Source organism: Sipha flava, unplaced genomic scaffold, assembly GCF_003268045.1.
Source record: "Sipha flava isolate LNK unplaced genomic scaffold, YSA_version1 246_pilon_pilon, whole genome shotgun sequence".
NCBI lineage: Eukaryota > Metazoa > Arthropoda > Insecta > Hemiptera > Aphididae > Sipha > Sipha flava.
Window position 1 is genome coordinate 11844 of NW_020272894.1, and position 72089 is coordinate 83932.

General features: G+C 27.7%; 5 protein-coding genes across 9 annotated transcripts in view; 2 read left to right on the forward strand and 3 right to left on the reverse strand.

The window, feature by feature from the left end:
• Positions 1-22006: 22006 nt before the first annotated feature.
• Positions 22007-29459, reverse strand: LOC112684221. The gene is made up of 6 exons (XM_025555604.1): positions 29023-29459; positions 25838-25970; positions 23766-23989; positions 22953-23688; positions 22556-22889; positions 22007-22199 (listed from the first exon to the last, which is right to left on the reverse strand). The coding sequence occupies exons 4-6, from the start codon at positions 23671-23673 to the stop codon at positions 22124-22126; spliced, it is 1131 nt and encodes a 376-aa protein (XP_025411389.1). The 5' UTR covers positions 23674-23688; positions 23766-23989; positions 25838-25970; positions 29023-29459; the 3' UTR covers positions 22007-22123.
• Positions 29460-53747: 24288 nt separating this feature from the next.
• On the reverse strand, positions 53748-56886 carry LOC112684219. Its single transcript, XM_025555602.1, has 2 exons — positions 56726-56886; positions 53748-54896 (listed from the first exon to the last, which is right to left on the reverse strand). Exon 2 carries the CDS (start codon positions 54867-54869, stop codon positions 54180-54182), a length of 690 nt encoding a protein of 229 aa, XP_025411387.1. The 5' UTR covers positions 54870-54896; positions 56726-56886; the 3' UTR covers positions 53748-54179.
• Positions 56887-57939: 1053 nt separating this feature from the next.
• On the reverse strand, positions 57940-59529 carry LOC112684220 (nischarin). Its single transcript, XM_025555603.1, has one exon. It carries the CDS (start codon positions 59352-59354, stop codon positions 57993-57995), a length of 1362 nt encoding a protein of 453 aa, XP_025411388.1. The 5' UTR covers positions 59355-59529; the 3' UTR covers positions 57940-57992.
• Positions 59530-59626: 97 nt separating this feature from the next.
• Positions 59627-64476, forward strand: LOC112684232 (acetyl-coenzyme A transporter 1). 3 transcript variants are annotated; one of them, XM_025555632.1, is made up of 10 exons: positions 59627-59880; positions 59955-60226; positions 60285-60411; positions 61028-61187; positions 61247-61401; positions 61576-61766; positions 63282-63466; positions 63564-63684; positions 63763-63978; positions 64247-64476. In XM_025555632.1, exons 2-10 carry the CDS (start codon positions 59993-59995, stop codon positions 64424-64426), a joined length of 1569 nt encoding a protein of 522 aa, XP_025411417.1. In that variant the 5' UTR covers positions 59627-59880; positions 59955-59992; the 3' UTR covers positions 64427-64476. The 3 variants fall into 3 exon arrangements, with proteins under 3 accessions (XP_025411417.1, XP_025411416.1, XP_025411415.1); XM_025555631.1 differs by having other exon boundaries at positions 59627-59819; XM_025555630.1 differs by having other exon boundaries at positions 59627-59815.
• A 4456-nt stretch (positions 64477-68932) lies between these two features.
• The window catches only part of LOC112684231 (acetyl-coenzyme A transporter 1-like), a 14215-nt gene continuing 11058 nt past the window's right edge, over positions 68933-72089 (forward strand). The window contains exon 1 of one of the 3 annotated variants that reach the window (XM_025555627.1): positions 68933-69067. The gene's annotated coding sequence lies outside the window, so the exon portion shown is untranslated. Of the gene's footprint in view, positions 69068-70607; positions 70781-72089 lie in introns of those variants that run through there. The other 2 variants (XM_025555624.1, XM_025555626.1) reach the window with 2 other exon arrangements.

The following is a 72089-nucleotide window of genomic DNA, read 5'->3' on the forward strand; positions in this document are numbered from 1 at the left end:
CATTACGATAGCACACGGGTCAAAAACAATCGACGAAAATGCTCGTTCACTGAATACGTATATGCTGATACTGAATCATGTTTCGTAAACAAAACCGCAAGATAGATCTGATGCGCGCGACTTGTTAGAACGATGGATATTATTTTGGTCGTGTCTCAGTCTAAATAAGTTTTACAGTTTGGGGTGTCACGGCTGACGAAACCTGCAGTCGCAATTGCTGACGCATTACAACCGTTTTACACAATTTTTCGGAGGGAAGGGGACGGGGAAACGTTAAGGTTCGATGCGAACAAACGGCTCCTCGAATCTAGAGGGGAGAACGCAACCACGTGTGGAAATCACTACCCATGTGTGTGCGTATAGTAAAATTCGTCGACCATAAAGACCTTGAAAGACTCCAACAATACGTCATGTGCTCATGTGTGTACTGCAAAGATAGATCTTTTGAAGATTTTAAATGAGTATGGCACCTGTTTGTGTCCATCATGAGATATTTCTCGCAGAAGTAAGAAATGTTTGTGTGTACTAATCTATGGTTTGAACACGAAAAAAAAAGCGTACAGGTTTCTTATAATCGATCCAGTGGTTACGAACTATTGCGCTGTACGACAAAGGTTTGTCCCGAAAGACAGTTTAAAAGGACATAATTAGACTGATCACGTCTGCAAACGAAGAAAACAAAATGTGCAATCCCGAACGGGGAACGTTTAATTGTAATGAGAATAGGTAAAAATCTCTAAGTTAAATTTTCTGTGGAAAAAATGTCCGACCATAGATATTCATATACAAAAGTGTTCAAATATAAAAATATCCCAACACGAAAATGTCTAAGTACAAAAATCAATTTTCATAACGAAGTAAAAAAATATAGAGCTGATTAAGAGACACAATTCCTAATATTATTAGATCAAGATTAACAATACAAATTACTATAATTACATATAAAAACAATCAATAATAAAAAAAATGTAATCAATAATTCATTTTACTAAAAAATGATTGTTTGAGCATTAGTTTTTAATCCATCTTCTTTCATTTTCCTGTACATTAAATTTTTATTTTATTTCGCAAATCTATAAAATATTTTCTTTTTTTTTTTTAAGGGAAGGATTAGAATAGGTTAACGTAACGCGTGTAATGTTAACACTATGAAATCCAAATAAATATTAAATGATAAATGATCTATAATTATTATTGTAATCGATGAATTTAATTAAACTTATTTTTACTGTTGCGTTGTAAATACAATGTATTGGTAAATATTTATATTTTCTTCTGGCCATTTTTGTACTTGGACAATTTTGCGCAAGGGAAATTGTTATACATTTTCTCTATGGAGATTTCTACTGACACCATTGTACAACATAACGTGAATACGCGCAATGAGTGCTATAGCTAATCGGCACGGCCTACCAAACGTTTTCGTCGTAAACAAATGCTGTCAAAATCTGTCGGTACGCAAACGTGCATACGTGATGATCTGCACAACTACACTTGAGGAACCACGTCACGTGAAAGCACAATAACGGACATCACGGGCTCCGTTATTGTTATCTGTGCATTTAACTCGGTGTTGTTATCACGGTGAAAAATGTTCGTGTCGAGTATCTTATATTATATTATAACGTGGAAGATACGTCAAACGAGTTTTTGCCATTGCAACAACTACAATACGGCTGTAGGACCCGTCAAAGAGACTGTGCGCAAGCGACCGTGTCGGTGTGTTTGATAGGGTCGTGGAATAATTAAAAACGCGCGGGCGAGTCACGACACTGGTGGGCTGCGCAATGTTCTCGGGGAAATACAGATAGGTACCCACAGAAAAAAAAAATGTAATCAATGAAACGGCGGCGGTGGCGTTCTACGTATTAAAAATAATATTCATTTCATTATTGTTGATATTGAAAACGTAATACAAACCGATCATTTCGCAAAACGTTTCGTTAAACGTTCAAACTATACCAAACTAATATTTTAAACGTACTATTAAAATCGTTTAAGCGTAAGAATGTGTATATTGGCTTAAAATATCTTATATAACACCTTGTATTCAATGCCTATACAGGACATCAACATTTAGCTCTGAAAATAAAAACTTCATTAAAAATTGGTACATAAATTTGATCATGACACTTCCCATATGAAAATTCCGTTAAATTTTATGCGCGTAAATATTGCTATGGACGTAACTCGCAAGTAGTATGAAATTAGCCTGAAGAACTTAAATACTTTAATGGTTTCAAATATTAGACAGATTTCAAAAAAAAAAAAAAAAAACAATAAATTCTAATTTAATACTTTGTATGACTTTCAACCCCGTAAGCGATTTCTAAAGAAATCCGTTGTTTACATTATTATAATTTTAGCTTTGTCACTGATTAAAGAACAATGTGGTTATAATATTAAGTAAAACACAAAAAAACATAATACATATGAGAAACAATAAGCTAGGTATTGGAACAGTGAAAATGTATATGTACTTTAAATCATCCAATATGTTCTTATTTTATACTTAGCCGATTATCCTAAGAGTAGATTAATAAAATGTATCATACTATCGGTGCGTATAATGCGGAACAATACACAATTCGCATGTATCAACAAATAATAGTGAGATTGAAGTATAAATTCATAATTTACATAACATCGTTACAAAAAACCGAAATGAATGAATAGATCTATATGACTATAAAAAAATATATATGAAATAAATCATGGTTCGGCGGCATATTATGTGTAGTACATTGTGTACACAATATGCCATTTAGATTAATACGTAGAAAACGCGCATATATAAAGAAAACACATTATATCCTATATTATACAATTGTATACATTTGTCAATCGTCAAAAAGATAATAACACGAATATTTTTTTAAACCAACTTGCGGGTAGGCACGCCGAATCATAGGAATAACAGCAAATGTTGTATGTGATAAACGTCCTACGATGACTAAAAGATTTAAGACACATTATACTATAAACAGTCATCCGCGATTTACATAAACAAACACTAGACAAGATAATGTATAGATGCGTGTATAGTATATTTTTGTACATAAATGCATAATAATTAAGTTAATTAATATAATAATTTCTATCGTAATTCCATACAGGGTTATCGATATTCAGATATAATGTATAACAATTGATTTTCTCAATAAGTATAAAAAAAAAAAAATAGCGACAAAAACAGTTTTCAGCAGCCGAAATTGATCTGTACCTGCTCCGTACGAAACAACGATATTCCGAACACAATACGAACGAGTAACTTTGCAGCACACTGCGCGGTAAACGCACGTAGCCTTCACTAAATATTATTATAATAGGGGGAGAAATGTACTGCACTCCGTACACTGCGACCGAGTGTAAACGCGACGTAACGGTAAAAAAAAACCCTTTGCAGGAAACGCGCTCACATATTTTTATCTCGCGCGCTCGCACCGCCGTCGCACTGCGTATACACGTAATAATTCACCTCGTGCACCGCGTATCGTATGTGACACTGCGAGGATACGATACAAACGGTACGTACATAGGATATGTGTATAATATAATATATATATATACAGTATGTATATACATGCGATAACGGTGGCCTCGAAAGGTCAAGTCTTATATGTATGCGTATATGTGAGTGTGTGTGTGTGTGTGTGTGTGTGTGTGTGTGTGTGTGTGTGTGTGTGTGTGTGTGTGTGTGTGTGTGTGTGTGTGTGTGTGTGTATGTGAGTGTGTGTGTGTGTGTGTGAATTTTCTACTGGAGGTCCTACTGGTATACCGTATGTATGTATATTTTTATGTTGCCGTTTTATGTATTGTACACATACACATTAATGTGTCCGCCGGACTTCCAAAACGGGAGGACCGGTGACTCGTTCGCAAACCAGTATTTTCAGCAGCCAAATGTCATTTCTCCGGGACAGCACAATTCTCTTCTTTTCATCTCTCCATTATGTTAATGCTGCCGGCAAAACCGGTCACCCAAAAGTACAAGTATGACCCGATACGCGCGTGCTTTCCCCCACTCGATGGCTGATTATCGGGGGGGAGGATATATTTTATAAATATGTACGCAAGTGAGCAAACAAATTTTATAATAATAAAATCATGTCCTATAGAATTTCCAGACACGTCCTTATCCAGGTAGCTAACAACCCTATCAGCAGTGGATTCTTCGAGTAGATTTATACAGGTACTCGTGTTTTTTTTCCTTAAATACAATAAGATATTGAATCCCGTTAAATATATGCTGTTTAGCATCAAATATTCCTAATAATAACAATAATAATAATAATAATAACAATAATAAATTCTACGGACATGCTGCGATGATGGTACACCAAACGGTTATTTAACACGTTAGGATGAATAAGTGTTTACATATATCACGCACCATATCATATCGTATTTCTGAATGGGATGAATTAGACTTGACCGCGCAATTAACCACAATCGACCACAAGGGTTAATAGTCTTAAATTTCGAAACGAGTTATTCAAATCAATAGCAATGACACACGATACATTATTTTTACATAAATGGAAATAGAAGATATATAATATATAGATATAATAAATAGAATTGTTTACCACAGCCGCAACAGATATAAGTTTCCAATTTTGTAAAGTAGGTTCCAAAAACTCGAGGGGTCATAATTTTAATAATGTTGAAGTTACCAAAGCAGATGAAAAAAAATAATACATAATTTAAAAAACATACATCCCTATAATTTATACGATGTGATTCGTTTAATGCGAGACACTTATAATGTATTAACATGGGCGAGTCTTTCCTCTCCGCCATTCTGAACCCTAATTCTGAACAAGTTATAAACTATGTTTTTTCGTTTATCTAGGAAGTTGGCTTTGTCATTTAATCTGAAGTTGTACATAAATTTTAAATATATATTGTACATTTTTAATCTTAGAGCATAATAGTTAATCTAAAACATAATATTTAAAAAAATGAGAATAAATAAAAACATAAAATATATGAAATATTTTATACGGTTATCTAATTCGTACGAATAAAATATAACAATTTAAAACAAATTAAAATAATTACAAATATTAATATTAATTGATACAAAAATTGAATTTCTTTACAAATATTTTATCGATTTTAAAAATAGATTTTTTAGTAGTGCAACTACTAAAATTTTAGACAACGACAGAATATATTGCATTTCTGTCACTTTAATATTTTCTTGAATTATTTTAACTATATTGAAACTCTAATAGTCCTTAAGATAAAACCTTTCGTTAGCAAATACATTTTTCAAACCAAATATTTCTCTATTTTCTTTTTAATATAACTACTAAAATAATTTAATTTATGGATCAGTTTATCACTTTTATCACTTTATTTTACCGTATCACTTTTCAGGTCAATAGAAAATATTAGTCTTACTGTAAAACTACAAATTATTTAAAGATTTGTAAAATGTATCTAAAAGTCAATTATCATAACATATGACTAAATGAACACCAATAAAAGGTTTTCTACGGAATATTAATTACATATAAAGGTACATATATAAAAACTTGGGTTAAAAGTTTAATTTTGAAAACAAAGAAGATACATGATGCGTGAACATATAGCGAAGAATCAGAGATGGAAAATTTTATTAAATGTAACAAATTTGATTAAAAATAATAATGAAAATATAATATAATGTCGTTATCAATTTTATCAAAATCAGAAATATTTAAATTATAACCCAAGGACATTTCCGGGTGTATGACCGATTGAACAAGTAATTAGGTGTCGCAGTTATTATTATTATAAGTACGTAATAAAACAGTATTTATAGGCCCAAGATGTGAAACTGTTTTTTATTTGATGCATGTGTTTATATTATTTCCATTGCCATCGGAGAAAATGTTAATTGCACATAAATCCAGGATCGCGGTCTTGGCATGTTTACAATCGTTTACCCGTATCTCACAGGTGCCCCCCCCCCCATTCATGACGGTTTTCCACAACAACACCGCTTAATTTCCTTGCGCGACTAAAAAATAAAACCCGCTTGTACCGTACGCGTGCCAGTCGTCCACAGTGGGTCTCGCTACACTCGATATTTAATATTAAATTTTATATTGAAATAATGCTTTAATATTATAATATTAAATAATTTAATTATTTTTTTATTTATCATTCATACATTGGTACCATTTACCAAAACGTGTTTGAATACATATATTTATTTATATTACAAGGAGTTAAAGTTACGCACTGTAGTGAAATTTTTACGACTCAACGTTCCAAGACGTCCAAGGGGAGGAAATGAAACTCTAAACGGATATACAAACACGGAACGGGTACATTTCGAAAGCGTGCAGAGGTTTGCTGTTAAAAGGTTCGATTATCCCAGAGCTATGATGTTACATGAATACGTGAATGGTAGTCTGGCGATAGGGTTTCTAATGTCATGATCGAAATTCGATAAAATAGATATCTTTTGGTTACTGCATCATTAATCGTTATAAAAATAGTAAAACGAAATATTTTCGGAATCGCGAAACATGCAAAATGTAAGCGAAACCATAAGCCACGAAACGTTTCGCAGCGCGGTGGTGGTGTTGGTGGTGGACATATTTGTGTGAAGCGCGGGGTACGTACCGAAAAAACGGTATCATCACCGTTGGCAAACGTTGACGGATATTCCGCGGTTTGATCGTCCGTCGAACTTGTGCGCGGGCGATCGTAGACGCGGTGGGTGAAGGAGGGAACTACAATTGTAACGCCCAAATGATTATTATCGTCGACGGAGTGGTTGTACTTACGGGCATAAATATGGAAGAACCGTATCCGGACCACAAGCGGAGAGACGCGTTGTTGCGGACGACGATCGGTTTTTTCGGGCGTGCGCGAACTTCGGAGCAGCGGTGAACAACGGACGGACGGACGACGAACGCGAACTGACGACGGGAACGGTACGCGCACGCGATATGCGTACACGGTCGCGAGAGTGACGGTGCGGACAGTGGTGGGCGTGAACGGCTTGATGCACCGATGGAGCGTCGCTAACGGTGGTCGACCGTCGACTGGCCACACGGTACCGGAGCATCGGGGAGTACCGTGCGCGATCGTGTGCCGTTTGCGCGCGGACGACCGGTTCGGCTGTGGCGCGCGCGGTCGAACTTCGTGACCAACATTACCGTTTTCCCCGTACGGGTCACCGCTGCAAGGGCGCTCTCGCAAACCCTGTCGGAAACAAAACATCTCGTGCAACAACAACGTGCACTTGCAACAACAAGCACTGCAGTGACGCGATCTGACGAGGAGTGATATGCGCCACAGCTCCCTCTTGAGCTCCCCTAAGCTTTCTTTATTTTTTTCCGCACTTTTCAATAGTAATATAGCTTACGTCGTTCACACCATGGGCGGGTTTTATCAATCACCAAGGGAGGGGCTAATAGAGGTTCAAGAATTTAGTTAGTTGTTTTTTCAATCTATATACAATTTTAAATTACAGAATATATTTTTGAGTCCCTCATGATTAAGTAATTTTTTTCATAATAGTGACAAATTTAAATTATTGTTATCAATTATGTTGTATTATCACCTAACACCTAATTTAATTTAATAATTATTATAAGTATAAAATTAATATATTGTCAGCAAACGCATACATACACATACGCATACACACACCACCTTCACGAAATGCTGACCAGATAGATTGCAGTAGAACAAAACGTCCCCCGCAAGACGTTATGTCGTTCGTTCTACTGCCATCGATGTGGAGGACGGAACACTGCCCGTTTTACGAGTGAAGTAATCAGTCATTCTTTTGTTTTTTTATATTAATAAATATTTTTCATTGTCTTAAATTAAAAGGTTTTAAATATAATTATAAAAGGTGTTCGTATTTAATAATTTTTCTACTTTACGTACTTGTGCGAGTATATAAGAAAGTTGGTACATTTAAAAAAAAGGTATTAAAACTATATTATATTTCAAACCTCAATCCAGTACTAGATCTTATTCTTTGTCAGTTGTTTCGTGTGTAAAATAACTTTAGAACTACTAAAGGTTAGGTTATTTTAACGCGTTAGGTTAACCTAACCTAACCTAACCTAGGTAAGCCTAACCTAACGCGTTATTTTAACGCGAATCCATCGTAAATACACGTAGCTAGACTCAAATGGGTACGACAACAACAATCCAATCACCAACCGAACAACTGCTGTATGCTTATAAATTGTAATGACTGTTGTAATACATATGCATGTACATTATATTTCAGTACACAAGCTCAATGATAATTTACAACGCGACAGTAATATTGTTATACCGGCAATCGAATACACCTAATTACAAATTTACTAAAACCGAAACCGTCTACTTAAGATGTTGTGTTATGCGTATTTCTCTGGTGTGACACACGTTGGTCGTAACTCGTATTGTACACGGCAGCCGATCAGTGAAATATAATAATATTATGTATTTATATATACGGTAAAACGGAAATTGTATTAGTATCGTAGGAGAAAAAAAAATTACAATAACAATAAACATTAAACATGCGCCCGTTTCTATGTCCACATATAAAACGTTTTTCGGCGCACTAACGTTAATCGTAAGTAGACACCGAATGCAATAAAAAAAAAAAAAAAACAGCAATAATAAAAAAAGGATAAGTACACTCTTTTGTTCTGTCTGAAACATTTATACGAGTCCACGCAGTGGTTCATATTTCGACGGATGACTTCAGACACTGAAGAAGGCGATAGACGTGTTATAGTTAATATTTTCGTTGTATTTTTGGTACGCTCGACGGATAACAGCGGTCAATGGGCTGTAAGTACATCACGTACAATTTATATAAATTACGTCTATTCGTTACATCGATGTAGTCCGGAGAAAGTTCCGTTCGATTGCGAATCAATAACGATTACAAAATTAAAAAATTCCATTTCCTGTACGTACGCTTGTTATTAATTTGTCCTTTTCTGCCTCTGCGCCTGACCGATTCGTTCTATGGATGATTTGTATCACTCTTTAAGTCGTAAACTAACCACAATTGTTTCACGGAACATAAATCAAGAAAACGTATATCCATTAAAAATTGTATACAACTTCGTTACACTGCTAACGTCATCATACGATTACTCATTCGGTCATTTAGGATAACAATATCGTTACGTTCCAGCGCGTAGGTTTTATCGTTGCAATAAAAATATAAAACGAGTAGTACATTTCATTTGAATTTTGTACGTATTTTTTCTTTCAGCGTAAAAGAGTACTTTCAATTCGCGAGACGAGAGCATGGACGTTCACACGGGGGGGGGGGTTAGGGGGGATGGATCCCCCCCATGACCTTTTTTTTTAGGTGAAATGGATTTTCACGATTAACTGATAAGAAAATTAAATAAATGAATAATATGCAATTATTAGTATACAGATAACAGATAACAGATTACAGACCACGGTTATAGTAATCTAATATTATATTGTGATTATATTGATATTTGATGTAAACACCTTTGAATAAATATTCATATCCCCCCCCCCCAATAAAAATTCCTGAGAACGCCTCTGGACGAGAGAATAATACATTTTGCTCAAATAACCGAAATACTGTCACGCCCGTCCACTAAATAAAAGCGACTGAGTGCAAGTTATGTATTCAGGATATATTATGCGTCTTTGGATCTAATCATTTATACCATGTTAACCCATAAAAAAAATCATACAACACAAATGTACTTGTTGTATCTTAAGCAATGTAAATGCTTCTTGGATAAAAGCAAACATTCTTTCCAAGTTTTTTCAGTGTTTACCCCACATTGGAACATTAAAATTAGAATTTTTATAGTACTTACTCAATAAAAAATGTCTATTCCAATGAGATTTACTGTACAGAGTAACCTGAAGGCAAAAAAAGCTCTGATTACATAGGAAAACTGAAAAACGAAAAATAGAAAAAACAAAGTTAAAAAACATATTTTTTAAATTAGTTGTTATGTTTTTCCCTTCACTTATAAGTAGGGAACGGATTTATATGTAAATACATACTTTTAATAAAACGAGATATTTAAAACTTGATAAGAAATGTTCATGATCTAAATCATTCCCATTAATATGATGCTACTTTAATTTTACATATTTTTACATATTTTGGTATAATTACATATTTTTACATATTTCACTAATTTGTAAATATTTTTAAACATATTTTATTATTTCATCATTCATACGTCTTCTTCGTACAAATATACAAGAAATTATTTCAAATTTAGATCCAGAACTTCTATCGCTATTAGAAAAGCTCAAAATATTATGCAAAATGAAACATTGAAAACTAATTTAATTTTCATCTCAGTGAATTTTAGTTTTATTGCACATACATTTACAAAATTAGAAACAAAAATATGTCCTTGAATGAAAGTATGCAAATTGTCGAATCAACGATTGCAAAATGAAAACTCGTAAACGGACCAATAGGCGAAGTTATAAAAAAGAAAATGCATGTTGTCACAGAAAAAAATTTCAGGCCATATTGATTTTAAATCAATCAATGACATAGAATGGCAGACACCATTCTAAAAATTTGGAATTATCGCCTTCTAATATTATACCCTTCAAATATGATTAAATCAACCGATGTAGGTTGATGTGGAACGATCATTTAACCGTTTTAAAAATATTTTCAGATCTAATAGACGATATTTAATATTTAATAATTTAAAATATATTGTAATAATTCAATGCAACAAATCATTTTGATAATTTAATAATTATAATTTTTTTTTTTTTAATTAAATTTTTTTCCTACATATTTGGATGATTTTAGCACATATTTTATAAATTATACTTACATACATATGTACATTTTTATTACATATAAATCCGTTTCCTACTTATAAGTCATAACTAGGACCCGGATTTATATGCTCTAAAAACCTCAGAAATATTCACTATAAAATATGCATTTATGCTCTTATTTTATAGGAATATACCCTTTAAAATAAAAAATATACAAAAAAAAAAATTGTATTTTTATTATTTTTTATGTTTACATAAAATTGTATTATATTTACATTTTAAACAAAACAAAACTTAGCCATCTGTAGAAAAAATACCATTATATTCGAAAACAAATTTGTTCAGTCCACTAGACGTACTTGCACTGATTTTTGACATTTTAAATATAAATAAATTCAATCGAATGAAAATTACAAACATTCGGATCATGACAAACACAAAGAAACAAACACGACTAATGTATGATTCGTGAATACCTACCCAATAACAAATTACTATTTGTTCCGTTAGGTCTCAGATATAATAAGAAACGATTTTATCAAATTACAGGGCTGTAAATATAACTATGAATATGTTATTTTAATTAGTATAAGCAAAATATTACATATTATGCATTAAAAAGCGTTTATGTACAATAGAAAAATCGTAAAATACGGAAATATGCAGTACATGTCAAAAAATGGCAAAATATGCAAAATAAAAATTAGTAGGTACCTCGGATCTAAAAACTATAATTCAAACTTCTATCATACCTAGGTTAGCTATTTTTTGGACTGTTTAGAAAAAATATGCAAATGCATATAAATTCGGGCCCTAGTCATAACATTATATTTTCGAATTTGTTAGATGTAACACCAGTGGTTGAATTGGAAAAAAAAATAAAGGTGGACTCTAAATGTAGCTGAACAATTAGCGTTCCAAAGCAAATTAATCTAAAAAAAACCGTGGGGGACTTTGTCCCTCCCACCACCTAAATGCATCTACAATATAAATAATTAAATATATCTAATGATTAACACAGATATCTATAACAAATAATAAACAATACTAATAGGTATTTATTTGTATTAATTCTATCAATACAGCAACACGTCTAGCAAATTTAAAATCTAAAATGTAAATATATAGCCACATGATAAAATTAATTAATCAATTAACTTTCAATTTAAAATAATTCATGTATTTTACTGTTGCCTACAAAAAGTAAATATTAAATTTATAGATTATAAATATTACTCTTTAATTAGTATATTAATTTTTTTTTGTCAATATTAATTTTAATATTTGAAGTTTAATATTAGTCAAATAATTTATTTCATCCCGTCACATTATTTTTAGGACTAAGATTTGCTGAGAGTTAAATAATAATTATTTTTATCATAGTTATGTATATGTATTGCTTTAAAATGTATGACCAAAAAAATTTAAGGAACTTTTAACTGTATTTATTAACTTTTTTTTTAGGTAGGTACTAGGTACTTACGTAAAAAGGGCTAATAACTTTTTTTGGAAAATCAAGTTTTTTTTATAAATTTTATCAAATTACAAAAAAATAAAAATTGCCGGGACTGACGTTCATTGATAATCAGATTGTACATCAGTTTTTCTAATAAATTTTATTTCTAATTTTTTTTTTTTTTTAAGGCGGGATTTATGAGGGTGGATTATCAAAAAAAAATAAAAGTACACCGGTAACAGGAATCTGCGCACGTCTATGATTTATTATTAAATTAAAGTGTTTTAATTACCTTGGTTATTGTTTTTTTTTTTTTTATTGAAAAAGTCCGATATGGACAATTTTTGACGTTTATTCATGTTTATTTGTTTATTGCTGACGTGACATGTAGGACTGTAGGAGTGCGGTTGAGGTGTTTACTATTTTCAACAAAATTACAATTTATAAATTACATACGAGAGTACGCGACAAGCTAACATAATACTGATTACTCATTCGTGGCGCACCTCGTTTCCAAATAAAATATAAATAATATTTAATTTTCCTTGAAAACGATCACCATTTGTTAATCGTCGATAACTAAAACAACGGACGGATTCTCAAAATACGGAGTCAATATATTATTATTGTCAATGGTTTACTAAAGATCGTTATATCGGTACACCCAGGGAAGTTTTCGTAATAATTATATTTTTAGCAATTTAGCAGCTTATACCACGAATTAATACGCAGTGGAAACACTTGAAACGTGTTACATAAATTATATAACATTATTATTTATTTTATTATTGCGTTCCTAATATACATATGTGCTAATAATAATGAACAGATTACGAACTAATACCAAAAATTAAATAAAATATTAATCGTTTCCAATTTTTTTTTCATATTTATTTAATTTTTCTTAGAAACAAATTCATATTCATATAATTGTTGAAGGACGCTGCGTCCCCTGCGTTCCTTGATGAATTAAATTAAGGGGTACGCTATAATATGAAGAAAAATGAAGAGTAGCTCAGACCCTCTGCGTCCCCCCCCAATTCAACCACTGTGTAACACTACTACATGGTCAATGAGTACGTCAATGAATTTTCAGTTTTATTTTTCAGCTTAACTTTAGTCAAAAAATTGTAATGAATATTTCAATTTTGGAAATGTTTCATCGTGTAATATGCTGATTTTATACTATGTGATTATTCAATATTAAGTAGTTCCATTATGAAATAAAATATAAAAATCATCAATCATTGAATTCTCTGTTCTTTTAATATATACCACCCAGGGATATCTCAATAATCTTTCTCGACTCCATAGAGATAATGATCATTATACTTTGATAAATTTGATGAACATTGATTACTAGTTAGTAACGTCATTAAAAACATTTTTTTTAACTGTAATTTAATATCAGATCTTCTCTAATTACATAAATCAAGTCGACATTTCCATCATAAAATTTACTTAGGATCGTATGTATCAATATATAATGCGAATATGATGTCGGTATGACAATTAATCTGTAGTGGCTCATTTTATTTAACCGCCATTTGATAAATGTCAATATGGGTGTATTATAATACATTTATATATATAGGTACGTAATCAAAACATATTGACCTTCAAATGGCTTTCGGATATTTTATTTGTTATCATTATGGATCATATTATAATTTACAATAAATATCACTTTATTGTTTAATGCTGCGGGAGAAAAACAATCATTTGATAAGAAAACGGTAATGTTTGTGCCAATTCACATTAGATTTGTCCGAAAACATAAAACGAGAGTACGGAACGAATGGTCCAATGAACCGGTATGCGCATAAAATGGTGAAATTATAATCAGCCCATGATTAATGTGCTAAAAAAATTTTTTAAAATTAATATTGTGTATCTACACGTGCATATATGTTTTGTTGATACTACTCGTATTGTGCGCGTATATTTATTTCCCATTAGTGCACAGTAAATCATTTTAATTAAAGGTTAGAAGCTTCTAAATTATTGATTATAGGGTGAATAATACTTGGCCGGAGAAAAATTGTGATGAGTAAATGTGTCAGAAAATGTTATTATTTTTCAATAGGGGAAAGTTCGCTCTGCCACTGCCGTTCTGTCCGTTTAAGTAATTAACATTAACAGTCTGTGCTCGGATATATACATATTTTTTTTTTTTATTTAGATCAACGACCCAAGTATTTCACGTCAAATCAATTAGGAAACCCGGACAAGCTAAGAACATTAGAGATCTATTGTTGTATCAAAATAATAATAAGGTAATTTTATTGCATCCGGTGTACCTGTACAGAGATAATAACAAGAGTAACATCAACACTGGAATCGAAAAAAATAAACAGGATATGTGTGTTATTATTTTATTTTTTCATTGATTTATACTTAATAAAATACGTTATAAGACTCACGTTTTGTGTGCACGACGTAGGTATGGCTAAGGATTGATAGAACAAGAGATCACGACACATAGACGTGAGACTAATGATAATATATGACAGTTTAATATTTAAGACTGGATCAGAAAAAAAACACATAATAAGACATGGGCATATTTTAGGGTGGCGAAGGGGCGATCGCCCCCCCCCCCCTTGAATCCGTATTTAAGAAATTGATTTTATGTGAGATACACATTTCTAATTTTTTTTAATGTGGATAATTTTATAACGAAATCAAATTACGCGTGGCTGTGAGTACTGAATTGGGTTTTTTTTCGGGTCCACAATTAGTGAAAAATCAAATAAAATACAAGCGTAACTTTCAAAACACAGACAGGTGTTAAAAAAGAACTACACAAAATCGATTCTAAATGAATCCAACATTAGATTAAAAAAAAAAACCACAAATATTAAGGATTCACCCGATTTAAATATTACCAAACATTTTACTTGTACATTTTAAGCCTGAATTAAAGAAAAAAATTGATTCCCCTCCCCCTAGAAGTAAGTCTAAATACGCGCCTGTTATAAGATTATTATTAGTTTAGTCTGTAATAAATAAATAATATAATACGCAAATAACATTAAGTATAGCTAATGTTTTTAAAGTAACTATCAATGATGTTACGGGACTAAGGAGGTGGCTAGTGACTACGGTGGATATGATCTATTAATGTCTATATTTTTCATATTTATTTTATAGGTAATTTGCTTTTAAATTGAAAAATGAAATAAATAATTAGTATTGATATCCGACCAGAAATCCAGGTAGAATTTCTTAGGTAAGACGCGTGGAAATAGGCTGAGGCGTTATCAGTATTTTTTATTGGGGGGGATATGAAAATGTATTAAAAGATGAACCGTGGGGGCCAAAGCCCCACACCCTCTTTTTTATATAAAAACATATAACAATTTACATTAGGCTGCTCAGACCAGTGGCGCAACTAGGGGTGGGGTTTAGAAAGGGTTGCCAGATTTCAAAATTCAAAATAGAGGACAAAAAAGAATAATGTTTGTTCCCCCCTCCTAAAAAAAAAATGATTTATCTTAAAGACGCGAAATAGCTGATTGATATAAAATATGAATATTATTCGTATTATAATTGATAACAATAATAAAATTACAATATGGAACGATTTGTAACGTAAGGTTCGTCTTTAACATCTTAAAACATCAATAACCTTGCTACTACGATTCCTCAATAGTCGATTGTATAATACTTTTTTTTGTGGTATCACAATATGAAATAGAAGTTTAATAAACAGTTTCATTTGTAATTTAAATATTTTACTCATAAACCTAACTTAATCTTACCACCTTATCCCTACCAAAAAACTGTAGAAAATGCTTTTTTTTCCAAATTCACAACCCATTTAACTAACTAATTATTAAAAATAAAACATTTATATATATCATATATTATAAATGTATTTTTTTAAATTAATGTTTATTCAATTTTTTCTATCAGCTTTGTTATCAAATTTATCCTTAAGTAATAACCACGGCATGTGTAGCACGTTTTGTTCAAACAAAAGCGTGCCCCATTATTATGATAAATATTGTACTTTTTACTAATATCAAGTCAATCCATATTAATATACCATATTGTAAGAATTATAATGTTTAATTTTGGAATTTAAGTGTACTCAATAGCGTAGCCAGGATTTTTAAATGGGAGGGACTAATCACTTCTTTGGATAGGTAGGTAAGGGAGGATGAGAATTCACCCTTAACCCCCCCACCATCATCTACCACCAAGTTTTTAAATGTAATTAAAGCATTTTAGTATAGTTTTAAAAATATTTATTAATATATAATTTATAATAATAATAATAATAATTTTAGTTCAGTCACTTGCTCCACTCTGGCAGCTGCATCCTCTTAGGCGAATTTTCAGTAAATTCAGTTATTATTTCACTTCCATTGAATTGCTTTTTTTTATTTATATTAGCCATAGCTAACCCATTCAGTCTGTTTTCCGACATGGTGCTTCTTAAATAATTTTTTAAGCGATTAAATGCAGAAAACGTTCTTTCCGGAGCGGAAAAGGTAACTGGTAACGTGGCGAATAATTATAAAAGTATTTTAATGTTAGGTTGAAGATTGGTGCAATGAGAGAGTGAATCAACAGCAAAATTCGGTTTTGGAATAGTATTTTGACTCAATTGTTACCTCCTTACGAACAGCTCAGCTCTGATTGTAGATGAGGTATCATCATGGAGATTTTGGGCATATATTTTAGCAGCTTTAATAATATTTTCATCGTCATACATATTTAAATTGGCCGGAATAAGTCCTTCAAGTGGCATAACATCAATAAGCCTTTGATTAAAACGAGCATCCATTGATTCTATTAAAGTCAAGAAAAGAAATAAAAGTAGAACATTTAAAATATATTTCTGGATTTTCATTGCCTTTTACATCACTCGTGGCATTTTTATTTCAATATGAACACTTTTTCCCATGTTGACAAAGTCATTAAATATTTGATAGTGATTCGCCACAATCTTGCATGATAACCATCAAAAAGATAGTGATAATCATGGTAGAAACTAGAAATATTAGTAAGCTGTAATATTTACGGCAGACAAACACCTGTTATTCGTTAATCATCAAAATTTAGTTAATACTAAAGGTTTAAAATACTTAAATAAAAATAGTAGTATACTAGTTTAATACATATATACACTATACATATAAACACGGCCCATGGGGGGGGCTATAGCCCACTTAGCCCCCCCCTTTGCTACGCCACCGAGTGTACTCTTTTACTATCTTTAATTTTTTTCCCCTGAATAGTAATGAAATAGTATAAATTGGTTGTTATAATAATTATTGTTTGTGAGCAGAGCTCGTGACTTTTAGCATTTGCTTATATGGTTTGACATAAAATATAGCAGTGTTAAGGAAGTTTGCAATGTTATAACACGTTCAATTTTGAAATTTACGTGCTTTTTTTAACAATAAAAAAAAAACTTATTTTATGTTTTTTTGATTATTTTTACTTTTTTGCATATATTTATTTAATAATAAACAATAACGTACGCCACTGACTTAACCCAGATTTTTTTCAACTAAGTACAAATATCGTTTACATTGTATTTATTAGAAAATCCATAAAAAAAGGCAAAATGTCAAAGTCAAAGTTAGACTTTTTTTTCATAATATATATTTATAAATATAATTTTTTTTTTTTTTTTTGGATTTGCAAGTTACAACATTTTAATATTTAATTTACACGAAAAAGTTACTAAAGAGATAAAATAAACAAGAATGGAAAGATCATTATTTTTAATTTATGATACCCATTGATAGTCACAATAAGAATATTATTTTAATCAGTATAAAATATTTTATAATGGCCTCTCATTGAGAATGACTGCTTTACAAATATTTAATAGAATATGTTTGTTTATATTTGAATACCATCAAACTCTTTTCGATTATAACCATTATGTTCCAGGTACGTTCATCCACAACTGAAATTTCCTTAGTCAGTTTGACTATTTCTTTAAATTGTAGAAATATCAGTAATTAATTGAATCTAAGTACTAAGAGTCTACAAATAAAATATTAACATACACAATTATGTTCTGTTTATTATTATTTTTTTTTTTATTCAACACAGACTATACTTTTACCACATCAGATATTAACACTTTAGTCTATATTCATTGTCGACAAAAAAATATTATAAAAAGTATACTAAGTTTTATATAATATAATAATATTAGTAACATTTACTTTGACAATTTAAAAATTAATATTTGAATTTGAGGGTAAAGTTAAAATTTCTTGATTATATTATCAAAAACAGAATATAAATTAATGTGATCAAAACTAAATTGTATAAAATGATAATTAAAAAAATTGGTAATTTTTGTTCTATCATTAATTTAAGAAACAACAAAAACTGCTTTGGATACTAATGACTTAATTAATTTAATAAAATAAACTAACTTAAGTCACTGTAAACAAGTTCTATAGAATAATATTGATTTTTTACTTTAAGTTTCACAATAAAAAGAATACATTAAAAAAAAAAACCCTAAATAACAAATGGGAATAAGTCACATAAAAAATAACTCGTATGGATAATTTATATAAAACCAAGTGCATATGATGAATACTTAGTAAACAACATAAATATTTACTTTCCAAAATGTATGTCATTAAATAAAGAAAATTCAATTGACTAAAATTAAAACTAAATTAATGAATTTTAAATTTAAATCTGTTTGAAATATGTTTACATTTCAGAATAATAAATAAAGTTATGGAGTTAATATTAATGTCTACTTTTCTTAAAATATAATAACATTTCTTTAAACCAAATAATTTAAATGTATATTAGACTAGATACTTTATATTTATGTCAAAAAGATTATTTATATTATATTTTACTTTTATTATGATATAATAAATATAATTTTCTCCTCCCTGTAGAATTTTTTTCATTAATAAAAAAATCAAATGTTTGTTCTAGTAAATAATTACTATAAAAATGTATATAAATTATTTTAACTGAAAGAAGAAACAAAAATAATAAAGTATTTGAAGGTTAATTGTATTGTTAACATGTATTAAACATTTTCTATAAAAATCATAATTTTTGTTTGATAATAGTAAAACTTATGTGATATTCTTTATTTCACAGTATTTTTAAATAGATAATTATTCTAAAATACAATAACTTGTATTACCCAATAACATCTAATAATAAAAACAAATTGCTTAACAAAATAAATTAATAACTTTATCCTAGATATTTTAATAATATAAGTATACCTTTAATTTTACTGAGTAAAATGATCTAAAAAATTTTAATGAACTGTGAAAACTAATGAAAATAGAAAGAAAATTATTTTTAAATATTTTAAGTTATTTAAAAAAAAAAAAAAAATTCAAACTTAAAAATGTAATTTTGGTGAACGGTTTAAACTCAATAATTATTTTAATTAAAACAAATTTATCATATTTTAATAAATTTTTATAAGAATTTGTATAACAATGGATTTAAAAAAAATTGAATTACATAATTCTATCATAACTATAAATTTTTTAAAATAGAAGTATTTTTCAGAAATCTTAATTTAATGAAAAATATGTACGGAATGGAGTCAAAACAAATTATTTGTAAATTCCATAAGAATTATGTTCCTTATGAAATATGAGAAAAAGATCAGTCATGTATGAAAAATGTTTAACATTATAAAAATGGTATAGAAGTTCATAGAAAAAGTTGATAATTGTTGTTTATTGAGGTGATTAAAATAAAACGTACCATATTTAATTGGGTATTTTCACAGTACTTAGTGCAATCTTTTAACTACCTAAAGAATATATAATCAACTATGGTGAGTGTTAAGACATTTTCATTATTTGCTTAATAATAATGATAAAAAAATGTGTCAATGATACAGTTTAATAACAAAATAATATACAATCATGAAACTCCCAAACTTATAACATAATTGAGTACCATATTTATTTACTTGCAATTTACAAGTTTAAATCAAAACATGCATACAAAATAATATGAAAAAACAATTACATTATTTTATTCCCTTTATAATGTGATTATATTTTATTCTTAATTTTTATGTTGGTCTAATACAATGTTACTTAATTCTTTAAGAGTATAAAACTCTTAAAAAATTCATATACTAAATTACGAACCTATATTTGGATAGATATATATGGAAATATATATGTAATTACCTAAAAAGATCTGATGATCTGCCATATACTTTTTAAACTATAAAGATTCCTTCAAACATGATTAACATAATATTTGTTATAAACTGTCAAGACAAATCAAGATAGAATACAAAACAACACAAAGCAAATATTTTTCTCAAAATCTTGTGCTTCTATTATTCTTTGCAAAATAGTTTAAAATAAACAACAACTTCAACAAAACGCATAAAAACATTATAACCTAGGCCTTGTGAAGAAGAAAAAATTCATATATTGTTCCAAAATATATAAATCATTAAAAATATACAAATACAATTTGTATAGATACCTCATTTTATGCAATGTGTGTTAAAATATAACAATTATGTAATTAAATAGGGGTGCGCATCTTTTGATAAAAAATTTTATAGTGTATTTATCGGTTTTTACCAGGAACTGTTCTAATAACCGATAAACAAAAGAGCGATACATTCAGTCATTCAACCCCTACTACACATGGAAAAAATTCAAGATTTCAAACATGTTTCTAAAAGGCACTTTAAATAAATTAACGGTGTGCAATAAATAAAAATAATAATAATAAAAAAAAAATATGGTTAATTATAACATAAAACTCTAGGCGCTTTTTTATTAAAAATCAGGGCCGAAAACGGTTTTCGGACTGTTTTATTAGAAAAAATAAATTTCATTTTAACTAAAAAAAATGTTATATATTATATATTAATATATATTATTGTCAAATAAATTTCGGGCGCCATATTTAAAAAAAATCGGGACCCATATTTTGATATCTTTTAACTGAACCAGACAAACTTATGACTAGGATTTACAGAATGATGTAATTGGACAATTTATTTTTAATTATCGGTGATTAGTTACGGATTCCAATAATAAACTAAATTTTTCTATAAACATTAAGATCCATAATTATTATAAACATCATAACACATTTTATGTTTTAGATTAAATTAGACCTAAAACTTGTAGGTCAAATAAAACTTTTTAAATTTATTTCACCGAATACTTATTAACATAAAACAGAAATCCCGAAAAATTTGTCTCATTCCACACTTTATGATAGAGTACTAAACTCTTAGACACCGTACTATTACATCATGATTCTAATCTCGAAAGAATCAACATTCGGGTAGTCGACAGTTTTAATATTTTATTTTTCTTAAAAAAAAAAAAAAATTAAAATTAAAATTGAGTTATAAAATATTAAATTCCCATGAGCTATCATAAGCTATTAATCTGATAAATTCTTAATATGTCTTGACAGTTTTTAACACAAAAAAATTCATTATTAACCAAAGCATATAATAAGAGTGGGATTATTTTTTTATACAACCTAAAAAAAACCCATACGGTATTTTTTATAGCCTTAGGTCTATCCATAAGATATAAATATTTATTAACATATATTATGTTTTTTTTAAATATATATATTTTTAATTTTTTTTAATTTTTTTTTTTTTTTTTTTTTGAGGGGTTTTTGACCTTTTTGTTCTTTTTTTTTATTTTACTTTTAAATACAGTTTTAAACCAATAACTTATCGACCGTAACTATATGTTAAAGGTCATTAAATGTAAATTATTATATTTTTTGTCCCAAAGAAAAAGTATGTTTAACTTAACCTACGAGTCTAATATGTCTTGACAACAAACAAAACGGTGCACGAGCAGAACATTATATTATAGTGTTGTTTTTTATACTGCAAATTTTCAATCAACGATGCTTCTTTTATGTACGTGAATTTCGGAACAGTTTACTACGATCTATATCGTCTGAACTTTCCGAGCCACTATCTGACTGCAATCTGAAAGTTTAAAATAATATCAATCCAATTTAAGACAGTTTTAAAAGAGAAAAAGACTTTAACTTTAAAAAGTATAGAAAAATGGTATCAAGTGATTATTCGCCTTTAAATACCACGCAGTTTTATTAAATAAATACTAAAATTGTAAGAGAAATTATTCTAATTGAATCTATTTAACATCCAAAATATTTAATCAAGAAAAATAATTTTAATATATTCAATATAATATACAATATATCTATGTGTATCACATATTATATTAATATTTATATTTAAGAATGTACCCTAAAATAGGAATTAAATATCATCAATTTACAAAGTATTAACCAATTCATAAAAGAATATTTTAAACTTACATTGAGTAGGTAGCAGTCAATCCATTGCATGATGTTGGTATGTATGTGTTTTGTTCTTGAAAAGCATTAATATCATTACACATAGTTGGCTTATCCCATAAATGTTGCATACCCACAAACGAACAAAGCATGTCTACCATCTGATTTCTTTCATCTAAACTATCTCTGACCTCACGTGAACGTTGTGGATTAAAAAAGTCACTTAATAAATCTTGGTTATCGCCAGTCTGAGAAGTGTGCCAATTCTGGAATATTGGAAAATGATAGTGTCGTCTAGCTGTACGTGTTACTAAAACACTGTCATCATCATCATCCCAATCATCTGTTTGAGTGCCTAAATTATATTTTTTTTTTTTTTATTAAATACATAATTATTAAATATAAAACAAGTGTTTACCTTTATCTTGATTACAGACTTTATACAACAATCCATCATCCGTACGTCGAAACTCATCTTTGCCGATATACAATTTTCCTTCTATTTCAATAGCATTAAATGCTTCATATGATAAATCTATTTCAAATTGTGAACCATCAGGAAAAATTGCTGCGCCAGCATCAACCAATTGGTTAATAGGCTTAAATTTATCTTCTTTGGCTGGACGCTGAATTACTGCCCATGACATTGGTTCTTTTCTTATTTCAGTGTTTAATATATTCCAAGAATTTTCATCCTTAATATCCAATGGCAAGAATGCATCAGGCCAACTATCATTACCAGAATCTTGAGCCCAAATACTATTATCCAAATATGAACAATTATTTTTTGAAAAATATGAAAAAGATTTTGGAGAATCTTCTATACTGGAACCACGTCCTTCATCAGTAAATAACGGATTAATTGGTGGTCCACCAAACAATTTATAGGTTTCACATTCTTGTTTAAGATATTTCTCAAATAAATTTTCCTCATTTGTATCAATTAATAAATGCTGGTAAGACTCTTTGGGATGATAATCACTTTTGGGAACATTTCGAGCAGTTGGCAAAAAAGAATAAGCCGGGGATGAAGTTTCAGGTTTTTCTGTATATGATGAATCCATTGTCCACTGAAGTTCTGACAACTTTTTACAAATACTCGGAAAGTTTTCTTTGGTTAAGTAATGGCTGTGTGACATACTTTTGATTGGTGACTATGAAAAATATAAAAATACAAAATTATCAAATGAATGTTTAATATAAATTAATAAATTAATTTCAACTAATATACCTTATTATATCCAAATTAAGTTGATTGGAATTTAAAATATTTTGACAGTATGCATAAAATGTAAAATACGCATAAAAAAATGAAATATTAAATTTAAATGAATAAAAAAAAAGTACAAAACAGCCAAAATGGTGATTTATTGAGCTGATGAGTTTGTAAATAAATATCCCATCTTCATGAAGAAGGGATGATTGCTTAGTACAGCATTTTTTGGTTTTCTTTGGCTGAAAAAAATTAACAAAATACAAGTCATTGAGATTGAATTTTTGATTTCAAATGGTTAGATTAACTAAAAATCATAATTACATATTATAGAAACATGAGAGAAAACCATTGTTTCATCAAATCAAAAATGATACCTAACATTGATATCTTTTTTATTTCTTCTCCTTCACCTTTCTCCCCGCTATTATGGGTCACCCTTGTCCTTAACCTCCACTCAATTTTAACATACCCTACCCACACAACAATGGCCCTCATATCATTCTCAATCGTACCTAACTATCTTTTTTTTTGTCTTTCTCTTCTTCTATTCTATTCAATATTCATTTTCATAACTCTTGTTTGAATTTTCATGTCTCATCATCACATGCCCAAACCATCTCAGTCTATTTTCTCTCATCTTTTTCACTATAGAAACTACACCAATACTACCTCATATATTCATTCCTTATTCTATCTTCTCTTTCCACTTATCCATCTAAGCATTCTCATTTCCGTAACAATCGTACTCTGTTCTATTCTCCTGTCAGCCGCTGAACCCCTCTGAACCTAGAGCATACTTGGTCTCACTCCTGTAAATGTACCTTTCACTTTTCAACTTCATTGGAATTCCCTTATTTTAATATTCATTATTATAATATTGATATCTTTAAATTATAAAATAAAATATAAATATGTAATAATTTAGTTTATATACTATTGGGAGTCTAATAAATTATTTGAAAACTTAATCTTATTACTGTAGTACTATTGTGCCTTAAATACTATTTTAACAATAACAAACATAACTACGGAAAATATTGAAAGTAAAAATAATATGACAAAATTATTTATGTCAAATAAAAATATAAAGTCACAATTTTAACAATTATTCTATATTTTATAAAAAATGCATCAAATTATTAGGTACCTGCATTTATTCTGAAATAATTTACACCAATATTTATAATACTTACTAATAATTACTAAACCATAATTATTTTAAAAATGTAACATGTTTTAATTATTTAACAATTATATGAAATTGTAATAATAAAAAAAGGCAGTTTACAATTTATTCAAATGGCGTCAAAAAAAAAAAAAAAAAAAAAAAAAAAACCCCCCCCCCCCCCAATGTAGTGTGAATTATATATTATTATGTTGGTGGATTTTAATAAAAGAAAAAAGCTTAAAACAAAATTTATTGTTATTACATTTAATGTAATAATGAAACAATAAAGTTGGGTACATTGAACTATATAACTTTTGTTTAAAAACATAGTCTTAGTAAAAATAATGTTGAAGTAGATTACACAAATATAGCAGTTTAGTAAAGAAATTATTATCAAATTTAATGCCAGTTAATGCACAACACTTGAGTTATGCCAGAACCCAAAAATATATTTACACATGTGTTTTTTTTTTTTTTTTAGAAATGAATGAAGCTGGCAGCAAATTATAATTGTTGAGCAATAAATACAACAGAATTATTTTTGAAAAAATAAACCAGATTAATCAAATTTCTAAATTAAAATGACAATCTTCGTTATTATCTCTAACTCTAATTTAACAGTAACCATTATAAATAGGTACATATATAAATCTAAAAATGTTTAACTGAATAAAACAACGAAATATTATTGAAGTATAAATAGAAAATTATATTATTTAATTTAATCTCATATGTTTCAAATTATTATGAAAAAATCTACCGTAAAATCAGCATAAACTTAAATATTAAAATTTAAGTTTATTTAACAATAGTTAAAGTTGTTGTTATTATTGACATTCAACTACATTAAAATACTTAAATTCCTTATTTCATAATAAGATAATAGACTAGTCAATTAAAAAAATGTAGAGGTACTCACGTTTTACAATTATGTTGTTGTCGCTTCACGCGGCAAACAGCGTTTATAAGTAAGCTATATCAAAATTCATTTTTCTTAATTATTTTTTTTCGTTGTTCTAGTAATGAATACTGAGAAGGTTCAAGTTATATTACTGAAAAAATATAAAATTAAAACAATTAATTTGTGTACAAATTAACATAGATAAGATGTGTTATAACAAAAACTGAAATATATGAACCATTACAAGGAACTATTGATTATACAGGACTATTAGGATATGGGGGTAATAACTATCTACAAAATAACATTAACTTTTTTATTAGAAATATTATAGTATTAATATATACTAAAATAAATGGGAACTATTTAACATTAAATTTTTCAATAAACGACCATCTACGATAATGTGATGGACCAAATGTACGATCAAAATTTGGTAGGTCTTGTATATATTGTAAAATTATAGACTAATCACTCCTTTTAAAAGGAAACAAAATTATAATCATGATAGCATACAAATAGTAATTACGGCCTACAACCAGATGAAGATAATTAAGATATTTCAAATAATGAAAATTAAACCATGATAAAATTATGATGTAATCATAGAAATATAATATAAAGTCTAAGGATATTTGGTTTTTCTTGTAATCAAGAACCTATAGTATTATTGGAAGCCTAAAAATATATTAACCAATAACTTAAATATTATAATTTTGATATATTTTAGGATTATAAGAATGATATTTACTTGATTATAAACATAATTATTATAACTATAACTTAATCATAGAATGAACGTAATGCTACAATTTTATACAAATTTAAAAAAAAAATAGGAAAATGAAAATGAAAATGTAAAATATACATAAATAAAATATCCAGATTTTATTAAAAGATAAAAATATTTTAATTTTACTTTTATATAATATTCAGAAGAAATTAAATATATTATTTATGGAATATAAAAAGTTGTAAATTTGTTTTATATTAGTATACCTATTAAACAAGTACAGACCATATGATTTAAATATATTATAAACAAATTTTTTAATTAAAACAACAATTATCAATTAACATTTATACATTAAATTAATTTAATTATGTATTATTATACATAAAATAAATGAGTAATAGCAAATAGTAATATCTTATTGACATAATGATAATTTAATAGATGCAGTTAGCAGTATCGAATTAGGAAAAGATGGGGTGGGATCAAATCTTTTCTCATGACCTATATAGACTTAATAGATATATGTTGATATGCACACAAAAAACTTTAACAAATTTAAATTAGTTGATCTTCTTAAAAAAATATTTAAATGAATAACTATTCAATAGAAGCTAAATAGGTAGTACATCAGTAATGAATAAATATAAATTATTCAAATTACCTACTCACAAAGCATAAATGTGTTGCATAAATGTTGATAAATATTGAGAAGTATGAAAGAAAAACAATTCTACCAATTTGAACATGAGTATTTAAATATAAATATACAGTTATGAAATAGTTTTATGAAATAGCTTGTATTAATGATAGAACTTGAGATCTTTTTGATACTGGTGTCAATAAGTGTAAGAGAACAGGAAATAGGCATCCAGTACCAGCATCACCAGTTAATATAATAAATGTAATAAGTTATGTATTCAATTTTAAGTATTTAAATACATAAAATTTATAGATTACCTAGATCAATTTACAATATAACTTTATAAGTAATAGTTTTTAGACAATTATAAATGTTATGGAAAACCGATTTGAAAAAATAATGTAATAGTTAAAAACAGATCATTTAGGTACACTACAATGACAAAAATATATAGATAATATAACTATTTAAAACATTAGAAATAAAAAAATAACAATGACAAAGCTCATCTAGAATAAATTAACTACTACAATTTATTTATTTTATTTAATAAAATATTAATCAGTAATATAAAAAAAAATTACTTAATTGAAATTTACTTAATTGAATAAATGTTTTTATTCAATTAAGTAAATGGATATATTAAATTAATAGATTAGTAAAAACACATTTTTATATTATCCATTACTTTTGATTTACTGATAATTTATAGAAATAAACACTAATACAAAGTATCCTAAAATTTGAATAAAACAAAGAGAACAAATTATTTTTACTTTTTAAGTCTTAAATATGGAGTAATGATACTTAACTATATTATGACTATAGTCATATACTCATAATAAATCTTTGAACTCAAAATCAACACAATTTGAATGACATTAATCAGTCATAGAAAATTAAAAGTACTAAACAATACAAACACTTTTAAATTGTAAATAAATAGGTATTCTAATTTCATGACAATGTTAGTATTTATTGCAATAAAAATAAATTATTAGTAATGGTTGTGTTTTTTTGTTAGGGTAAAATAACATAATAGATAGGTATGTTCAAATCAAATTAAAAATATACCATACATATACAAATAAAATTATAGGTAATAAATATATGTGCAATGTAATAAACATACTAAAAAATTGTAATTGCATTATCTCAAGCATTGACTAAATTTTCTAAAGAGGAAAAATTCCATTGAACTATAGGTAATATAAATGTAATTTGTCTTGACAATTGAATCAAGGTACTTAAAACCATTTGTGTTGAAATAACCATAAGTAGAAACACAGAATGCTAAAACTAAAATTGACACCAAGTACCCACCACAGCCATAAGAGACGATCTGCAGATGGATATACATTACAGGTTAGTAATGGTCAAAACGTCTATGTTGGTTCAAACAGATGGCCAAATGGAATAAAAAGTAATGATATTATTTATAAGATGTTATGTTCTTAATGCCATCAATCGACAATCATGAGCATTGATCAAGGGTGTTGTTTTCTTATTGGAATCAGTCGACTTATAGCCATGAGCATTTTGGGCATGGTAGTAGTCAAGACAGCCTTGTACGGTTAACCATAAAAAAAAAAAAAAAAAAAAAACTACGAAATACTAAAATGGCGCGAATTCCATGATCCGCGCAGGTGGTGGCCATATTAAGCCCGCGGCAATCTCTAGAGAAGCGCGGGCTTCACAACGCTATCACGTAGCAGAAAGGGCGCAACGCTTCAACGAAATTAAACACGATTGTGGGTCGGGAAGACGTGATGACACTACCAATCCTGGCTTAAACTAATGATATCCGTTCAAGTAAAAACAACTCACCTATAGGTAGGTCTGATATGGTTGTACGATGGCGACGGTGACGACGTGCGCCTTGTCCGTGTTCGGCCCCGGGACGATTTATGACCGCGGCGAAATGTTCGCGCGCGTCCGGGGAACGCGAAGCGCGGTGTACAAACGGTAAACGTGTAATGAAAACCGAAATAATTACAAAAAAAGTTTTAAAAAAAAAAAAAAAAATGTTTGAAAAAAAAACTTCCAGTCGGAACGACGACCCAGAATTTTACGGACGGGCCCAGTGAAGGACGAGGCCGCAGTGATGTTGTCGGTGCGGCGCTGCGAATGCGCGCGACGACCACAAAGATGCGAGGACGGGTGGAGGGTCAGGTTCTGGGCGCCCCGCCGGCTAACGCGACAGTGCGACCAACTGTCGATGGCCGACGACGTATTGGAGGGAAATCCGAGACGACAGCCGTTCGTCCACGCGCGCGAAAAACCCAAGAACAAAATCAAATAAGCCATTACGGAAAAACGTCTACTGCGCAGTACGCGTGACAACACGCTCACGCGCACGCACGCGTCGAGCGATCTTTCTCTCTGGTGTTGGCGCGTGCGCGGGCTCCACTTTGACTTTGGCCACGTTTGTTTTTCCTCCTCTCCTACGACGTTTTCGTGCCGTACACGAACAAACGTACGATGATGTAAGCGTAAATGTTTTTGTCGCGCCGCCCGGGAAGATGTCGTCCAGCTGGCGGTCACTGTCCGGTGCTGGCGAGGTGAAACGACGACGTCAATGAAATCGCACGCGGCCTCCGGTACCGCTAGTTCTACTACGAAACGCGTACCTACTACGCTCGCCGCCGCCGTGATCATCGCTGTTACAATAATAACCCGTTCTGGGCACCACGTACTATGGCGCGCGCGCGGTAGCGTTGCGTACTTCCGTTTTGCCGACTCTATTAGAAAGTCGTCGCAAATTCTTCCGTAATTCGTTGTTGGTGCGCGCGTGTCAATAATCGAGCGCTATTACTCGCGCGAGGAATTCCATCCGTACGAACGTGCATTCACGATAGTGTTGCGCGCGCATACGACGAAAACATTTGCCCCGTTGCACTATAGGTACCTCCTATGCTCGTAGCTGCTATACTGCATGTACTGTTGTTGCCACAGTCTTTATACCGGTTTCAGACGTTTTCACCGGAAAGTTGTGTTATGATATACGAGCACACCATAGACTTATAAGTGCTTGGAGTACAGGCGACCTTAGACGGAAAAAATAAATTCACAATATTATTTCGATTACTATAGCCTAGACACTTTATATGTCACCGAAGTAAATATTGCTTATGGACCGCATTATCGTTTACTCGAAAAAAACACATTTCTTGTTAGCAAACTTTCATCATTTTACCTTTTATAAGAGGTACACTCGTGTCCAAATTTGGGGATTTTAAGGCTCTTAAACAAAATAAAAAATGTGGCATTTTACGCTGATTATTTTTTTTTTATATATTATATTTTGCTTGTAATTATTTATATTTATCTTATACGATGATAGTTGTTTTCTAAATAAAAAAATCTTCATAAAAATCCTAGGTGCTTATAAACGGAGACAAGAGGGATTTGCTTATCCTGCCTAATGGTTAGTATGATCCTAGATGCGCTTGTATATCATTTAATTGTACTGTACAAAGACTACATGGGCGGTGGTCACCTCTGTGTTAAAAGTGTAGACGGTGATACGCCAGGATAGTGAAGCATCATGTACTTTTCTGCGGTGCGATAAGAACGTCTAAAAATACTATAGTAACGAGTTATCTCAAGACTTTTAGTCCCTTCTGGAATTTATACAAATCCCTTTCCCTTTCCCTCTCTCTCACCACCCTTTTGAAAATGCACTAAGTCGGACACCAAAGTATGTATGTGTTCGAACATAGTCAAATAAAACACGGCATTATAAATCGCACATACATTATGGTCTTATTTACGGTACACACGATTCGGCGAAGAATATAACGTGTTTTCGCTGCGTACACGCTGTGGCGCACATTTGTCCGTATTTGTTCAATTTAACCTACTTGAATATTATTTTTATCCGGCCGACACACGGATCCGTCTGCGTTCTGACAATTGACGTCGTCCGCAACGGGACAGCCGTAATACGCGCTATATATAGATTGTAATGTATAATGTGTACGCGTTTTGCGGCGTACAGAGGCGGATAGTGACGTACGTTTGGGTTATAGTGTTTGTAACATAGTTATGGCATTTGGACTACGGCACAGAACCCATAGGCCATAGCCGTCATCAAGGAATGTGGGAGAACAAAGGTATTGTCTTGCCCACTCTGTTGTAAACTACAAATTAAATTCGGTAAAATCAAATCCAACAATTTTAACACCGATGGAAAAAATAATATTATTGCAACAATTTATTAGTCCGCAAGGCAGAAATATAACTTTGTAATTAATCATAATTATATGCTATGAATCATAACTTATGATAAATAAATCGATAACATTGATAAAGGGCCAAAAGGACAATGGTATCATAGCACGGAGACAATTTTACTAGTCCCGTAAAATGAACAGGATTCAAGCAATTTTAAAATTTACCAAGCGCTAAAGTCTCCTTGGATATCTTTGAACTTTATGGTTTATAAAAAAATAACAACCTCCTCAAACCTCAGTATTTTCATCAAATTACAAAATATTTTAAAAAGATGGAATTTGAATAATTATAGTTTTTTTTTGTAATACTAAATACAAATAATATCACCGATAAGAGCACATGTTGGACAACGGTGCATCGGAAAATAATAATAATGTTATATGACCATCTTATTATTTCTATTGTAATGGTTCAATTATCAACTAAGGTATTTCTGTAAGACAATACGGGTTCACATTTATCTGTTATTAACACACATGCACAGTTTTTATACACACAAACTCAATAATATCGACGAAAGGTTCGTAGCGGTCGATTTGACAAATAGCCCATAGTGACGAGGTGTACCATAAATTTCGCAAGGAAAATAATTGAACAAAAGTTCCTTTAGTTATAAGTATAATGAAAGGATTATTGTGATCAGCAAGAAAAACTTGATTTACGATGAAGATAAAAATACAATTTCAAGGAGGTGACTTTTTAGCAAACAAAGAAATCGTTATCAAGAAGATTAATTCCTTGAGAATGGTCTATAAGCTAAAAAAGAAACTTGACAAAGAAAGAATTTTAGTCCCTGAACTGTAAAATATGACACGCACAAACCTGAAAACAGCTTGACCAGTAGTGCTTCTTTTATAACCCTTGTTATAAAATAAAGGCTTGTTATTATCGAAAAAATATATAATAAATATAAAAAAAAAAAAAAACTGAATGGAATTCAAACTAATGCAAAATATACTGGAAATTGAGATGGGAAATGAGTGATAAACAGGACGTACGGACTACTCTATAAAATGTACATTTTATTGTCCGTTTAAATGGTCTGTTAATACACACAATAAGTCCATTGCGTGTAAACTTATCTTAATATAATATAATAACTGCAATCTATGCTATATAATTTATAGCAAATATGTTAATCGGTATGTTTTTACCGCTGTAATCAGCGATAGTCGATCACGAAAATATGTGCCTACCATAATTCGTTGTGAACCACAATATGCAATATGTACCTAATTAATACTAAAATAAATACACACTTTACCCATAATCGTAGCAGCCGCATGATCGTAACGTATAGCTGCGGGTACATAGTATTATAATTTATAACTAATGTAGTCATTACACGGGTAAACTCGGGCTTTTGAACACGTGTCCGAGTCGACAAAATAATATTCTATTAATGAGTGAATATTGTGTAAAATAATACTTCCAAGTATGTGGTATGCCTTAAAAACCCGTTGAATGTTGATAAACGTACATACATTATGATTATATAATATTCCTATGCGTTTGTTTATAATTTTGCTTTTGATTAATAATTGAAACGATATAATAATGATGTAAGAGTACAACATATTGTCAAAAGTCCATGGACAATAATTATAGCCAGTAAACTTTCTTTATCTCTAATTTTCAATATTTTCAGATTACCCTAGGTGCACAGTACGTTTACACTATAGATGAAATATATTCTTTATTCTATCTGTTTCAATATCGTACTATGGAGGCTGATGCATTTTTATTTATTTATTTGTCTTTATTAACGGCCTATACAATAATTTAAAAACAATACATTAAATAATTTAAATAATTAATACAAAAACATACATAAGTTTAAATAAGATAATGATTGCAAACGTGGATACAAGGGGGGACATGGGAGCGATGTCTCTCAAATGTCACTAAACAAAACGAAAAAAATATAATATTATATGTAAAACAATGATAAAAATTACATTTTTTCTATAGCAATTATGTATTGACATGTTTTCAAAAACCAAACCAAGAGAAAATTATTTCTGCCATAATTGGTGGTGTACGCAGGAACTATGAATGGAACTAGATATCTAATAGTACGAGAAGTCACTTCGAAATTAACCAACGAAATAAGTGAGGGTGCATCAATATCCACTAGTTTTTTCAAAAATATTACATTGGTGTTAACTCGCCTGTCTGCCAATGAGATGAAAATGAGTTCCTGCATAACAATGAAATAATCAGGGAGGAGGTGTGCTTTATTTTTAATACTAAAGCTACGCAAGATAAAGATTTTACTTTAAAAGTACGCCAAATTTAAGACAGGTAAATTTTTCTTCTTCGAGTGTGTATTCGAAAAATCCCCTTATACATAAAAAAAAATATTAATAAGCTCTAATACAGTTTATATTTAGTTATATATATATATATGTATAATGAACTGTATTTCAATGTGTTATTACCAAAAAATAATTGGGTCAAATTAATAACTTAGGAATGATATTCAAATATCACATACAAATATAGTGACTGACATTCTACTGTTTTTTGTGGACATTGTAAATACATATACGATATATCAAATGTTTTATAGACAAAAAATAAAATGTTGTTTTCACTGAACTAATGTTGAAAACCAGGAGTATGCGAGTGTTCGTCGTGCTACCTAATTCCCCAAATATTGCACCTGTGTAGTGTGTATATTATTATTTAATTATCATATATATCATAGCCTCGAAACAGTTTTTTTTCAATATTTGACTCATAATAAGTATACAAAGATTTATAACTAAATTTAGTTAATTTTATTAAGACAGTGTTAATGTATTTGATTTTTGAAACTGATTTTATTATTTAGTTCTGCGTATTAGGAACCCTTACATATTTACAGAGGCTACACTGTAATATGTTATGCAAATATTATGATTTAATAATGTTTCTTTCTTGTTTTGTCGAATTGCACTTATGTAATTTATTTTTTTTTAAATATACTTATTCATACGTAATTAATTTTTTTTTTTTGTTCTATTTAACCCCATTCCAATTATTATTGATAATAGTGATAAGTAAAAACGCATGACTATTGTCTAATATTTAAAATGTATTGAAAATGGTATGATTGCACTACATTAATAACCAACAAAATAATAAATTGTAATTTATTAATTTGTAAATAATTAATTAAATTAATTTAATTGTAATTAAATTTTAATATTAAATTTAATTGAATTGTAATTAATTTACGATAATTTGTAAATAATAAATTTGCTAATACATAATTTCTAAACATAATATGTTTTGTCATTTACTTTGTGCATCATTTTTACGGTTCTGAGTAATAATTTATCTGGTTACATCCCAAGGCAATTATATTTCAAACCCTATTTAAATTATTTTCATAAGTGAACTGCACAAAACCAAATTTATGGTTGAAAATTAAAATTATTATGAAATTATATTATGAATAATGCATGTACTAGAGCAGCGGTGGCCAACTTTTTAAGACTTGTGGTCGACTTCTGAAAGTCGAAAGAAAAAAAAGATTGTCACTGAGCAAAAATATATTTTATATACATGCATATTACACTTCCTTTGTTACCTCTATTTAAAATATTGATAAGTAATAATAACGTTTAATTTTACAATATTTCGTAATGTGTATTTTAATATATTTTATATCAATTTTACGAACATGATAAACATGACAAAAATCGTTCTATAGAATAGCCATTTGTTTACATAGAATGTATCTTCATAGCTACTCGATCTCAGTGTATAAGGTCGCGATCGGCCTGTTTGGCACCCCTGTAATATTGGACCTATTATTAGAATATATTATGATATTATAGTATAATAGTATAGTAACTTTAATATTTAAAAAAATCCATTTTTATATTATCCATATTATTATTTGCTATTTCATATAAATAGGACTAATTAAGTTCGTCTTTATTTATTATATAATTTCCATGTAGTAAAACTATAACATAAGTTGCTAATAACTAAATCATTCTAATGAAATATGATATAATTTCTATAGAAGTCATTTTTTACTCAGAAAAACTAAGAATATTTCCATTTTCTTTAAGTAAGTATTATTTCTGCTAATATTATTTTTGATAAAATATTGCCTAATTTTTTTATTTCAACCCTAAATTATAAAACTCCTTTATTTACTCAAAACACAAAAAAAAAAAAATGAATAATCTTGAAATAAAATATTCAAAGTTTATATTTTGGTTTATATACTACTTTAGTTTTAGACCCTAGGTTTTAATTGGTTTTTTTCAGTACAATAATAAATTATTGCATTTAAAGATATACAAATAATATGACTATAATATATACAATCGCCTGAATAATTCCAATTATTTTGTTCTACCATAGTAAATAGTATATATATTAAGTGTAATCAATGATATCATCTGTGCTGTATGGCTTTATATCAATCTGCAGGTATTCAGCAATCCATTTCATTATGAGCAGCGGCGTAAGAAAACTCACTAGCGCTCCAGGAAAACTTAAACTAAAAGTTAGCATTCTAACCAATTAAAATTTGATGTCATGATATTTTTTTTAACCTTTAATTTTACTAATATTTTTAAGTATGCAATTTATACTTATAAGTATAATGATACTTAAAATGTTAATTCTAAATTTTGAAAATTTGCTTTTCTCGCTTTATGACTGGCAAATTCATCGATAATTTCTTCATATGAAATTTTTTATTTAAATACCCTATTTTCATAATTTTATTATTAAATTCATACGTAAAGTTTACAAATAGACAATATCTATGTATTTCAAAAAGTATAATGGAAAAATGTCGATTTAATTGTAGGATAAAAATACGACTTTTGCACTTTTGCGCTCCTTTGCAATTTGCACCCCTTGCGTAGACATAGTTTAGTTTGCCATACCCTTGCTACACCATTGATTATGAGGATTAAGTTTTTAAGTATATTTAATAGCTAATAATGATTGTTCTGAATTTTAATTTTAATTAACTGTTTATTGAATACTTTTAGATATTTTCTAATCGAATTGCAACAAGTGCGTAATTTTACATGTAATTTATGAATCATATATTTATTTATAGTTTTGTTGATAATATCCAAATTGTATTTGAATATAATAATAGTAGTTTGTAGATATTAATTATTTATTTTCATTAATCATAACCATAATAATATTAATTAGTAAATCTACTGATAAGATGTACTAATATAGTTTATAAATATCACCCTGAAGTTCATATATTTGCATGATTTTACTTAGAGCATGGGTTCTCAACTTTTTTGAGGTTCGCGACCCCTTTAAAACTCTTTTATAAGTTCACACTCAGCCCCTCATTACTTAAATTCATATATATTACTATTCTTCAACATGTACAAACTCTATTTTTGGCCAAATAAGTAATTATTATTTATTATTATAGATACAAATTTGAATCACAACATAATGATTTCAAGAATGAAATTTTATTTTGCATATTTTCTCAAATTATTTAATACTATTTTTAGGCTTTATTATAACAATATAATATTATACATTAATATATAGCTGTTAAAAAAAACTTATTGCGATATATTTACAAATTAGTTGAAGGGAGACATTTTGAGAGATTTATTTTCATACGAGTACCTATATTATGCCATACTACCATAGGCGCAACTAGAGCCTAAATATTGGGGGTGCTGAAATTATATAACTCGCACTAACCCATGGGGGGCTACGCCAACACTCCCTCCCCCCAAGTACCTTATCTCAATTTAATCATTAAATGTATCATAACAACACACATACACAAATATTATAATTTATAAATATTAATAAGTATAAATTGTAACAAACCTATATATTTCATTATATTATTTTATTTAGGTTATACAGCACTAAGAAATATACAAATTAAAAAAATATTATACAATATACAACATATAATATTTATACTATCTATATTATCTTGCGATGACTACTGGAATATTTTTCAAGAACTTAATTCTGACGATGTAATTAACTAATATTCATAAACAATTCATCTTTCTGATAAAAGCATCAAATAAAAATAACTATATGAAATAAAATAAACACTATTTTTTCTCACAATTTTTCAATTATTAATTTTTAAACTGGTGATAGAGCCTAGCTATAGCACCCCAAAACACCCCCCTAGTTGCGCCTATGCATACTGCTTAGTATAATGCCATAATACCGGTAACATATATATATTTAATTTTTAAATATGTATCAAAAAATACTACGTAATAAATTTAAAAAAATTTATTTAAAACCCTATAATACCGGAACCCGAACTCTTATTTTGTATTTTTCATTAACCCGAATTCGAACCCGAACTTTTTAATAAAATAATTGAAAACTGGAACTGTAAAAACTTAAAGATACCAGTCCCTGCTTTAATGTTGGGTGTTGGATTAATAAGAATACAACTTCAATGAAGTTTTTTTAATATTAAATTAATTTATTTGCATAAAAAAAATCGACCAACACAGCGTGGCAAGGTATTGCGTAGAAAACGACAACCTTTTCATTTTTCTTGTTTTTTTTCAACATTTTTACGCCCTCCCCCCCTGAAATTTTGTTACGTCACCCTTAGGGGCGTGCTCCCCAGGTTGAGAATCACTGACTTAGTGCATCAATAAGTTATTGGATGAGCTACAAATTTGTATCACAACCTAACGATTTCAAAAATGAAATTTTAGTGAGTATAATTTTGCATATCTATTCTGAGGTATTTTACATCAATATGAAAATATTATTGCATTTTACTGCATATTCCTTGTGTTTTTTTTTTTTTTTTATAATATTTTATGAAATGTCGGACTTTGAGAATATTTTTGAATACATTTGTTAAAATATATATATATATGTATATCTTTATATAAACGTTACCAATTAAAAACTAATACCTGTTAAAAATGATTGATTTAGTTTTAAAAATAGTTAATATATTAACCTATATTATTGAGTAGGTACCGTATAATCAATAATGAATATAATAACATTATAATTTTATAATATATAGTGATATAACATTTGTTTTATAAGTATAAATTATATACATAATATCATAGGCGGAAATCGGGTGGGGCTTGAGAGGACTAAACCTTAAGAAATTTAAAATAGAGGTCGTAGCTCTCCTAGCCCTAAAATTGTTAACTGACTAAAAATACAATAATTATTATAATTGTAAATTGCATTTTTAATAACTGAATTAAAAAAATATATTCTGTGATAAAAATTAAATCGAATTCGTAAGATTTTACAAATTTGTTGTCATGACTTGGAACGATCATAATTAATGTAATATTAATAATATGTAATAATACCTACATTGGTTGTTTAATTTAATTAATTAATAATTTCTATTTAGAATACCTACTCCAAAAGATAAGGCACCCAATTGTTTTTTTTGGTTACATTGTTGAGTATGTCAAATTGTTAAACTTTGTAAATTGCCTTGTTGAAATAAATAATTGCGTACAGGGTACCTATAGTTATAATAAGCAAATAATGCTCAGCCCCCCTCACTAATTTTACCAAATTTCCGCTTATGTATAATATATTATTGGGTCTAACATTTTCAATTATTCGTACTAGACAAAAAAATATTAATTAATTATTTGTAACCAACTGGAATGTAGGTACTCTGAGTTTTTACAGTTGAATAAAAGCACTTTCTGCAAATGTTTTTAAAATGTATCATGGAAATTATGTACATTTGTTAACATGGGCGTCCCCAGGGGGGGGGGCAAGACGGGGCACTGGAATAATGTTATTTCCACAGAAATTTTTAAAATTCCAAATGATAAATTAGTTTCTAAAAATAGGTCTACTAAGTTTCCATAACATATAATGTCAACGCACGGCTGACGGCTATCTATGAAAACTATCATTAATAATAATCGGACTATTTTATCTTAATGTATTTTTTGAGTGATGTTTTAATTGTACATTATACATAAATGTCAGTAATGTTATTTACTAATTTTAATAATGACGAAATATAATAATTTACTATAAATAAAATGTATAAAAAATTTTCATTTATTTTTTAAATTAATTTTGCTCCCCCCCCCCTAGAAAAATGTCTGGGGACGCCCATGCTTGTTAACTCATGTTAATTTTGATCGAATATAGTTTCTGATACTCGATGAAATGTGTGTACTAAACACGTTAAAATCAATTTCGAAAAAAGCATTTAATGTTTTACCTGTTTTTACAATATATGGTATATATATAATTTTTTCTTTAGTGTGCTTTTATCGGGAACTGATATTGTGTGGTATATATTACAAGAGTAAAAAAAAATGTAATAATGGAACTGTTAACATATTGTTGAAATATATCTCAAATTTAATTTTTAAATATTTTTTTGTCTATAAAATAAACACATTGCCACAATATATACCAAAAAATATGTCAACTATCATTACAATAAATGTTGTCAAAATATTTTATAATGACATTTCTATAATATATTCTACAAAACCTGATAAACATATTGTTAAAATATGTCTCAAAAATGTATTTTTAAATTTTTTTTTTTTAATTATACAAACATATTGTCAAAATATTTTAAAGAATATAAAGAAAACATATATTTACAATATTAATGTGTTGCAATTGTTATATGGGTATGCTTGATGCTGATAATACCGTGGCAATTAAAGAAGAAAAAGAAAAAATATGTTCAATAAAATTTAATTTTTATTTACACAAACTATGGTTTCTTTTCACCAGCCATTACCCATTCAGAAAATCAAGGAAAATTCTTAGTTGAAGCAATTCAAATTGTAGATAATGCCATAAAGAAATTAATATAAATTAAAGTTCTAAAAGGTGGTATAATTTTCAGTAAATTGGAACAAAATGTCGATAAAAATGAGAGGTTTAAGCAGTGATATACCTATAGTCCAAACCGCCCTTGAAACAAATCATATTGTTGCATCCTTCAAGAAAATTCATCTCTTGGTAAATAGATATGTATTAAATGTATTTTTCATGCGTATCAGTCATCATAAATCTCATAAATCAGAGAATATTATAATATATGTGCTTAATATTACCTAAATAAACCACTCTATTGTTAATATAATAATATATAATAACAATAGTCCCATTACATATTAATATAAATTAGCTTAATATTAGTATATCAAAATGTCTTTTTTCATATAATAGCTAATATACGAATATTCTAATGATAAGTATTATGTACCAAATAAATTTATTACATTAGCATATAAATAATAATAATTTTAAAAATGTAATTAAATCATAAAAATATTTTTGGCTTCGCAATATGTACATATGATATTTAAGTACAGAATTATTATGGAAAATAATTTTTTCCTAAAATAATTATTATTTTTCCTTGATTTTTGTTCAGAAAATATTGATATATTTAAGTATATCAAAATGAATTAAGCGTGTACGTTAAGTTTCAATACTTAATAGGGCTGAAACGCTGAGACATTTTTCACTTATTAAACTCCTTAAATAGTTTCTAATAATTTTCAACTTTAAAAAATACTGTTTAGAAGTCGATGTTGTAACAGATAATATAAAAAAAATTATAAATTATAAGCCATTATGTACATCTGGAAAAGTTGTTATAAGTGTAACGTGTTTACAAATAAATAATGTTGCAATTTGTTTAATTAATCCATGTTATTTTTTTCACCAGTCTTCCTTACCCATACTGCAAATTCATAGTTTTATTTACAATTCGAAACGCAATTATAATTTAACTTTTATAATTTTTTTTTTTTTTTGACACAATATCTCGCTTGTCATCAACGCCCATTTTTCAAATGCACCCAACAAAAATTTGGCACCCTAGGGCAACCGCCCCTGCTACCCCTACGGCATTTACGCTACTGGTTTTAAGACATTAAAAAATCATCTGACATGAAACAATAACAAACGGTCTTACAGAACATCTTAAAATGAATGACTTCATACATTTCATGTATGCCTCAATTTATTCTGTTGATACACGAGTAGAAAGGAGCTATTTTCTTTACAAACATAAGTTAACTGATAATACCGTACATTTGTATATGATAAACTATTAGATTCCTTAGTTGTAAATTGTAATTCTAGAGTTAAATAAAACATATAATATATCATATTAATTTAATTTGTGTATATTATTCTCCATGTTCAAATTATTATTTTTACCAAAAACGAAAAACCTTAACTTGAATAAAAATTAAATGTATATTTAGCGCATATTTTGATAGTTTTTAATGCATTAACTTTTTGGCCCTAATTATAAACTATGGTTATAGTTTAATATAATTTGTATAATATTTATTTATTTTTATTTTTTTTTTTATATACTTTTTATTTTTTAAGTATTTAATTTATTTATATCTATATTGTATAATAAAAAATAAATATCCAACTTGTTTGTAATGATGCAAATTATAAAGGTTAGGTTAGGTTATGAAGGTCTTAGAAGAACACGTGTCATTAATTTAATATAAATTAAACACCATTAATGCAATGATGCCAACGGGTTTAAACGGTAAGTAGTGTAAGTATATTTAAATATATTACAGCCTATAATTAGATCATTTATAATTGGTTTTGATTTGAAAGGATTATTAAACGTTTAATTTTATACATTTGTACCGTTTATACACCTTATACCGTTTAAAATAAATGAATTTACCACAGAAAAATATAAATTATGTAAATATAAGTTTTATATATAACAATTATAAAAAAAAATATTATTAAAAGTACACTACCTATATCAAATATAATCATCATTGATTGTTAATTAATAAATACATTTAAATATGTTTAAATACAATTATTTTATTAATTACTAATAACTTTTATGTAATAACTCTTATATAATACATTAAATAATAGTGATGTTAAGACTATGAGTTGAATATTAGCAATGTGCACCTAAAAATATATTCGTAAATTTTATAACTGCGTGTTATGTATGACTCATATATTATTAGTACATATTTATATGAAAACAGTTAAGTTATCTACTTATATGTTTTACTGTAATAAAAATACAAAAAAATCTAACCACCAACCTTGGATTAAAAGAATGTAGGTATGTAGTAAGTATATTGGCGAATGTCATACATGTTAATTATATACTCGTCAAGTTTGATTAACGTTGATTTAGCTTGTATTTCCGTCTTCCGATAACCGGTACCGGAACACAAATTATAAATTTTAATCGCATGGAATAACTGTTGCTTACAATATAGTCAGATATTTGTTAGAAAAATATAAGTGAAGATTTTATGAGGTATTCAATAATAACTCCTTTTATTTTTATTTAAAAATTTACATAATATGACGTATAATATTTATATAGTTCCAGGTCTTATTCTAATAGGCAGTACGACCCAAATTGGGTAGTAGAAAAAATCAAAAAGGGCAGTTGACTTTATGAATATGGGCATCTAACAAAAATATAATTTTCCTTATAGAATGATTTAATTTCTACTGAGTATTTGAAATTCGTGTAATTTATAAACCCAATCTAGTACCTAATAAGTTATAATTATGTAAGTTTACAATCTTCAATACTTCGATGATTGATTATTCCATGAAATTTAAATTTAAATATTGGTATACGTATAACAGAAAGCATCCGTATTTTTTTAATATTTTACCACGCAATGGTAAAAATTCTAAAATATCAATATTCAATTAATTTAGGGAGGGGTTAAGTATTATGATGCAAATACATTTCATAAAATAAACTTTTCAGTGTGTTTGGGCAGTAGGTAAAAATCCTTAGAATAATCCCTGTATAATTCATTTTTTTTTAAAGAAATCAGTAAAAACTTGTTTTATTGTTTGTATACAATTATTTTTGACTTATGATTGAAATTTTTTCAACAACTAACTTAACTGTAATGATATATATATACATATATGTATAATGTAAAAAAACTTCTTTTGTGCTTATATAGGTACAAGGTTCATTCTGCAGAAGACCGCGGATAATAGACACACTATAGTCTTAAAAATTTGAGTATACAACGTACTATTAATAAATAATATCATGCATAGCATGCGTTTACAATAATATTATGACAATATAATTGTCAACAAATGGTTTAGTGATTTAACATATTATATAAGTTATATAATTATTAATCAATTAATTTAATTACCTCCTTGTAAAATATGTTATCGGCATAAAGGTCGAAGATGAGTGATTTTGTTATTGACGTTGCGTCCGTGTGCTATAGGTTTTATTTTGAATATTGGCAACAGACTGACCGTAGAAAAATATCATCGAGTTGTGTTCTATTATCATAATATATAGACATTTAAATTAAACACGTGTCGCGTGCACGTGTATACAAAGCGGTGTACAAAAAAAAACCAGCACAATTTATTTGACTACTATATGGTCGGCTAATAAATGATAACAATTATATTGTACATACTACATAAGTTTATGTTATATATTTATATATATTTGCGTATACAGATATGCTTGACAGTGCAGCAGTAATGCAGTTATTATTACGACGATATTTTTAATTCGGATTTATCATAGTCGATCCGAGATCGTGAATATTTTTTATAATGCACAAACAATGTAAACTATATACAACAATATAACGCTGAGTCTAGATGTTCGATGGAGTTTAATTTACAAAGATCATTACACTATTCAAGAGAACAGTTCACAATGTTTATTTTTATTGCATATATGTATAGATGGCATTATACTTGAGTAATGCAGTGTTGTAGAACATCGGAGGAGTTCGCAAATTCTATTTTGATTTGCGTCGCCATAACAAAGAATTTCAATTGCGCCTCGGCATGCGCACGTGTAAAATAATTATTTTTCACCTGATGGGCAAACATGAAAAGCATAACTATAATAAGTTAATCAACTGGGAAATTTATGAATTTTATTTATACTGCATAACAAATAAAGTTTACTTATCAGGGGCGTGTCTAGAAATTTTTTTTTTTTAAGGAGGAGGTCGTATTTTTCCTACTATATATTTCAAATGTATTTATTTCACCAGAAAATAATTTGGTAATAATTAATTTTAAAGTACTAAATATATCGACAGTAAATTATATAAATAACCCTGGTGAATGTTTATGATATTAAACTTAAATTATATAAAAATATTAAGCAATACGCTTTTTCTAAATTAATTAAAATGTCGGGGATTTAGACACCCCCCTTTCTAGACACTCCCCTAATACTTATGTAAATTGTTACTTGTATAATTGATTGTATGTTATATAATTTTTTAATTAATAAATTCGAGTGCCTCTCAATTATTACAATATTATACGAGTATGATAAAAAAATACATACTAAGTTTGTAAAATGTTGGTAATTATTTATTACCAAGATATATAGAAAACTATAATTACTAATTATAGTTTTTTAAACCTCAACCAATCAAGGTCATTGAAATGCATAGATACAATGAATAATATTTTTAATAACTTCTCAACGTTGTATTATCGATTACCACATTTAATTTAAATTGTATTTATTCCTAGAAAATGTATAAACAGCCATGGAAAACAAAAATTTGAATATTGTCACGTTGATACTTGCAATAACAAATTTTTACTTCGGCATTAACCATAATAAATTACAGTTATAAATATTTAAAAATTAGAATAATTGAAATTATAGTCTGTACAACAGCGCTTAAATGCTCGTATACATTTAAATTATGTTTATTAATATTTCTTAAAGAAAAATAATTTAGAAAAAAATATATTAATATTAATAATCTCTAATGTGGTAATACCGAGTGTTCGTAATGAATCTGGACTTAAGGACCCTTTAAATTTTGCAAAAATATAGCCTGTTTTACTAACCAAATGGTTTCGTCCCCCCTGACTTCAGCCCTGATTACAAAGGATAATCGTGTAGCATGACAAAATGAAAAATTCCAACCAAAACGCACCAAGGAACGTCGATAACCGCAGCGGTAGACACCCGAGTCCCATCGCAGAACCGATGATTTAAGTAACGGTCATCGATAACCGTTCGAGAAGAAGATAATTTTGACGATTAGCATAACTACCGCATATACGCATTTCACTGTCCGTATAACAATATAAATTAATAATTTGTATATTAGTGACGGAACTTTATGCACCGAAAAAAAAATAAAAACAATGTACACTGTACGTGCGTACGGATACGATCAAGGGCGTATTTGAGTTGAGACTATGGAAGGGAAACTAATTTTTCTTCCATACAAACTTAAAAATAATTTACAGTTCATTACCTACAGCTCATGTTCCTGTTATAATGATAACATATTATAATGATAGACTAGTAATTTATAATCTTAATTATTTATACATTATATTTTTTAAATAAATCAATGTATTATATAAAAAAAATATACAAGCCATGGGGGGGGAAAACGCCCTTTTCAACCCCCCCTCTCAAATACACCCTTGGATACGATCACTATTATTGTATATACAAGTCAAAATATTACGATAACATCACGCACGACGTTCACCCCGAATATGTTGCAACTATGTAAAGGGTAGGTCATTCGACTACGACGGAGAGTTGGACACATTGTCCGTTCGGAAAAACTATAGGTCAAGTAAGTTGAACACATTCGCCCGAAGTAAACACCATCGACGCACGGTGTCGCACATCGAGAGTAAATTAATAGTAAATTACTCAAAAACGTCGTCTTCGATGTGTGCATCGACGACGGCTGCAAGCTACTACAACGCGAAATGACTAGACGTTTGTTTTCCCCCCGCCAATTAGATTTTGCTGTTCTGCGTACCGTTTGAGCGGCAAAAATATCCAAAAAAAGATAGTAGTTACGAATGTGGTAAGGTCCACTGCAGCCTTCCGTTGGTGATTGTAGACGCCGGAACTCTTCGATTTCCCCAGAAAACTTATCCTATTCGCGGGCATTTCGTTTTTGTTTACAAAAAAAGCGCCGAGTCTGAGATTGGTCTCCCAATAATGGAGAGTCTAAGCTGTATTACTTTTTAATCCCACGACGTTCGAGCCATAAAATATTGTTACTATTACAATATTATTATATTCTGCGTGCGCAGAAATTTGTGGTGGGTGTTGCTGATAATTAATGTTGAGGCTAAGAATACTTAGTTTACTAGACACTGGTTACTTTATCGCATTACCTTGTTTAAGAGAATAAAACGTAAATCAACTTTTATAATAACTTGTATAATTGTATAATATAAATTAATAATTTTACATTTAACAATTAGAAAATGTTAATATGACTAAAAAGCTTAAAATCAAAATTTCGCTAATTTCAGTTACAAAGCTAATCGACTTTCTCCGGGAACTAATACTTTAAATTCTTCAATGACATCATTGTAGTCAACTTGAGTTAATAGGTCTTGTTCTACACATAATAATAGTAATGAATCAAGTCTTTCCTGTTTCATAGTATTCCGTAACTTTGACTTTATTGAAGCAAGTTTTGAGAATGATCTCTCACTAGAACAACTAGTAACTGGAATAACTAAAAATTTTTTTTAAAATATTAAAAAAATAAGTAATAATGTTAAGTCTTTCTAATTTAATTAACCATTCTATCCAATTTTCTATTGACTCCGAAGAAGTTTTTTCAGAAGTATCTGGAAATTCTTTGAGTAATTTAATTTCTGTTTTTAAACAATTAGAATTTACTTTAAATTTTTCTTGGAGTAATTGTAAATCATTATCTGTAGGATTCAGTCGAAGAGTATTACCAAGAGCTGAAATAATACCTAATGTTTCCTGAGAAAATCGAGTATTTAGCCCATTTATGATGTCATTTAATGCTACATAATAACAATTGATCTTTATTTCTTGTTCTTTTGTTTGATGAAATGTTTGAGTTTTCTTAAGATCATTATCCAATAAACAAGATATTTTTCGTTTTTTCACTTCAGGAATTATTATATTATTTTATGAACAAAGTTGAATACTTTCTTGATATTTTATAATATTTTATTTTGATATGATTTAATTATGAAAAACGTGCAAAATAATTATCAAATAATCGAACATTTTATAGTGATAACGGACGCGTTATTAACACTTACTTACCTACCGGGGTCATGGTAGTAGCAGACGCGTTATAATCACATACATTTTCCCTACAATCAAATTAAGTGTCAAATTTTACAACACTGGAATTTTGAACTGCACACTAAATTTCGTACAGCATATTATTTAAGGTTTAAATCACGTAGAAAAATAATAAAAAAAGTGAGTGAAAACTTAAATTATTTGTAGGTGTTGCTATAGCAAACCCAGCAACATCCGTGTGCACGCCTATGCTATTACAACAGTTCTACCCTAATGCCGTTACGACCGGGTTTCGGGTATATTGTAAAATATTATATGCGTAATGCAGTTCCATCAATCAGTACGATAATTATTTATAATACTATATTATCACATATTTTTTATTTTTTAGTTTTGGGGAAGGATTGGGTCACGTTATCAAAAAACAGTAAATTTGTGGGTCACCATTACAAAAAGATTGGGAAAAACTGGTATACACGTTGTTTAATATTGGATAGATGATCATTTTATTCTAATAAAAGTATAAATATTATATAATAATCAAATTATATTAATTGGTTTAAATTTAATTTCATTATGTTCTAATAAAATAATATTTATGTTTAAAAATTATGGGGTCTAATTACAAAGAGTGCTTCTTAAATTATGATTTTCCTGAGCCGATTTTTCCCCCCAGTTTGCCACTGGTATCCACCCAGCAGGGTATATTTTAAAATTATTAGTCTCAAATGTGATGTCTTTACTTTTAGTTAGGCTTAAGAATTTTATCATATTCGATATTAAGTACCAAAGTTAAGATATTTTCATTACCTTGGGGTTTGGTACAGTTTATACATTTTCACCGATAATAATGAAAAACAAAATAATTTACTTATACAGTATAACTAACAAAACTGAAATTATAAAACAAAATTTATTTTTAACTTTTAGATATTTCTTATACATTTTGAGTAAATTATCGATAACATCGTTTATTTTCATATATTTTTAAATGTTAGAAACTATCTCTTCCAGAAAATAAAGAGGCTGATAGCATCACGAATATATAGAGGTTATGCAAAGTAAAAGTATTTTTACCTTAAGTCGAACAAAATTAAATTCAGTTAATTAGAAATACTTTTTAATTCAGTATTCCAAGATATTTTCAAATACGGTAACTGTACATGTGGTCACATATTTGAAAAATAGTTACTCGATTGATTTTAACATATTAACGAAATATGTTAAAAACCATTATTATATATATACAGTATCTCCATACACCTATATTTATGAGTTTTTTTACACCTTTGAATCCTACTGCATAAACCTAATACATTATTACTCTTTAGCAGTACAATTAATCATATTTAAAATCAGTCATGAATATTTAGATAGTTTGATTAATCTTACCCACGGTTCAAAGATTATTTTGACTATTCAATTTGGTAAGATAGTTTATACAAGTTTTATACAATGTTTCTGTCAAATCTTAACATTAAAGATGTTGGCAATTTATTTAGGCCTAGTTATTAAGCAAACGAAAATGAATGACAAAGCCGTAATCCTGGCAGTTTGAACATAGGCTTATAGTTTTGGGCTTGTATGGCTCTTCCACTTTTATTAACGTATGAAGTAATGATGTGAGGTTGTAGATGTCGTTGGACTGATCAGTTGGTTCAAGGTCCATAAAAAATAAAGGTAATGGGTGTTTATTTGCCTTATGAAGAACACTTGAGACTTGCCTAACTTCAAAAAGGCGCATTTCGAGCTCAGATTTAATTAGCTTAGTTGGTGTAGTGTAGTTGGATGGAGGTTTCGAATCACAACTCGTAATGGTTTGTCTTCCTTAAGTTGAAAAATATGGAATTCTGCTTTTTGGTGTCTCAGGAAGTGAACCAATGCTCTATACGATTCTGGGTTTGTTGTCATTATTTTCACTCTATCTGTCGATGATTTGCAATAGAAATTATCTACTTCGACGATTTCGATAAGCTTAGTGCACAGGTCAGGAAAGTTGTATAAGCCTCTTACAAAAATTGGGGTTGGTCGCAGAACTTTTAGTGCGACATTCATAGTATTTATATGATTTTGAGTAGGAACTGTATTGTTATCATTCGACGGAGGTGTGGACGGAGGATGTTTGTGGAAAAAAATAGTTTTTTGTTTTTATTTGTCGGCGTTTGTGGTGAACTCGGATCTGAAGAATTTGAATGAATTCTTTTAGTTTTATTTGTCGTAAATGTAGTCCATCCGCCCGACGATGATTTATCATTATTTGAAGTGTCCATTTTATCAGAGGCGTTCGTAGCAGTTGATTTATTTTTATTAAACTTGATTGTCCGTTGATTACTGGAGTCGCCGTTAGTTATTGTCTTTGTAGTAATTAATTTAGAATTATTAATTTTATCTTTGACCTTGATTACGAGTGTAGAAGATTGTGGCATTGCAGGTAAGTGTCAAAGTCTCGACAGACCGCCACCGCGCGCGCGATAAGACGACGACGGAGTGACCGAAGCGATAACGAATAGCACTAACGACGATATCGTAATGTGTAATATAAAAATTAGAATAATAATACGTTACGTTTAGATCAAAAAATCTTCACATATTGATGTAAGATCAAGTTTTGCATGAATAAGATATAACTGATACTTTAATATTCATTTTAACACTAATTGAACCTTTTAGGCGCAAAAAATGTAAGTAAAAAAAAAATGTAATGTTGATGAACTGACGGAGCGTAGCAAAACTAATGTGCATGCTACGGACGCCACACACGAACTGAAATATGGAATATATAAAAAAAAATAAAAAATGCTTTATAAAATGACAAGCAATGAAAATAAAAAAATTAAGATACTTGAATAGAAATTATTATGAAATTGAACCTTATTCATTATGATCTTGATAGCAATGAGATACCATATACATGCAGGCGCGGATCTAGAACTCAAATTAAGGGGGGGGATCATTTTTTCGAAAGGACAAAAAGATAATACACACTTATAAAATAATGAAAGTAAATTATTTATTATAATTACAACTTTATTAATATATAAAATTGTTAATTTTTAAAATTAAATAACAAAGTTTAATCTTCTTTGTTTTCTTTTTCCAAATTTAGAAATAATATTATCAATATTTATGGTTATATTCTTGTGAATATAGAGCAAAACGAGACAGATGAAGCGTTTCTCTCCCATGTTTGAACAAAGCCAGGCATCTGAAAGTATTACTGGACCAAAAGCTATCATTCACAATGCACGCGGTATCTCAATTCAAAAAAGCAAATAAAATGATCAAAAACATCTCCAAAATACTTCCGAATATCAATAACACCAAACACAGAAAAAGAACATTCTTGTCAAACGCAGTGCACTCCATACTACTATACGGTGTACCTATAAGGGCACATAGAATGAGCAGATAGGGTTGAACCGTCCTTAGTAGAGTTCAGAGGCACATCGCACTGCGCGTTGCATCTGCATACCTTACAGTTTGTGAAGCCTTGTTTATGGTAACGAGCATCCTGCCAATTAAACTTAGATCAGGAAATCAGCATACGACCACAGGAACGAAGAAGAACGAGATACCTCAAAGACAAGAGCAACTCATGATTTAATGGTAACGTGGCAAGAGCAGTAGAAAAACAGTCCTAAAGGACGATGGACCCACAGTCTAATAAGTGATATCAACGCATGGTAGTCAAGGTAGCACGGTCTAATTGACTTCCGCATGATCCAAATGCTAACTGGACATGGGTGTTTTTTCGGCCAACTTAAAGAAGTACTGCAACCACATTATAGACAAAGCATACCACACTGATTTCAGTGTGACACATGGAGCACCAGGAGAACGAGACTGGAAAACTTTCTACACGATGTTTCGCCCCAAGAACAATGATAAAAAAACATGCTGGAGTCCAGAGAAAAATGGGAATTTGTCGCCATCTTCATCAATGATGTCATGAAATCCAAGGAAGACTACGAAAGAGAAAAACAAAAGACCTAGTTGAGTTTACTTATGTAGGCCGAACGGCCAAAGCAGGGGAGGTTAGAGGCCGCACATTCATTATCGTAGTATGCAATTAGCGTGGAAAAAAAATGCAATGTTTATTTATGCAATAAACGATGGAGCCAGGGGTGAAATAGCTTAAGTTTCACTCCTAGTTCCCGATGATACAATGTAAAAAAAAAAAAAAAGCACTTGAAAGTAAAGAATGATGGCATGTATAGTATTTTATAACAAGTTATTGGAACCTAAAGTAGTGATTAGTGGTGCGGATAACAGATTGTCAATAATCTTATCTAAGATACCTAAGTTATCTTTCCGCTGAAGGTCGAACACTCAAACATTCTGCAGATTTAAGGAACAGGTCATATCGAACCTTACTATTATATTTATATTTACTTGCCAACAATATTATATTTTAATATTAAGACTTAAATGTTAGCTGCTTTGCCCATTTTTAAATGAAACCTTTTCCCAACACTACCGCGTCCCTAATCACGCAGCTGACGACAGCTCAGTAGGTGGTCAAAACGCTCTAGTCGCGCGACCGATCATCGTTGACTTGTTGATCTAATTTAAAAATATTGATTTATAAATACAATATAAATTATAAATTCGATATAATTTTGAAATGTCTTCAAAAGTAATTTTTACATTTGAAGAAGATTCTATGCTAGCTAATTATGTGAGGAGACATCCATGTCTATTTGATTTGCAATACAGCGCTTATAAAGATCACTAAATAATGGAGAATGTATGGAAAGACATATCCAAAAATTTAAACAAACTATGATGATATTAATGAATATGATAATCTGATAACAATGTGCATTATAGACCTATCGCGCGTCTCTTGCGGCTACGTTTCATAGTTGTACGGAATATCTGTTCAGTTGCGCGTCCTTAAGAATCGTATCTTAAATGTATATAAATACAATATGTTGTATAACATTTTTATTGCAAGAAAAAATATAATTGAAAACAAATTAAAAACGTAATTTATGCGTATTTTAATTTTTAAATAAACACGAAGGACCTAATATTGATGTTTTTTTGCGTGGGGAGGTCATTACCCCCCTGTATACATGCTTAAATTGTCAAAGTTAAATGAGCTACTGTTTGGCCGGAACACAGATTTGTATAGACTAAAAGAGGGCTTAACTTCAACAAAGGTAATGGGTGCATATTTCATATTTCCAATGTCCAAAGGAGTGAGCTCAGCCTGAAATATTACCCCATTTGATTCCGCAAAGTATATCTCTAATTAATTTTAGGCAATTTAAACCAGGAATTTTTTTTAATACACTGTGCATTTTTCCTTTTAATGCAATTCCCAATGGTTCTTGTACTTGTTCTATGAATCCTTTGAACTAAAGTCATTTTTATTGTCAAGCATACATCGACCTTAGATTAAGTTCAATAATTGGTATTATTTTGTTTACATACTTTTGGAAACATAAGAAACTGTTTGTACTAAATTATTAATAAATAGTAAATGGAAAAATTGTTGAAATACGAAAAAATAGAATTATTGAGAAATATGTATTTACATATAAATCAGAGCCCTAGTTAATATCAACTAGTATAGTATAATAATATGTTATAATCTTATTATTAGGTATTAAAAATAATAAATTCTAAAAGTTAAACTCAATTTGAAATATAATGCATATTCTATTCTTACAAAAAATTATGTTTATAAAATACTGTTCATGTATGCTCAAATTAATGGTTTTACAACTAATGAGGAATAGAAACACAAACTTAATAGTAACTAAACAATATACATGCAACATACATAAACTATAATGTAAATGCTAATTATTCAGGTAGGTATGTATATTCAAATTGGGTGTACCATACTCGATCAGTAGGTACAATGGTTCTTTAAATGTTTAGTAACTTCCCAACATACTGGCCAAGGTGGAAAGTATTAAAAATTTTAGTGGCCTCATAGGTAGAAAGTTTATCACGTCACTGTATTATATTATAAATTGTAACATACATTCAGCCACAAATATAAATCCATCCTTTATAACACTGATTAAAGATTCTTTAGAATTTTGTTTAAATTTATATCAATTAATAATAAGATCAAGTATTTCAATAAATATATACAATTTTAATTATACAGTAACATAGTTACCACAATATAGTTGGTATGGCTTTTTTTTTACATAAAGAAACCAATTATAATTATAATTATAATTTTATTTAATATAAAAATAATTATAATGACAATATTTTATAATTTAGTTTAACATTTTACAGAAATTACATGGAAAATAAGTATTATTGTTATATATATTTGAAAAACTACCACTATGCTTTCAGTAAATCGTATCAATTTAATATAAAATGTAGCGGATTCTAAGGTTATAAAAACAACATATCCAAGAAAAGCGCCTATTGTCTAGTCTATACTATTGCATGCTGAAGCATATCTTATATTTTCTTTGTATGTTTATTAAATTTCAAGTTACAGTTAATAAATATGAACTATAAATGTAAACTATAATAACTTAAGAATTAAGAGTTTTAACACGGACAGATAATTAATCATATTTATAGATTACAAATTATTAATATAGTAAATATATACTATTACATTTGTCGAAAAGAACAAATAACATTCCAACAATAAATTTTATATTGAAATAAAAATTATAAATCTACAAAAAGAATTCAAGATCTAATTATTTTTTTCTACAACTAAACTAAATGTTTCAACATCATTGAAATGTTCATTGATAGATTGTATTAAAGCCTCTTCTTGTGGATCTATTTTTTTTTGTTTAGGTTTTCTATCTTTTTTTACTACTTTAACTTCTATGTTTTTTTCTTCTTCTTCATCATCATCATATAAACTTTTATTACTTCTTTTCCTTCCAGGATATGATCGTCTTGCCACTTTATCAAATCTTGGTTCTACGTCAGCATCGATTTCTGCTAATAAATCAGATACATTAGAGTAGCTTTTATTTTCAGAAGTATCAGATAAAGTAGTCCATTTATCATCAGAATCATTTGTTACAGAAACACCAGTATTTTCATTTGTTGTGGATTCTTCTTCCGGGTCACTGCAAAATAGTTCAGGTACTCGATTATAATTATAATCTTCTTCAATTATTGGTAAATTAGGTTTGTAAAGTTGTTTTTCAATTTCTGTATCTACTTTGATTGTTTGATCTTGTTTTTTTATAACACTAATATTCAAACTATTATTGTCTTTTAAAATTCTATTTGAATTTCTTTTAATTGTTTTAGCCGGAGTAGATGACAGTTGTGGAGGTTCAAAATTCTCTGCATCGATAATAGATAAATCATTGACTAATGATTTTTTTTTATAACTCATTGATTTATTTCTCATAGTTCTCCCCATTTTTTTTTTCTTTTCAAAATAATAAACCTGTAAAATGATTATATTATTAATAACCAAGTATGAATTTTAAAAATTTAACATAAGTTACAATTAATAAAGATAAGATTATAAGTTTCAGTGAAGTTATATCATTATATGGTACTGCCATATGAATAAAAAAAAAAAAATTATAGTATTTATTACAGAATGCATAAATAGAAAAATGTCAAACTTAGTAATAATAATAAAATAATTAATACCTATACATATTAATGTTCAAAACAAAAGTATGCAAATAAATGTATATAAGTATAAAAAGTGATTTCTGTTCAAAAATTATTTTTGTTAGCCTATAATAAATATGTTAAAAATTGTAATAATTGCAACTAAAAATCTTTAGATGTTTATGCCTATCATAATAATTCTTAAATTTCATGAATTAATTGCACATACTTTACATTTAATAAATATAATTATATCCATTAAAATTTTATTTTAATTAATAAATAAAACACATCATTGCCAGATTCAATTTCAGAATAAATCATAAAAAAGATAATTCAATAGTTTAGCATAAATTTATTTCCACATTTTACACAAATTAAAATTTTAATAATTAAGTTTATAAAATATTAATGTATAATAACAGATTGATTTAGACTTAAAAGATGTATACCCGAATATGGATTTGATACAGAGCTTACTGCATTGCATTCCCAAATATTTATATAATATAACAGTGGTTCCTAAACTTTTTTGGTTCACACACCCCCAAAACAAAAATAATGTAACTGCACCTCCCAAAAATAAATAAAACAGTTTTTTTTATTATTTTTATAAAAGTTAACTAATGTTGATCTAAAAATAAATATATGATAGTGTAATATACAACATAAATATTTACCTTGTGTCTCGCCAATAAGTGCTAGTGCCTACCTAGGAAGTCATGCCTCACAGTTTGAGAATCAGTACATTTTAAGGAAATAATTTGGTGTAGCCTAAATGTAAGTTACAAATATCAACCATTCAGGATTCTACTGTAACCAATTTCTAGCGATATTGGTACCCTCCAAGTGACCATCTGATATTGCTTACATGATAACACATTAAAGTACAAAAAAAAAAAAAGGAATTGTTGTCTTAAATAAATAAATGGCTTAAGAACATTTTATTTACCTTATGAAGTTACACAGATTAAATAGGTATACAACAAGTAATTAATCTAATTAATATTTGAGATAGCAATGAACCGTAAATTTAATTTTAGCATAATCAAATTTAATAAAATAAAATTCATATTGAATTATGAGTATTTTTTTAGAATTATTTCAATTCAGGACCTAAATGGGCAAGGTAATTCCAACTTCAATTCTGAAATTAATTAAATTAATTTCACTAAGCAATAATCTCAAGCCCAGAAAATACAAATTAATCAAATTTCATATGGTTTACACAATACTATTATTTTTGTTTTTAATTCAAAATATATGTTCCTGAGACTACAGTAATCTCGCTCACTACCTAATGCCTATCTATACAAAAAATATAATTTGTTAAATAGAAAATGTAATAAGAATCATAGGAATATTGGATTACACAACGATGATAGATTCTGGTTGCACATTGAGGAATAAATTAATAGACGTTTTTTCATGTAGTTAAATGTCTTCTATCAAGTTGAAACATGGTAAAAATATGTAATAATTACTATTGAAAAATGTCAATGAAACATGCATAATTCCAATTACTTATACTCAAAAAACTAGCACATGAGTTTTACAAATTAATAAAACTATTAACCATTATATTAAGTAAAATAACAAATTATTAGTTTACTTAACACTACATAAGTACAAATGTTAATTAAAAGTACTTACTTGAGATTCGTTGAAACTTTGACGTTTCTACCGTCAGACAGAAGTTCGATTTGAACACAATTGACAGTTGGAAATGTAAACCATAATATTTATTATTTTACTATCTTGAACGGACAAATTGCAGTTCAAAACAAACAGTTATTCATGGCGTAAAAGTGGGCAGATTCAAAATTACAGTGTGACCACCTTTTTAAGTGTAATCTTGCTTCATAAAAATATTATATTTCATGCACGGTTATCTACTTACGTACCGTAACAGGTAATCATAATAAACACATAGACTAAAGTGTATTATACAGTGATTATACCTTGGAATAAACAGTTATTATATACTAACTGATCATGGGCATGGATCAGTTCTCCTCTTTGATAAGAAATAAAAATGATAAGAAAGCATTTTATCATGACTGTAATTTTGTGTTATCATCAGGTACCCAAAAAAACACAAGCTAATGTTTTATCTATGCTTACGACATTTTTGACTTTTTAAATGATACATTATTTTGTCAAAACCTGTCGTACTTTATAAATATAATAATATTGCAGGCTAAACATTTATTATTATGTATAAGCTATTTTTTTATTTATTCCTATAAAAACATTTTTAATGCTAATTTATTATTATTTTTTTTTTAAATTATGACTAAAAATTAAAAATCGGAATTATTTTTATAACTTTGCTTTTTCTATATTTATTATTTTATAAAACTTTTTAAGTGCATTAAGTTCAGAGCCCTAGTTATCATATTATATGAGCACAATTGTAAATAAATAAAATGTTACCTATATAATGTGTGTCCAAATTTTACAAAATTGTGTTCAAAAAAATGAAACCAAGTAAAATTATGAAAATATTAACTATTTGTGATTAAACCAATTAATAAACCATATTTTAATTTCTAATTTCAAAATATAAACACTAATAAAATATTGTAGTTTTACAACGATTATTACTATGAAGCCTAGAATATTCAAACATTAGTGGTAATTTTCAAACTTTTTTAATATTTAATATAAATATTTGATGAGTTGGTATAAATATATTTATTACTTAAAAACAATAAATAAGTAAATAAATAACTACAGAATAACAAAGAACAAATTAAAAATAAATTATGATTACATGTATTTCAACATAATACACATCCCAATGAATAACAAAATAAATAAGAAATATACATGATATAAAGTAACAGAATATTAATAAAAATTAAAAAAAATAAATAAAATTTTTTTACAACAACATTTTTAGTAACTATTTTTTCAATTATCGATCAAGTAATGTTTTTCCTTCTTTGGCTACCTTTAATGCTTGCATGATTGCCACTGTATCTAATTCTTTTTGAGTAGGTCTCTCATTATCTAGGCAGAAGTCTGAAGTTCTCTTTTTCAGTATCCCAAGTACCTTGATTCTATAATCAACTATTGTTGATACAGGATTTCCAGACAAGACCAAATAATTCATATTCTGTAATCCACTTAAGTGCTGAATCTGTTCTATTTCTGCAACAGAGTTTGATCCCAAATCTAACACTTCTATTGAAAATAACTTTGAAAATGCTCTGAGGTCTGAAATTTTATTTGAAGATAAATTTAAATAAATCACATTCCCTAATTTTGTGTGTAGATCAAAGACTTGGGTAATATTATTATTTGATAAAGATAAATGACCAAGATATGTCAGAGGTGTCATATCTTCTATGGTATTTAACAAATTACCATTTAAATTTATTGTTTTAACATTTGGTGTTAAAACTGTAAGACTTTTCATTGTTTGAATTTCATTCCAACTAAAATCAACCACTTTTAATTTAGTCCAAATCATATTAGGATCCATTTCACAAGACCATTCTTTGTGAATGTTATCGCTTAATAATATATCTTCAGGTGATTTTAGTTTTGAATTGTAAACTGTTATTATTCTTACTGTTTCCCGTAATGTCATTAAATTATATATCATATGAGATGCAATATTATAACATTCAAATTTTTTCACATTTTTAAAGGATGATAGCTCAAAATTTAGTTTGTTGTATATTATATTGCTTGTTCCGACATTATGATTTCCGCCTTTAATAGCTAAACATTCAAGTCTTGAACAAAAGTCCAAGACATGACTAAAATTAAACTCATTATTTTCACTATCTGGACAGGGTAATTTTAATCTTTCACTTATTGCATACAATAATAAAACATTGAAATTAAAACCACTGTCATTCAAAAGGTAGCAATCACCATTTTGTAAAAAATCGGCAGCCAATTTCTTGACAATTAAAATAACATCATATTTTCCAAATTCCAGAAAATCAAATAATTCATCAGGCATTGATTTTTGTAAAAATGAAAGAATAGTCTGCAAATATATTTCCAGGCCTATCCGACGTCTTTCAATAAAATTTGGTTCCTTATTGCCAATTATTTTCTTTCCCGGTAAAATGTCTTTGGTAACGGTGTGTTCATTAACTAATTTTTTATGCAGTTCCAAAAATTCTTTATACCGTTTATGAACACTCCATGTAATTTCTCCAACATTTACTTTTATTTTGTAATAAGTTACCCCATCAGTATCCGTTTCTGCTTGAGGAATAGCAATATTACATTCGCGACAATGTTGCACATAACAAGACATTTTTTTCGCTTTGATTAATGTATATAATTATAAAACACGTAACACATAAAAATAAGGCATTATTTTAAAATTAAAAGTTGCACAAAAATAATATACATAAATATTAAAGCAGAATAAATTACTTAATTTTGCATTTTCGTCACTTAGTATATACTAGTATAAACTATATACAAGTATAAATACCTGTGGTTTTCGTATAAAAAATGTTAACTGTTATCAGATTACGGTTAACAAAACATATTAATATTATCAGTTGTATTATCAGGAAATTAATTTTTTTGTAAAGATACATTTACACTGTGCATGTATTGACCGGTTTGAAATATGTTATACGTGGATTTAGTCCATTGATGATTAAAATGTTAACTGCTACTAATCAATTTGTGTGAAAAATATGAAGAAAATGTGAACTTAATCTAAATCGCACTTATTACATAAATATTATCCGTGTTCCTACTTGAGTAGGTATTATATGAAAAATATGTGTATTTATCAATTTATTGAATAATTATATTTACTTATGAAGGTTAGGTACCTTAATAAGTACTGAATAGTATTATTACTTTGGTATACTGTATTCATTTAAATTTTCTGTTATAGCTCATTAAAGAACATTCATTCCCAGTTATTAATTTATTATGAAGAAAGTTAAACCAAGAAAAGCTATGGCTTTAGAAGATAAATTAGTCAATATAAGTCCAAAACGAAAGAAACATGGGACACATATCCCAAATGTTATTCCTAGTACTATAGGTGATCGATTGAACATTGCTATTTTATTATTTTTATATACATTACAAGGTGTACCACTTGGACTTTCTGCGGCTATACCAATAATAATGCAGAAGAAACATATAACATATAAAGAACAGGTTATTTTCTGTAATAATTATATATTTGATTAAATTTAAAATTAAATTTTAATTTTAGGCCCAATTCAGTTTTTCTACATGGCCATTTAGTTTAAAATTATTATGGGCACCTATTGTTGATTCAATATTTTGGGTGAAATTTGGCAGAAGAAAAACTTGGCTTGTACCTGTACAATACTTAATTGGTCAGTATTAATAAATGTAATTTAAAGTGTTATGTGTATAAACTTCTATAAGTATATCCAATGATCAGAAAAGTGGTTTAAGGTTATTAATATCTTGATAAAATAATGAGAAGAATGAAAATTGATAATGTCTTACTATATAAGAGTAGAACTTATTTATATTTGAAATCTATGAGTTTTTTGTACTCAAAACATATTTAGAGAAAAGTCAGTATAATATATCATAAATAGAATATTTATTAAATAATTAAACAAAATAAAATGTCATTATTTTATAATAAATACAATTTATATTACCAAATTTCAAATTTTGGACCAAATATTTTAATTTTATTAGACTAGATAAAGAACATAAAGGATTATCTATATAATTTTTATTGTTTATTTTTATTTTTTGTAATTGGAATAGCTACTTATAACATCCATTTAAATTTATTTCATAAACTATTTGTATAGATTTACTATTTAAAAAAAAAAAAATATGTAAATGAAAGAGAAAACATTGTAAAACACATATATTCTTCTCTATGCATAGAATCTATAATCAATGTTTCTTTTAAAAATAATTATTATATAAATTATTATTTTTAATGATTAAAAAAAAAAAATGTTTTAGGTTTTTTTTTATTATTTTTGGGAATGAACATCAATGATTGGCTGGTTAAAACAGATGATCCAAACACAACATTTTTGACATTAATGTTCTTTTGCTTAAACTTTTTAGCAGCAACACAGGATATTGCTGTTGATGGATGGGCATTGACTATGTTAAGAAAGTTGGTTCTTTATTATGTAACCTTAATGTTATTATTTTGAAAATTAATTAATCTTACAGAGAAAATGTTGGATATGCTTCAACATGCAATAGTATAGGTCAAACCATAGGCGCTTTTCTTGGCTATGTTGTATTTGTAACCTTAGAATCCGCTACATTTTGTAATAAATGGATACGATTTACTGAAAGCACAGAGGGTATAATCACATTACAAGGTAATTTTTCAAATATAGATCAAATACTCATTTATTAATTATTAGTAGATGAAATCCAATTTTTGAAATATTATATATAAAACCTCTATAATATTTTGTTTCTTATTTAAATTATAAATAGTAAATTTATAAATTATACTTGGTAACTAACCAGTAAATTTCTACTTTTTCAAGGATTTTTATATTTTTGGGGTTATGTGTTTATGATTTCTACCACATTGGTTGCAATATTTAAACATGAAAAGAAGCAATCATCTCATCAAGAAGACCTTGATTTAAATTTATATCAAACCTACAGACTTCTTGGTGATATCATGAAATTACCAAGTGTTAAAAGTTTATCAATAATTTTACTTACAGCCAAGGTAAATTTAAATAACAAAAATAACAAAATTTTATTTAGTTTAATTTTTCATTCCGACCAATACCATCTTATGTATAATACTCATAATAATTAATTGTTGTTTATATCTTCTAAATAAGTAGTTTTTAATTCTTGGACATTAGGCTATCTAAATCCTGTAGGCCACATTGAAATAAAAATATATAATTTAAACACAAATTTAGTTTTTATTATTAAGATATATTACATTATTGAATTTAAAATTTAAAATAATTTATGTTTTAGTAGGATATAAATTAAAAATCCATTGTTTTCTATAGCAATGTCTTGTAGTTATTCTAAATTTATCAAAATATAAAAATCTATACTTTGTTTAGATTGTGTTTTTATTTTTTGATAGGCTTAAAATAAAGATACCTCATTGAATACCCCAGTTTTAAAACTGTTATACAGTTATAATAATACAGTTAAAGATACTTTTGTTATATGTATATATATGTATTATAATATTACATAATTTATCTAAGATTAATATCCAAATAATTTATACTGTCTATAATATCAATGATCAGTTATCAAATAATTCCTATGGATTACTGATTATTTTATTTGTTTAACATTTTGAACTAAAAATATTTATCTAAAATAATATTGGATGTTTCCTTTACTATAATACTCTGCCTTTTAAATACTATATTGATGTGTTTTAAAAAAGTGTCAGTTTAAACTGATTTTATTTATTTATTATTATGTTCTATCAGTGGTGGCTCGTGTTATGGTGCACAGGATCATATGCAAACCACCCAAAAATTTATATAAAAATTGTTTAGATTTCTATATTAAATTATAATCAGTTATTATACATATAGTCTGTAATTAACAAAAATATTTGTTAAAAAAAAAAAAAGAAGTTTTCGCAACTTTTCATGTTGAGAAATGTGTCTATAAGCTATTACATAATTAATATTTGTTATTCTCCGGGTGGCTGTACAAGAGTTAGCTACATGCAAAGACACGTCTGTTAGTAATTCATGGTCAATTATATGTTGATAAGTACATTATATATATATACCCAACTCATAATAAAATTAATATTTTTTTTATTCACCTACATAGATATCTTACAAATTATTTGTGCACTACCTAATGTGAACCTCATGAGCCGCTGTGTTCTATATTTTTTTAAAAACTTAGAAGTTATGTATAAAAATTAAAGTAACTAATTTTTATTTCACTCTACACTATTAGACTGTTAAAACATTACCAATCAAAATTTTTAAACTTAATGATATTGATTGAGAATACAGTAAATGTTAGGGAAATTGAAGTTTGAAGCAGATATTAATTAATTGTAACAATATAAATTATATAATTTAATAGTTATTTTAATTTCATCGATATAGAACAAGTACTTTATTACATTTGATATTTACTACAATTATTTTTTTTTATTGCTTAACAGTACATAAATGAAAAAAAATTAAAATGTTTATTCTTTTGTTTGTATTAATAATTTTTAAAATAAATTATGTTTTAGATAGGATTCAGTCCGATTGATGTGGTTTCTAGTTTGAAAATCATCGATAAAGGTATTCCTAAAGATGATATAGCTTTGATTGGACTACTATCAATACCACTACAAATAATTTTACCAGTATTAATCACCAAATATACTGCTGGACCTAAACCAATGAATGTATATTTAAAGTCTATACCTTATAGGTAAAATAAATAATATATTTTATTAAATGTTTAATTATGTATAGTGTATTTGAATTATTGTCTTATGAACATTAATATATTACAACATGTAATTTAGATTAATGATTGGTATTCTAATTACAATCATAGTTTACTTTACACCATATTTTATTGACCAAGATGGAAAAGTTTCAGTGTTTTATTATATATTAGTAATGGGTTTATTTTTACTACATCAAGTATGAACATTTATTTTTTTTTTTTTTTAATTTTAATTATTATATTTAATATATATTTTTATTTTTTGTTATATTTAGTTGACAATGTATTCAATGTTTGTGGCTGTTATGGCATTTTTCGCTCGTATTAGTGATCCACTATTTGGTGGTACAAATATGACTTTGTTAAATACATTAACAAATTTGGGAGGAGCTTGGGCTAATACTGCAGCATTATGGATGACTGATTCATTAACATTCAAACAATGTTCAAACAATGCAGATAATTTATGTTTCTTGGAAACAGACATTAATGTTAGTTAAGATACCTATACTACTTTGTTAAAAAAAAAAAATTTGATTTTGATATTATTAACCATTTATTAACTTTGATATATCAATTTTTTTAAATAGTTTGTTGTAAATTATTGTATACTTACTACTTCATGTTATAATATATTCTTATGTAATTTTATAAAAATTAAATTTAAATACTTTTCTAAACTATCAAAAATCATTCATATTTTATTATTTATTTATACACATTTACATTTGTTTTAACTTTATTTTTGCATTTTTTTAGACTTGTCAAAAATCAAATGGAAAGTGTGAAATTACTATTGATGGATTTTATTTGGAAACTGCCTTATGTACAATTTTTGGAATATTCTGGTATAAATATTTTTCAAAAACTATACGTCATTTGCAATCTAAAGATTTGAAACAATGGCATGTAGACTCCAAAAAACATTCACAATTTTGAAGGAAAAATAAAAAATGTTTGGTTATTATTGTAATATAATATCATAAAAAGAAAAATGTGCAATTTATTTTATACCAATTGGTAACATAAATATATTTTTTGTATATTGCAAAATTTGTAAGTTAGTATATAATTTCCTCATAGATGTAATTAAGGGCGTAAATGTAATATATATGTAACTAAAAATAGAGAACACTGGGCAATGTACAAATTGCTGGGGAAATTTGTTCTTGCCAGGTCAATTTGAATCTCGAATAAAAATATTAAAAATATTTACTACGATAACTATACAATATTTTACTATTTATCATACTTTATTATATCATCATACTTTTATTATAATACAGAACAAAGTATAAAATATCAGTTTTATATTTCTTACTCACTATTTATATTTTTTTATTTTATCTTTTTTTTTTCCATTTTAGATTGATGAAGGTAATATAGCTATGTTGATACAATCGTTCAATAATATATGAAAACTTATTGATATTTAAGATTAACCAATCCTGTTTTTGTCCTTTTCAATAAACTTTGTAATTATTTATTTATACTCGAGATTCAAATTGCCTGAGAAATGTGTACATTGATCATAACACATATGTATATGTCATATTTTACATTAGCACCACTAAACATTTTCATAGAACTTCTAAATTATAAATAATGAATTTCAGATTTTGAGATTGGGATGAAATATGATAATCTATGCCTATAAGCGGTATCCTAAATCATAATTTGATTTACAAAATCACGCTTTTTCATCTTCTTACCTTAATTTTTTTTGCTAAATTTGAACTGAATCTTTAGTAGTGAGTAATGTCAAATGTCTGTTAGTTTATGGAATTTGGGTGTGAAATCCCTGCAGAGTCTGTGTTATCTTGATATTTATGGCTCCCTTCAAAATCTAAGCACTAATTGAATTTCCTTTCTCCTAATAAATCTTAAGATTAGAGTGAATATTATTTGAAGCATCGATAAATAATCAGTATATAAAAAATAATTTCAAATGTTTTTCATCGTATTATAAATAACTGATTAATTAACATTAATTTATTTTAACACAGTTGATAATGTTAATATCATTAGTCTTATTTGAAAACAATTAAAAAAAAAAAACATTTAATTTAATCTGTAGTTCTTAAAATTAAAATTTAATTAATTACAGTTATAATATACATTGTCATAATAATTTTAGATTTAAATACATGAATAACATTATGTAATTATTATTATATTATGACACAATATCTGTTCATGTATTGTTTTAATTTTTATAAAATAGTTTTAAAGTTATTGAAAAGTTAATAAAAATATTTTGAAATTTAATGCACAAAATGTATTGACTGTAATTTTTAACTTTTTATGTATACGTTAAAGAATTTGTTTTTTATTATGCTGATTTTAAAACTGGTCGAATAAGACATCACAATCTTGTGGGATACAAGGATAGGTGAATGGTATTGCTATATTAATATTTTAAACTTGAAACCTTTGTACCATTGCTCATGAAAACTGATTCACAGTGAGAGAAATTGAGTGAATTAATTTATAATAAATAACTAATATCGTTTTATAGAAATATATTGAAAATCAGATTTTATGAAAATTAAATTTTTTTAATGCTCATAAATAAATGTTAAGTATTTTCAGAATTTTTATTTTTTTTGCTTCAAAAAAAAATTATATATAACATGTTATATCCAATTTTCAAGCCTTAAATATAAATATTAAATATGATATGCATTTTTAATCTAATAATCTAGTGGATTTTTGTGATTATTATTGTTTTGTCAAAATGTATGATTCAAATATTATATTTATACTTATTTAGAAATCAAGTTCAAGTTTTTTTATTTAATTAGTTATAGATGAAAAACTTATTATCACATTTTCATATGTTTTTCAAATCAAAATTAATTCTTCTTTTATAAAATTTTCAATCTAAATATCAATATAATCAAAAAATTTTTGAAAATTATACCATCTATAACAAATGATGATAAAAGTATTTAATGACAATTTCAATTTTCTATAATTTTTTTTCGGTTGTGATGAAAACAAAAATTTGATATAGTTAAAAACTCTTCTTCTATCAATTTTGCCTTAATTTTCTTATAATATTTCATCATTTGTTTACAATAATTTAGGAAATTATTGGAAAAAAAAAGAAATGATAAATAAAATGATCCTTTTAAAGTATCAACTTGACAAAAAAGATTGTAATGACGAGAACACTCCTGATCGAAATTACGTACACTATTACACTCGCATTAGGGTAAAATATCTATATAAAAATATTTTATAGATAATTTAACTATAGATCTATTTTAAAATTATTTGTTTTAGTTTTTTTTTTATTTAAAAATTGTTATATAAGGTAAGTACAACTTTATCTAGAAAAATATGTACCATTAGTTTTACCTTTAAACAATTTAAATTTGACAACAATTCTGGATAAAATCATTTTTTTATGCTATTTATGATTGATTGAAGTTTAATAACAATTTAATTACCTACTCTAACTCAAATTTATGATTTTATTAAAAAAATAATATTTAAAAGTTATTTTTAATCATTCATTTGGTTTTGCGTAAAAAAAATTGCAAAAATTAGTATTATTTTTATTTTTTCATAGAAAAGAATTCGTTACATACGTGATTACCATTGTTAAAATTAATTTTTGATAATTTTGAGCTTATAATGGTTAAGGTTACCATCCATTTCTATAAATCGGGATTGTCACCTTTATTAATCTCTGTTCCGACAAAAATCTAATATGTCCTGATCGAAACTGTGCATTGCAAATTTTGTAAATTTTACTTTATTGAAAACACTTATGCGATAAAAAATAATGGTTTTAAACTTATACGATTAGAATTATGCGTAAAAGTTTTCGTTAACATTGGCCCCATGAACTGATATAGGAGATCGCCTGCTCCCAGAAACTGTGAAGTTGATTTTACAGTGTCAAATTAATTTAACATGACCTGCGCAGTTCTACAAATATTTTAATGGGAAGAACTGTAGAAAAAAGCAAAATCTTCTGAAAAGTATGGCCATTCAATTATTACTCTGCAATAAACTAAAAATATTTGTTTTATTTTGGAAACTAAATAAATAAACAAATATTTGATCTAAAACAAAGAATTATAATTTTTTATTACAAAATTGAATATTTTTATACACTCCATCCTAAAATTCTTAGGTCGTTCCGATAAGACCCGAACCAAAAATGGTAACCCTTATAATGGCATTAAACTAAATTATAGATGTGACTTCAATGTTCAAATATTTAATGAAGATCAAACATAAAATATATACCATATCTATCTAATACTTTTTAAACAAGTAATATTTATAACAAATTGTTTACTTTTGAAATGTTTATATAAGAGAAAACTTAGAATAACCCCAAAAATTTAAGTTGCTTTATAATATTTATCTTGATCAATTTTTATGGTCGACATTTAATTAAAATTTTAATGAACCACGGTATTTTAAAAATTAGAAAAAGTAGAGAAATATCACATAAAGACAGTGAAAAAAACATAAAAAAAATTGTACAGTAAATAATCAAGTGAGGGAAGTATAGTGATGGTTAAGGATCAAAAATAAAAACTTAAACCTATAATTATTTTGTGATAAATAGGTATGTTATTAATTACTAGATCTGGCTAAAATAGCAATAAAGTATAATAATATTGAAGAATGTCATCTGCTTAATAATAAGCAAAAATATAAACATTAAGATCTAAGATTATCTATTATAACTTTATACAAGAATTTATTTAATTATTTATTACATTATATAATTTATTTATTTAATTTACAAGTATTAACACAGATTAATATAATCTGTGGTATTACCTATAAAATCAATAATTTTTCAAATTTATTTTTATATGTACCTAGGAATATTTGAATTTTCAGGATTTAATAGACATGTATATAATTTTTACTTTTTTATAAATATATTTTTTGCTTAAAACAAATTTCTTTTCATATTTACACATTTATAAAGAACGTTTTTAATAAATAGTGATTTTAAATATTTTAACAATAATAGTAAATATCATTATATTTAATGTATAGAAATATATTTTTTAGACCTCAATAATTATACAATAAATACATACACGTACATACCTATTATCAATTTTTTAAAAGTGAGGTGTAAGTGAATTGCAAATTTAATCATATTACGTTTTTTTACATAGTCTTCGATTTGTAACATTTTTTTACTTTAATTATTTGATTCCAATAATAACAGTATTCATAATATTATAAGTAGTTATTAATATATAAGATAAAAAGATCATTCTTTTTCAATACATAATTTAGTATTCAAATTTTCATTACAAATAAATTTTATTACCATTTAGTTCATATTTCTTAAGATATCATATCGTTAACATTTTTCTTTAAAAAAAATTGACAGCAATTTCCGATACCTAGTATGATAGTAAAAAAAAAAAAAAATGATCTGGACAATGGCCTTCTTTTCCCCCTCCGTATAATCTTGATTGTAGTTTTGTGTTTACACATCCAGCATAGCATAACCGTTTCTTTCTCGACAGTTGGTTAACAATATTCCGCCAGCTGATAGGAACCACGTGTGTAGGTACTCCACATTTAAAGGTATGCATAATCTCGTACAATAAATTATAATATAAAATTAACAATTATCAATTATTTGTTTTCCTTGCTTATATTAATAATTTAATCAATGTATAATAAAATTATATAAATAATAGATGCTATGTATTATTAATTAATTAATTATACTTAAAAATGTTTCATATAATTGTTTATTACGTTATTTTTTCGTAAAACGGTAAAACTTTTAAAGTATTTTGATGAAAAAATAGGTAGGTACCTAAATTAATTAGATAAAAAAAAAATATATATAAATATATTTGTTTATTTTTCTTAAATTAAAGCTTCAACTTCTGTGGTTATTAACCTATGTACATTAAAAATAGAGTATTACAATTTTGACTTACTAACACGATTGTTAATACTAACGGAATTATTGTTATGAAATTTAAAATTTTTCTCGGTTGTTTTCAATGGAAGTCTATTCCTTTTTAAGCCGTCATGACGACATCCAACATCAGACATTTCTTCGCAATGTTCATATTCTACAAATAAAAATCCGTCTCTCATATGCAACAAATGAATTTTAAATAACAAAATTATTATATCCATCGGTATAACATCTAAGGCCACAGACGTATTTAGAATTTTGACGTCCCAAGTAAAGTTTTATTGCTACCCCTATACACGTTTTATACGATTTTTCAAGAAAGATAATATTTATTATCTATGGATTTTACGCGGTCAACTTTTGATAATATTATCATGAAAATAAAAATCGCCATGTGGTCGCTATTAAAAATCTTAAAATATTATCATTTTTTGATTGACAAATGAAAATGTATGATAGATTATGATTACGAAAAAATGATCCCGCCCCTAAATTCCAAAAAAACTTGCTGCCCGAAGCGATGGTATCCTCTCGTCCCATAAATACGTCCTTGTCCAACACTCCACAAAGTATAAGAATGCAAGAAGATACTGTTCATACCACAGAAGACAGAAGAAAGCTCTCAGTGAAAACAACAGTGAAAAAATCATAAATTACCTAACATACATTTTAACATTATTTATTTATAAATGGAAATAATAATAGTAATTAACAATTTAAATGTAAATAATAAATAACTATGTTTTTAATTTTTATAACTGGTGAATTATACTTTGTAACTGATAACTTATAATGAGGTTCTATTTATACTAGATCAAAAATAATAAGAATCCTCTTTAAACACTACAATTAACCAAACTTTGATTGCGTCTAAATTATCGAATTTGATAAATTAAAACGCAAGTAAAGTGATATCATTTTAAATTATAATTAAGTATTGCAATTTAATGTTTAAATGTTGAATATTTATTTAAAAATGAAATTTGATTGCATAATTTATAAGTACTACAATTTAAAATTGTTGTAATTTTACATGTTTCAAAATGATAAAAATAACTCGGTTAAATACATCATAAGGTAGGTAGTATCTTGTTGCAATTTTTAGGATATTTCTTGATTTTTCTACACATAGGCTTATCAGTGTTATCACGTGGGTGGTTTTTATCATTCCATTGCTGTTTGCCCGTATTTTATGTGATAAATGATTTACATCAAACCATGAAACAAAATGCAACTACCTATTGCTTGTTACTATTTCTCTAATAATAAATATACTTCAAAATATATATCACGCCTTAAACACTTCATCATGTTGTCAAGAACAAAAAATATTTATTCGAATAGCTGTATTCATACCATTCTAAGTGAGTTATTTCCAAAATATAATCTCTTATAAATAGTGTTGTACCGGTTTTTTAACGTTAGCGAATTAATATTAAATTGTATTTTATGCATTGTGAGGTATTCAGACAGTCAGTAATAATTTGCAATATTTTCGCGTAATACTATCATCACGTTATAATATTAAACTCTATTTCATATTTCATTTAATTTAAAAATCCATAGCTATAAATAGAAGAAAATTAAATATTTTTAGTATTTATCAAAGAAAAATAATGTTATCAGCTTATCTTTATATAATTTTTTAATCTCTAAATATGTATAACTGAATACGCTTCCAGTCTGCGCTGTTAATACGCAACCGGCAATCTTCATTTGAATCTGTCTTATAACACTAAAAAAACTTGCTTGGAAAACAACTTCGGCTTTTTATACGCTTAGCTGTTATTCCCAATGAAGCCGTTCGTATATCGAATACCCAACCCGAGTCAATGTTGTAGATTTAGAATAAATATTAAAAAAAACGGATCCAAACAAAATTATATACAATAATATTTAATGTGAAATGTGCAAATTATGTATTAAACGTTTCTGTCACACAATACCTTCTTAACCTTCCGCATTTTAGTCATGAAACAGCTGTTTCAATAAAACCCGTATCGCGCCGCCACTGATTGCAACATTATCAGATTATGAAATTTTTATTTTTATTTAGATGACATTTCAAATAGGATGTTCAAAATGGTTTATTGGTAACAGAAGGCAAAATATTATTTTTTATTCCTTCCCCTCTCCCCAAAAGTTTTGTCAAAGACCACAGTTCAAAGTATGACTTTGTACTCAGAAATATCCAAAATCTTAAACTACCTATTTCTTACTCTGTGCCTAATATTTCTCAATTAGCGGCCCTCACACGATCAATATTACTGACAGTATGAATACTGATAGTACTTGGGCTTACTGACAGTTTAGTCCTAAAACGGTCAGTAAAAGTTTGTGTCAATTCGCAATACTGTACCTGTGTTTTGATTTCGTTTATGCGGGTGTACCGGTATTTCGGCTTATGTCACCCATGGCTGCAATGCATTTTTTAACTAGTTAACTAGGCGACACAAATATCGCCCAGTGATTATACTCTATCGAAAATATTTTGAAAGATTGGGCGAAATAATGCGAAACAAACGTGTAATACTATAGTCGTACTATGGTATTACATTGACTATTTTGAGAAAAATATTTTTTGTTGCCCAGTGAAAATTCCTTATAAAATGCACTGCATGGGTGCGAAAATGTACTGAAGAAATGTTATTATCCACCAAACACGGTCAATAT

Excerpts from the sequence above, each read along its gene's own strand:
- LOC112684221 (XM_025555604.1), bottom strand. The coding sequence starts at position 23,673 with ATGTCACACAGCCATTACTTAACCAAAGAAAACTTTCCGAGTATTTGT. Across the intron at positions 22,890-22,952 it reads AGTCTGTAATCAAGATAAAG|GCACTCAAACAGATGATTGG; the intron begins GTAAACACTTGT and ends AATATAATTTAG. Across the intron at positions 22,200-22,555 it reads TTGACTGCTACCTACTCAAT|ATTGCAGTCAGATAGTGGCT; the intron begins GTAAGTTTAAAA and ends TTAAACTTTCAG.
- LOC112684219 (XM_025555602.1), bottom strand. The coding sequence starts at position 54,869 with ATGGGGAGAACTATGAGAAATAAATCAATGAGTTATAAAAAAAAATCA.
- LOC112684220 (XM_025555603.1), bottom strand. The coding sequence starts at position 59,354 with ATGTCTTGTTATGTGCAACATTGTCGCGAATGTAATATTGCTATTCCT.
- LOC112684232 (XM_025555632.1), top strand. The coding sequence starts at position 59,993 with ATGAAGAAAGTTAAACCAAGAAAAGCTATGGCTTTAGAAGATAAATTA. Across the intron at positions 61,767-63,281 it reads TAATTTTACTTACAGCCAAG|ATAGGATTCAGTCCGATTGA; the intron begins GTAAATTTAAAT and ends ATTATGTTTTAG. Across the intron at positions 63,979-64,246 it reads TCTTGGAAACAGACATTAAT|ACTTGTCAAAAATCAAATGG; the intron begins GTTAGTTAAGAT and ends GCATTTTTTTAG.